Genomic DNA, 61146 nt, shown 5'->3' with positions numbered 1-61146 from the left:
ACACAATTAAGAAGTGATTACACATTTCTACATATGGTTTCATAGGCAGAGTTATTTCATGACAAAACACGTTCAGAGTGATTCCTGTTAATACGCATACTGTTGAATACTATTTTGAAAAAAAAAAATACTGTGTCACTCTGTATTAAACCTACATGTAATCATTTATTTTAGCCACTTGGTGGCAGCAGAGTTGTAAACACAAAGCTGGAGGATTAAATGACTGACTTGATTTCTTACAAATGTTGAATAAAATGATTACTGTTGTCATATCACAGTGTGAAGAATCATTATTCAGCTTCACATTGACGCAGAGGTAGACTGAAGTAACACTGCAAAAAAACATTATTCACAGCCAATTTGTTTATGTATTTCTGTTCTTGTTTAAAATTGTGGGTATGTATTACAGTTACAGTGATTTGTCCAGGGTGTACCCCGCCTATCACCCTATATGTCAGCTGATATTGGCACAGCACCCCTGTGAGCCTCCTGTTGAGGCTACCCCTGAAGTGGTAGATAATGGATGGATGTATGGATACTACGTAGACATGTAATGTCTATGTATAAGCAATGGTCTTCAGGCCGAAATGTCACCTGGTGTGTGACGAAGCAAGTACTGGTGTGCGGACATTTTTTACTACATTATTTAATCTATCTATGGATGAAGGCAGTTAAATATTCAGGTAGTTAGGTATGTAAGTAGGTGGGTAGCTTGAAACACAGATACATAAGTAGGAAGATATACTGTATGTATGCATGTATGTACCTGACTCATTTTATGACACACGCAAACAACTGCTACAAGAACAGAGGTGCAGTTCCATACGTTCTGCAGCAGTCACTGCACTTGTAAAATTGTAAAAATATCAGAGGCAAATTAAATTTTTATTATTAAAAAACACAATGTAAATTTTCATTGACATGCAGATGACATGCAGCAGTAATTGGGTGAAGGTAGCTCAGTGGCAGAGTCTCCCAACTTGAAGGTAGGTTTGATTCCTGGCTCTGCTTGTCCACATGCCATGGGCAATACACTTAACCCCACTTCTCCTGTAAGGAATCTTGGAGTTGTTATTGATCCATATTTGCAACAAAGCAAACATCTGAAACATCAGGATGCTGAAAAGCTTGTTCATGTCTTTTTTACATCTAGACTAGATAACTGTAACCCCTTATTATCAGGATGCTCTGAAAAGTCTCTGAAGAGTCTTCAGTTGGTTCAGAATGCAACAGTACGGGTACTGACGGGAACCAGAAAATCTGTACATTTTGTAAATTTAAAGTTCAACTTAAAGCCTCCCTCTTTTATCAAAGCTTACAGTTGGAGCTGGTTCAAGTGAACTCTGAACCATTGCTTAGTTACGCTGCCTTAGGCCGAGACTGCTGGGGTAACAGCGTTATACAGCGAGCACTCTCTTTATTCTTATTTCACAGGTATCCCTGATTGTCCATTTCTGAAGTATCACATGAGAAACTGGAACCAACCCCAGATGGTGAAGGGGTAAGAGGCATGTCACACCCCCTGGACTAGATGATGAATATAATTGTGATGATAATAAATTGTCTTAAATGTTATTCATTTTTGAAATGCCCTTGGTCTCCAACTTATTATCCCGTTTCCTCTCGTTGTAAATTTGAATTTGAATTTTTGTTTCTGACATTTTGAGGGGGGTTTCCTGACTCGATGTGAGGGTCTAAGTACAGTACATGTCACTCGCTGTACAAACTGTGAAGCCCTTTGAGGCAAACTGTGTTTGTGATGCTGGGCTACTTGACAATGTATGCAGGTATGGATGATACCTATGTCATTGGTACCTACATATTTACACAGGTAGGTCGATACATGGGTAGATAGGTAGGTATGAAGGTGGGTATATAGGTACATTTGTAAGTCTGTACGAACGTAAGTTTCATATCCATTGTTATGAAAGTGCAGGTAATTAAATAAACAAGCAATGAGAATAGTATCACGTTGACATGTGAATAAATGTAATTCAGATTCACAAACTTCTTAACTTATCTGTCAAAAGGGGAATATAGGCTCAAAAATTTACAATTTTTAATTTCAAAATGTATCATTTGGCATTTTCTGAACATCAGTCATTTAAAACATGTTATTAGATCATCATTTTTCTTTTTCTTTTTTAAAAGGCACGTTGATTCTCATTCACATTAATGGCATAATTCACATCATCACAAAATAACATTCACACCTTTACAGACAGTAGTACTCAAATAGAAGGGTGTTGATTTGTTGGACCTATGGTCATACCACAGCCTGATCCTCCATTTACTGCCATCAGACAAAGATTGTGCCCTTAATACAGAAACATTTCTTTAACATGTCGATGTTAAAAAAAAAAGGAAAGAAACCAGTCACCACAGTGAGGTCTACTATTGCTCCTGATGACGTGAAAAAACTAGAACATGTCGTTGGAAATAAAGTGTTATTTTAGTCCTTTATAGAAACAGCAGCAGAAGCATCTTCTGTCTGAAGAGGGAAAAACAGTCTCAACCTCAACACAAACACGGGTTAGAAAGTGAGCATGAGTCTTTGACTGAGAGTTTCATCAACATTAGTCAAGTAAAAAAGAAATCTATGCAATCTTCTCATTAGCATACAGAGCATAGATGGAATGATGCCTTCAGAGAATTCACAGTGTCAGGTTTATGTATGTTGGCACATTTGCTCGTGCAGGAGTGTGTGTGCGGGTGTCAATCAATTTCTTCTTGTAGTAGAGGGTCTCTCTCTTCGCTTGAAGTGCTCGTTGATGCAGCTGGTGTGGTGGCGACTCCACGTTTACTTCTCTGTGGTGGGATCAGAAAAAAGAGAGGCTGTAAGGAAGTGTTCAAAGGATCATTCAAGTTATCATCTGGGCAAAAGTATCCCAGTTGGTGTGACGGTCGTGATGGCCATCAGGTCAAACTGCAGCTGAGCACTCAGCATTTTCAACCTCAGAAAAGATCATTAGAAAAAAAGACATGACAAAACATCACATATGAGGCAGACTTTTGTTTTCCTGTCAAATAAATACATTATCTCAATACATTTTTCTCCCCCAAGAGCCTTACAGGATATGTCTGTAAGCGTGTTTACTTACCTTACAACATAAGAATCGTATTATTTAAAGGAGCATTATGTCACAGAGACTCAGGAATAAGTTTCATATAACATAAACTCATCAACAAGAAGAGTACAGCCAAAACATTTGCATTAAAAAAAATATTTTGCATAAATCATATTTATGTTTTTGGCATGTGGCGCCACCTTCCGCCGTCTACCAATCACTGCAGTCAGTAGAGTCTCAAAACGTAACCTAAAAGACCTCGGTATTTTGAATTTAAGTGTAGTAACCGTTTTTGGCCACATTCCTACATATGGCGCCTTTAAGTCTTCTTGATGCTTAAAGGTGAAGTAAGTAGTTTATAGTGCCATCTAGAGGAGAGGCTGAAATTTACAACAAAGAACTGCTCCTCTGCTCACCCCCTCCCTTCCCTGAGCGCTACGGTATCCGCAGCCGGTCGAATGTCGTCCTCGTTGTCTTTCTCCAAGTTGTCAAATCAACTTGAATTTACAGTTTCTAATTGGCTTATCCGGATGCTTCTCTCCAGCCTGATCTCAAGGACAATGTCCTGCCTCCTTTGGATGTAGTATTGTGGAAATGGTTGCCCGGGTCCGTGTCAATGAGGCAATTGGACTTTTAAATAACATTTTAACATCATCCGATGTGATAACAATGTTGGAAATGTCAAACCGTAATCAACAGCCCTCACGTAGAGCGGTTGTTGAGGAAATGCGGCGGATGTTCAGACCTATACGATTTCCTGTTTAAATAAACTTCATCCTGTTTTAGTAATGAGTATAGTAGTGTTTGTGAGAGGGTATGATAGTAAATGTGTGCGACTATAGTAGTGATTGTGAGAGAGTATGATAGTAAACGTGTGTGACTATATTAGTGTTTGTGAGAGATGTAACATGTGAGTGCAAGACTGAATTATCACTGGTCAACACCAAATGTATTGTTTAAGTTTTTCTTTAGCTGATTTGGGATCATTTTGATGTGCTGAATCTAAAAATCACATTGGTTTTGCTCAATCGAGTAAATATTCTGAACAAAGCTACATATTTTTTTTTACGCTTTTCTTTACATGTACGGGTATTTTCACGTGATATGATGCAAAACTCTTTTCTTGCAATAGACACATTCTGATTATTTTACATGTGCCAACTTATGACTCATTCTTTGTTTTTTATATATATTACAAGTGAATGAAATGGTTTCGACTAGAAGATCTTGCAAAAAATAAGCCTGACGTATTCTGCTACATCTGCTTTGTTCCTATAAAAATGTTATTTTTTTCTCTCCTAAAAGCTTTTTGGGATGATGTCTGACGTCACAAAAACTTAATCAATTTCATAGGAAAAATAATTTTTCAAAATCATATTAGCATAAAAACCTGACCCGATTGAGAAAAATTTAATTATTTGTAATTTTAAAATGTATTTTTTTTAGTCAGTGGCGCAAAATAGTCCCAATTCAGTTGAAAGAACATAGACAACTTACATTTTTTTTGGTAACCCAGTATTATTTCTCAAACGGCCTCTCATAAGAATGTGTGTAAATCAAAAAACAAACAAACAGCATTGATGTATTACCTATCATAACTCACAAAATAATGTTTAAAATGATATGAATTTAATGTTTTGTCAGTGTAAATTGTTAAATATGTTATATATTCATTTATTCAACAAAAAGGTCAACTTAATTTTCCTCTGGAGGTTGAACATGTCAGCCTTTGTGCGTGCACCCACCTTAATCGTTCATGTTACTTTTCTTTGCTGTCTCAGTGCCATAGGAGCCTTTTACTGGCTCTTTGATGGAGGCCTAAAAACAACAACCGCTTTACTCATCAGCTGATCAGAAAAAACACAAAAGATTACAAGCAGCTGGTACAATTCGATTGGCTATTTGGGAGAAACCAGCAGCAGCAGCAGCTCCTCTGTAGGTATCAGATTCAAACATGCAGTTAATCATGTGAGACGTGCGATTGGTGAATAAACATCATTGTGTGTAATTAAACATAGAAGCTGCTCATTCTGCTGACAGTTCTGTACAGGGGACTGATCATCATGCAGCAGAGGTCAGGAGACGGGGAAAAGGAAGACGAGCATCAAAATCAACACTGGACTATTTTCTGAAATCTAGAACAGAATCAACAAATCCATCATCTCTGATGGTGGAGACAGAAAATGTTCTCCTGCCTCTGAATCTCTAAATACAACAAGCTTCTTCATGGGAAAAGAAATACTGTATACAGCAAAACATGCCACTCTAAATTCACACTAAATGACTGTGTGTACATTTTTTCCAGTTACTGTGAATTAAATCAGTTTACTGTAACTTTAGATATTCAAGATGTTATTGAATAATGTATCTATATCGTACAGTATATTACTATGATGCTTCTTTTTACTGTAGTGAGCTTACCATTATACTGTGATTTAGCAGTATTTTCCAATATAAACATTTTAGTGCAACTTCAAAGTAGTAATATTACTAGTATACTACTGTAATTATATACTATTTCATGTATAAATACTGCATTTACCTGTATACATTTCACTTCACAAAAATTACTTAACCAGCCTGTGAAATGTTTATCAAAATCTTTGAATTGTAATTTATCAAATGTATTTAATATCATGTATTTAGTGATGGCATCAGATTTGTTTTTCTTAAAAATGTCTTTCAGCCTTAGCTGACAATTCTGTTCTTTGTGTATTGTCCACACATATTCGAAAAGTATATTTTTTGGTCAATCAATTGATTATGTTAGCTTTAGCAGTGGAGATCTAATCACAAACCAACTATAAGCAAGAAATGTTGCTTGTCGTTGGTAATAAATAACAGCAACATTCCATGTTCTTCCAATTTTGAAGGAAAAAAGCAAATAGTCTTGCTTCAATTTAAGTTGATTGTTAAGTTGATTCAATGTGGATGACATTGATTCAAATCAAGCGTTTTCATTTTACAAACCCCGGGGTTGTCAAACACTATGGAGGAGGACACCATAGTTTTCTTGGACCTCTGTGAAAAAACACACAACACCACAAGCTTAGCATTGAGACATTCAGATGTGATCTGAAAGTGGTCAGGACTAAAAACCTTTATGTGTTATATAACTAAAGGACACTAGAGCTCACCTGTCATTAACACACAGACACCTCTTTTCTCTGGCAGTATAAGCGATTAGTTTGAAGTACTATACTATACTATACTATACTATACTATACTATAGCAGGGTAAGTTTGAAAGAATATAGACAAAAGTCTTTGTCTGAGTGTTACAACTAGGAAAAGGAGAGACCGTCTGCACACTGACATATTTGTGAATGCAACATGAAAGTCCTAGTCAGCCAAATGTCCATGGAAACCAAACAAATATCCACATAAAAAACAGGTTACTGTAGAAAAAAATGGCCGTGCAAGATGTCAGATTTTGTTAAAGCATGACCCTATAGCCCAAATTACTTATATTAGACTACAAAAACAACAGCTTAATGGTCACATATTACATTTCTGTCCCCAAGTACATGTATCATTTGAAAATCTCTCATACTGAATAGATTTTACTTGAACTTTGATCATTATTTTAACTAATTTCACTTTTATTTGATTATCATTACTATATCTACCCAGAATAGTGTTTTGACATATCATCGGAGGCAGTCGTCTTCTGTATTTAAGATTAAGACACTCACCAGTAGTGAACACACAACTAAAATGTTGGATTGTTTGTTTGTTTGTTACTGGCAATTGAAGCTTAAACTTTAAGCTGTCAGAGTTTTTAAAACATTCTCTCGTGAAAAAACTTGCATGCCAAGTTTATGTTTAGGCAAAAAATATTTCCCAGACATTGGACTGATTTTACTTTCTTAAACGTACATGTTTACAGTGTAGGTCCATGTTTACAATAGAATATTTTAAAATCTAGTCTCAAAACAAGGTTTCTGAGGTCACTGACTGCCTCAGTGCAAGAAATGTGCTATACAAATAAATGTATATATTTGGTTGCTTTGAAAGTTGCTCTTTAAAGTTTCTGCTTTTTTTTTTTATAATTAGACTTTAAATGTAACTAAGTAATACAAAAAATTGCAGTAGAACACACTTTATTGAGGTATATTCTATGGAGCTCCAGACAGGACATGGGGAAAAAAACATAATTTGTGGCCTTTCTTCCTTCAAATAATTGATCTGTCAGTATCGTCAGTGCAGTCTCTCCTGCACCTTTTTCCTGTGCTTTCTGTGAGACCATGCATAAGTGTGTGTAACAACATGCTGCATGCAGTTAAAAACTTCAACAAAAATAGTTTCACATCATGCTGTGTGGGATCTTTACCCTGGCTCGATGGTGCACAAGGGAGGCGATTAATATCGTCACCAGGCCAAGCGCTATGAATCCGTACTGCATGTACTCCATCACAGCAGGCAGAATAACCAGGTTTGTGTGGAATGTGGTGAGGATAGGTCCGTCTATATAACCACTCTGGAAAAAAAAAATTGTTTCACAAATTTCATAATAAAGATTCAATGTGCAAAACTCTTAATATAAAGACACAAACAAACTTATTCTTAGCTTTAACTCAATAGCAAATTATTGAATCTGTGATCATTAAAATATTGCAAGACAATCATATAGCAATAAATATCTGTCTTTCACATCAGTGAAAAGTAAAAGGACAGGCAGGATTTCTCTATTTATTCACAACATTAAGCGCATTAAGTCTATGTATTGAACGTGGATGGAGCATCTCTTAATGTAGCTTTCTCCACAATTATCCTGCTGTAAACTTCCTCTTCTTCAGCCAGGTACCTTCCACCCGTTTCCCTCATTAATTTAAGCAGCAATGTGTCAAGAAGCAATGTCTGGCAACTGAAACTGACAGGGACCATTAAATGGTCAATCAATATTTTTTATTCAAAAAGTAACGCTTATAAAAAAAATAAAAAATCAGCAGAGGGCCTATAGAACTCCTGTCACGTGACTCGTGAACCGTGACTTTGGCAGCCTGAGATGTGGCAAAAAAGCCAGGGAGGACATTATTCTGATCGACTGTAACCTGACATCCTCAACTCCCTGATTAACTTCCCTTCATCTTACTGCAGGGAGTCTTTGGAAGTTTACAAGGGCCTGGAGGGAAGCACATGGACACAATCTGTAAAGAATTGGATTGTTTTGAGAAAAACATTATCTTGAGTGTACAGAGAAGGAAGTCCCTGTGATAAGTGATTCTTTTGGCTAAAGATAGCGCTGTGTTAACAAAACTTTGCTGTGCAGACTAGGTCTTAGTAAATCTAATCGTCCATGATTTACTAAGAGCTAACCACAAAATCCAAGAAATTAAATTAAATTATTCGCTTTGGTTGCTCAAATTGGAATATTTTCGAACTTCATCACGTAACATGGTGCAGTGGACGGTAAATGATGTTGAGATTCTTCCAACATCTCAATGTATCGCTACATACAAAAGACTGGATGAAGATGGCTTGACAGAAAATCAGTTTGAAAGTTGAACTACCAAAGAGCTGAAAATATATCCGTGTCATCTGAAGACTTGTTCATGGTTTATTATCAAATTATTCAGCTTGGCTCTAGCATTAGCTTGCATACAAGTAGTACAAGTATTCAGTGATTAATGAAACATGAAAAATCGTTTAATTTTCACGATAAACCATTACTCTGTATAATCCAAAATACTTGTGCAATTAAATGCATGTTTTCTTGTTGTTGGTCGTATAGCTATCAAGGAGATGACACTTGTAATCTCTTGTCTTTGCTTAGATTTGCTGCAGCACTTGCACACTACCAAACTACCACTAAATCTGACATGGACGTTATCATTTATAGAAACTTACCTCTTCAAACCAGATCATGGGCATCACCACCTCAGAAATCTTGCCAGTTTCTCTACAAGGACAGAACACCCAACTTCAAACTCCAAGGTTACACAGCGCGTCACAAGAAATGCAGGAAATGCCCACAAAGCCCAACTGACCGACGAATAGATCAACAAACAATACGTGACAAATATTCATGGCATTATTATAGCTTAGGGAATAGCTTCCTTACGTAATTCCTGACACTCTCTTCATGTAGAGGTTGAGCTGCAGACGGATGGACACGTTGAGAGGGACACCAGTTTGCTGGCAAGAAAATACAGAAAAACACCATTCTTACTTGGGGAAATGACATATATATGTATATATATATATATATATAAAATAAAATTAATGACAGTTCTCCCTCATCTAAATAATTGGTTTGTTTATATCTTCGCCCAACTTGAGAAAAACATTCTCTCGCGTGACCAGAGAGAGTAAACAAAAGAAGGAAATCCTTGTGATGAGCGATTCTTTTTGGATGAGTGATCATTTGATGGTAGAAAAGGGGAAGGAAGCTAGGTGGTCATTCAGAATGCTTTAGGAGATTTTATGGGTGACCCAGTCATAACAACATCATAAATCTGTTGACCTCAGAAGCAGGTTTACATTTCGAAAAAAACAGTACATCTGATTGACAGTGAATGGAAGGTGATATCTTTCTGAATTGCTATAGATTTGGGAGGGGTTAGAGAGTACAGTATAGAATATTGTATTTGATAAGTTTCATGGTGGCAAACATGACCAGCACTGGTGCCTCGCAGCAAGAAGGTTGCCAGTTTGGGGCTTTTTTTTTTTGTTGTTGCAAGTTTTGATGTTTTCCCTGTGTGTATGTGGGTTTTCTCCAGGTTCTCCAGTTTCCTCCCACAGTATAAAAACATGTAAATGTTACCTGGCTGGACACTCTAGTCTAAACTGACCATAGGTTCCCTCTGCTGGACCTCCTCTGCTTCTAGGCTTTATATTTTCAACTGAATGTTTTCTTTTTAAGGTTTGAATTTGAACAGATATCTGAATTTCAAATATAAAGTTACAGCCCTATGGAAAGAATTTTGATATAATACATTTGAGATCAAAACAGAACAGGTTGTAATTGGAAAAAAAAAAAAAAAATATACGAGAGAACATATTTCTTCAAATTCAATCAAAACTAATGCTTGTAAGTAAAAACATTTAGCCCATTTTGCTTATATTTTGTTTTGCAAATCAGTCCTCTGTTTGCAACTTCAAAAGTTTTGGTTGCGAATTCAACAGCACTTGATGGGCGGGGCCTACGCTGGTGGATGGGAGAAGAGTTTCTATTGGTTGGTTTGACCTGACTCCGGCGCAGCTACCTGCATCACAGAGTGCGCTCTTAGTGCAGCTTGGCCTGATGGCCACTTGGAATGCCCTCTTGGCCCAATAAGGTAAGGTATTGTGGTAAGAGTGGTAAGGGTCAACTGTTCAAGAGGCGAGTAGAAGTAGTTTATAGCACAGTTTATAGCAGTCTATAGTTTTTTTTTTTTTTTTTTCTAGTTCTGATAAATGAAGAAACATTGTTCAGTCTCTTCCTAATCTTTAATTTTCAGTTCCAACCATTTTCCTCTAACCTCTGATTTCAACAAGGCAGTTTCTAAAATACTCAGACCACAAGCTATACCATGTACAATCCCACTCGGCATGTCCATGTGAGTCCCATAAGGTTTATATTCAATCCAACAATATGGGTCCCAAGATAGTTTGTCCATGGTTTCCGTGGTGGTCCCACCAGTGTTTGCCCACTTCAAGTCCATGTCCATTTAGTACCTAGGTAGCCTGAACATGTTACTAAGTGGACCAGGTGACATGACATGGGGCCACCATGGAAACCACCGACAAACCGGCTTGTAACCCATGTTGTAAGTCTGAATATAATCCTCAAGTTGCCCACATGGACATTCTATCTGGGATGTCAATTAATACACCTCTCTGTCTCATTCTGATCCTCAGTTTGAACTTTACCCAGTCATCTTGACCATGTCTACATGCCTTAATGTGATTGGCTGATTAGATATACGTGTTAAAGGTGAAGTAAGTAGTTTATAGTGCCATCTAGAGGAGAGGCTGAAATTCACAACAAAGAACTGCTCCTCTGCTCACCCCCTCCCTTCCCTGAGCACTACGGTATCCTCAGCAGGTTAAAGGTCATCCTCATCGTCTTTCTTCGTGTCAGCAGATGAGGTTCGTGAAGCGCGGGGGGAGGGCGAGCTACCACGGCCAAAGTAGACGAAGCGGAGAGAGTGGAGGCGGGACTTCCGCTACAAGTAAGGCGACGCTTGATTTGTTCTCCCGCGTTTGTCTATACAGGCTCCCGTAGAAACATGGCGTCGTGGCAATGCAGTAGCGGCCTGCGACCATGTTAATTTACATGACTTTTTGAAACACTACGAAAATGAAACAAAGAATATTATACAGCGACTAGACAATGCAGGAGCACATAATATGTATTCAAAAGTGGATTTTGGGTAATATAAACCCATAAATACTACACAGTGTCCCTTTAAGCGGTTAACCAGGTATACCTAATAAAGTGGCAAGTAAGATTAGATTTGAGACCCTAATTAAATCCAATGCCAAGTGATTTTGGTTCACTATTAACTTGATGAACAATGTGCTAGATTCTCTTGTCCAAATGTTACTCATCATAAAACATTTTATGTGGATTTGCACAGCCAAGGCAAAATTTTATTGGATTTTCTAACAACCCTCATCTCCCAATAACTGTAATTATAGATAAACTGCGCAATTTCCAATTACCTTATCACACAATGAAGGTTAAAGTGCTAAATCATGGCTCATCATGTTACATCAACCTCATTGATCCTTAGTGTTTGTAATTTATTGACAAGCCGATGTAATCAGTTCATTTGTATTGTGCTATCACATGGCAATATAATCCTTATCAGTGAAAGCTGTGACTTAACAAGAAGGAAACAAGCATGAAGGTTCAGTCCAGCACCTCTACGTTTACTTCATTATCAGCAGCAGGTCAGAACAGACCGACAAACACCATGATAGTGATTATCAGTTCCGCTCTTTGATGACCTCTGCTATGTCACTGCTTATAGTATAATATATATATATATATATAATTAATTTCACACATTGTATTGTAAATGTGTATCACATGATCTCAAATGGAAGATTTACAAATGCGTACAATGGTTTGTGCGTAATTATGGTATTCACAAATGTGTGTTCATCTACAATTTTCAAACGGCTTTAAAAAGGTACAGGAGGCAGGATTTGTTTTCACATTATTGATTCATAATGTTCTAGTTAGAGAGATGAGTACTTTTATTTGTATGATTCTTTTACTAATTTTCTCCCTTTGAAAAAGAAGAAGACTTCTAGCAACCTAACAATCAACTACTTTTTCTGCATTGTTACCTACTGCAGCTTTAAATTGCAGACCGTTAGTTACTTGATATACACAGAGGCCAATGCTGCCTTCAAATTACGTTGACTTTACCATGTTTAAGAGTCATATTCACAACATCAAAAGGGAAATTGATGGGATTGATAAAAGCTGAATTCTAAATTTGCAACTTGTGACATTTTATGTGAAGCGTTCAAAAATGGCAAAGCCAATCCCAGTTCATTTTTCAGTGGATGATAAATCTTTAAAGCAAGTTGCATGATCTGTGTGCGTCTGCCTGTGACAGGCATATCTCCCTAAGATTTTGGATATGTGTTGAGCATGGCCCAATGGTGTGTATCCTTGATTTTCAGAGGCAGGGGCTCCGTCAGGACTGTCTTTCTTTCATAGTAAGCACAGTCCCCCCCCCCAGGCTACTTTTAAAACAATGCATCTGCAAACGCCGTGTCAAAATAATGATGTGTTAGTTGTACAGACAAGCTCATAACTTTAAGGACTTATTAGTATTTTACTGTGACAAAACATAGTTTTAACCGTGAGCGAGTGTTTTAAAAATGCATGGATGTGGCCACAATGGACGTGGTACAGCTCTTTGTACATCCAACCTTCACACACAGCCTCATCTGGCCATAACTAAAAAATCTTCTTCGGCTCCCACTATAGGAATACAAACTTCCTATGGGCACTGCACTAGTTGATATCATTGTCATTGAATCAATCAGGTGTGGGGGTCCTGATAGCTCTGTATTTTCCGATTGGCCAAATCAAATCTATATTTTATATTTGGGAAATAAAAACACAATATGCTCCCCAAATTGCACCTAAATTAAATTTGTCAGGCAGTTATCAGCTTGAGCCACTGTTAATCATGCACTTTATTATTCCTTATATATTATATTCCACAAATGGCAAATAAACTGACTCCGACTTCAAGAGTGAATTAACATCAATGCATCTGTATTTGTAGGATTCCGCCTTTCACTCACACGTGATCTGATACTGTTGCACAAGCCACTGCTTACGAAAACATTTCAACACACCATACAAAGTTTTCAAGCCATGCTATATAATCACTGTGATACATATAATCACTGTGGTACAGATGACCCCAACGACCCCACTAAAGCAATCTGTCCTCACCTGTTTTTTTTCCCCCCCTTTCACCAGATATCATGTACAAAGCCTCGACACATGCCCAAAATGTCAGTGTTTTGTCTGATGCCTTTAGCTAACAGCACTCCATGTGTGTGTTTAAAGTGTGTTCAGTTTCTTGAGAGAACAGTTTTGTCGATAAGATCATTTCACTGATAATTTTTTTTTTTTTACCACTGCAATAACAAATGACCTATATTCAATATAATTTAGTGAGGATATGATGAATGTGCAATATTTCACTCCACATGTTAATGGAATGGAATGAGAATAACATGAATATTGACTTAAAGTTAAAAAGTCAATACTTTAGGTGCACAATTCCAACTAAAGTGAAAATGACATTAAAGCTGTGGTGTGTAACTTTAAAACATAAACAAATATATTTTATTTACTTTAAAAAAACTTTTGCATTTTTCTCTAGTAACAATTGTGTGCAGATTTCATGTTTGCAAACTGTCTTCATAAATGTAATATTTTTTTTATTTATCGTATCGATTTCAAAGTTTGCCGTATTGGACACCCCTAACACAAGCAGGAAGTCAGACCCCTAGTTACTTCCCCATTCAAAAATAAGGTCTATGGCAGTGTTTTGTTTTTGTGTCTGTGGAGACATTCCCACGCTGTTCCGCTGTTCACAGAGACTGAAACAGTTTATCTTCCGTTCAGGATTTTTTAGGAGTGTCTAAAAATGTGGCTGGATTACGCACCAGAGCCATAGCATAACTTCACCTGTGGTTTACCCATTCACTCATGAGTAACTACACCAGGTCATTCTCTAGTGTCTTTGGTTTGCTCTTTTTCCCAAAAATGCTGCCACTTTATTTAAAATTCCTAGGGTTGGGGTGGAATGCTGTTGCTATGGCATCATCAGTGGAGTGTTTGGGACGACATGCAAACTGGAATGGGTCAAATGTAGTGGGGAGACTGGATGTGATATGGGTCTTGACCAAGCTTTCAAAGCACTTCATTATGATGGGCGCGAGTGCAATAGGCCGGTAGTAATTCAGTGTTGAGGCTAGGGATTTCTTGGACAGCGGTATTATAGTGGTGGCTTTGAAGCATGCTGGTATGATGACTTGGCTCAGAGAGGTGTTAAAGATATCCGTGAGAACATCTGTGAGTTGGTCAGGACAGTCTCTGAGCACACGCCCTGGTATGTTGTCAGGACCTGCAGCTTTTCTGGGGTTCACCTCGAGGAGGGTCCTCCACACATCAGCTGGGTCCAGGTGAAGTTTTATTGTTGTCCGGGCAAGGAGGGGCTTTTGTTGGTGTGGTGGTGTCGTTTTCCTCAAACCGGCGAAAGAAGGTGTTAAATGTGTTGAGGAAGGACTGTGTTGTCTTCGCACGGTGGGAGTGTTGGCTTGTAGCCGGTGACTGACTGGATGCCTTGCCACAGGTGTCTGGCATCCTTTGTGTCTGTGAAATGTGCTTGGATTTTCTGACAATAGGCACGCTTGGCTGTTCGCACACCCTGGTTCAGGTTGGTCCTAGCAGATCTGAGGGCGTCTTTGTCCCCGGACTTGAAAGCAGCATTTCGTGCTCTCAGGAGCTCACGTGCCACCCATGCATTCGGATATATATATATCCAGTCACAGATTAAGTATATTCTGTCAAATTGACGGTACACACAATATACATAAAACGCACATCACTATCGGGAGCTGGAGTGGCCACCAACATGTATGTGTTCATCTCCTCCAGTGCACATGCCATCAGCTATTCACAGCAGAAGATGGTGGTGAATGTAATGATTTGGAAACTCATTTTTAAAGCACAACTTTTAAATTCTTTATAATTATTTATTTTTTTACATAAATCAGAAAAGATATTTTGACCACCTTACACTCACTTTAAAAAGGGATACACAAATTAAATTGACCGGATAAAGATAAATTAATTTTATGTTTTTTTTGGCATCTACAAGTATTCCTTATGCAAGTCTAAAGGGTGAAGGAGGTGAGGGGCAATAGGTCAGTGCTGCCCTTTATCTAATGAAATCAGTCCTGTGTGTCCTTTGTTTTTTTGCTCAGTTTTGAAGAACTGTTCCCACAAATGCACAATGCTGACACAAGACAGACTTATTAGGCAGTGGACTTTGGTCAGGGTTTAGCAACTTCAGGTCTGTATCATATTATCAGCAACCATCATTCCACACAGGTCCACTATGGTCAAAATGATGCAACGGTCGTCCACCAATGTCCTCTTTATCATAATGGACCTTATGCTGACATAGGGTCTGTAAGTAGCGCATGTAGTACAACTCTCTCTGGTATACTTGGTCGTGTGCTCTTATTTTGGTCGGAAAATTGACAATGAAGACTATGGTAAACATACAAATGCAAAACCAAAAGCTTGAAGAATACAAGAACCAAGAAATCGATACAACTGGAATGTGCGATCAAGTACACATGCGTGCAATGCTACACTGCGTCAAATATTAAAAAACTCGAACCTTCAGCACATGAGAACTAGTGAAAGTAATACAGGGTTCACAGGACGCTGAACTAACAGGAGCAGCCAATGATGCATTCAAAGTTCCTGGAGAATTTCATGACTCTTGGGAGATCTACAGCATGTTGACCTTAGAGGAGCAACTTTGAGATGCATTCAAGAAAGCTTGTAAATTTCATCACTTCTGCATACACATATGAAGTCCACAAACTAATTAGGTTTCTTTGCAGAAGAAAGATTTGATATGTATGTTTATAATAGATTACAAACCGCTTTAATTAAGCAAATAGCCAAATAAATACTCATTCCCAGGCTGTTGATCTGGAATACTGAAAGTGGTTGGGCCCTAACCCTAGTTGAGTCTTCATTATCGATCATTATAGAATCTTACAACTTGCCAAAAAAAAAAGCTGCTGATTGGCACCCAATCGGTAAATCAGTAAAACATCATGTAGCGTGTACTACCCCAGCCGCACTAGTCAGACATGTAGCACCAAATCACAAAAACGTGTGTCTGTTCATGTGTGTGTACTCACTGGGTGAATGTCGATAAAGAGGCCATGCTCATCTTCATTTGGACTGAGGCCCTGCACATAGTCCAGTAGCACAGGATCAGCATTGTAGAAGTGAGGATGAGAGATGAAGACTGGAGAGTCTGAAGATACAATACAATACAGGGCCATTTAACACTGATTTGATGTACAGCATTTTCACTGACAGCAGATTTAAGTTATAACAAGACCAAATATCAAGATTTCACATGGATGATGTGCAGCGTGCGACTCAGAAATGAATCAGGTGGTGTATTTCTCCTGAAAACTCACTGTGGCGACAGCCGCTGACATTCAGCAGACCAGACTGTCTGCAGGGGCAGAAACCTTCATTGGGGGCATAATCTGTCCCATTGGCAAACAAAGTCTTGGGTGCAACATAACGATATAGAGGAATACCCTTCATCACTCCGGGGCGCTGGTAAACAAGCTCCATAGATCTGCAAAAAACATAGGTACAATTCTCATTTTGGTGCCTATGCCCCTGAAATTAGTATTATTAGAACATATATATATATATATATATACACATATTTAATTTAATTTAATATATACAAATATTATGTAGAATTGTAAGCATTTGAAATGTACTCCAATGATTTCAGTAGTTTTTACAGGGATTTAACAGACATTTTGTAAGAACAACATATCGTCATCATCTGCTATTTTATCACTCGTTTGGGATTTAGACATTTTTTTTACTCAGTCTGCAGCAAAGCAGTACAAAATAATTTTCAGCACCTGGAAATACTGGTGGGACAGTTTATGGTATGTGCAAGAGACTGTGAACAAGCTTTGTTATTCTAACAAAACTCTCATAACAGAGCTTTCAGTGTGCCCCTAAAAGAAATTATGTTAAAGAGTTAGCCCTTTACACTCTGGGGTATGTGCCTACATAAAAACAAAAGGTAAGGGTGTGTATTTAAGACTACTCAAGAGCTACTCAACATACTAACCAAAATAAGCTTCATGGTGGTAGCATTACTTTTTTGGATTCAGCTAATCTGGGAACCCTCAGTGTGAATATCCTTACACCTTACCCAACCCCTCGACTTCAGTAAGAGCCTGGACACCTAACACTTTCATGTAAAAGCACAAAATTGTGTAGGACTATGTTGTGGTGGGGCAAATATGGAATGGGGCCATTAAAAAGACTTTTAGGGAAAGACAACAAGGTATCACTTACCTGCATGCGTCAGGGCTGTAAAAAGGCAAAGTTGATTCTTTTGTCATAAAAGGAGGCCACAACTGCCCAGCTGTTCCATTGATCATGTTGCACTGGGGAGTTTTCCAGTAGCTCAGCTGTTAATGGAAAGGACCGTGGGGAAGGTGAGTAAGCGAGGCAAGAGTGATACAAAAGAAAACCCACAGGGCTGGAGGTCACATCTCACCTCTGTCAGGCCATTCCATGAATCTACTTTATGAGCCTTCCTGATGTCGTTCTGCCCGGTGAAGATGGTGAACAGACCAGTGTTGGAGTTGTTGAACTAGATGGTAAAAATGATCACAACATTTTACCTACATGAATATGTATTTAAGTCTGATTCACCAGATGAATATTAGTTATCTGTATTATGGCTGACAAATCTACCCGGTTGTAGATGACAACTGAAAAGCTTCTCATTTCCTTTGCAGGAGTCAGCCTGTCAAAGTTCACTGTGCACTGTAAAATCCAAGGAGATCGGCTGATATATATAACAAAACTTGACCAAATTAATAAATCCTTATTATGCCCAGCTGGCTTTTTAAGAGTTTGCAAATGGCAGAAGAGTACCTTATTTTAATTGATTTAATCACTTTATATCAACCCAATAGACCGCTCCGCTCCCCGAACTCAGTTCTACTGGTTATTCCTAAAATAAATAAAAGTAGAATCGGTGGTAGAACATTTAGCTACCAGGCTCCTCTCCTGAGGAACCAACTCCCAATTTCAGTCAGACAGTCTGACTCTGTCTCCACCTTTAAGGTGAGACTGAAAACCTACCTCTTTAACATAGCCTATATATATCAAAACAAGATCAGGTATGTCCTGATTAGAATAGTCTATCTTAAGCTGCCATAGGCTTAAACTGCTGGGCGAATTTTCCATCATACACTTAGAATGAGCACACAGACTTTGCACGAGCCGCACTTTCTCTCACCCTGACCTCGATTTCTCAAACTTCACCACTTACCCAATGTCCCCCATGACATGTAGCCCCCCATGACATGTAGCCCACAAAACTACAGTATGTAGCGCATAACTAACTGATTTTTAATCTCTTACAGTTCTGCTGCCACCAGCGAACGGCATGAGGCCAGAACAGGACTCCCCATGGTCATCCCCCCATGACCACAACAACCTTCGCTACAGGCTGCAACAAACCCAGTGATCCAGATGGATCCTGGCATTTAAAGACTTTTTACGCTTTGTAATTGTGTATTGTATGTTTTGAATAACATCTACTGCACGTCTGTCTGTAGTTTTTCCTTACCCTGGTCGAAGTTCTAAGGACAGAGGACCAACCCTGTGAAGTCCAGACTTTTTGCCAATATCCAGTCTTCTATAGTGATATACAGTGGTCATTTAGTCTCTTCTGTAGTGAAATTAACATAGTATTTTTCATACTTTGTAATTTCATACTTGTCATCTACTGTGTGTCACAGCAGATGACACACAGTAGATAAGATCGGTAGTACATTTTTGTCATCGTATAAAAAAACATTAAAACTAATAGTTGGAGAGGGCACAGGCATAGATGTCAAGGAGAAGTCATGATACCGATATCATGCCAATGATATCGTGCAACCCTAGTTGATAAAAATGTCTGAGGACATTTAATAAGTACTGTTAACATGAGCTCACATTTATCTAGGATTAGCAAAAAAGTACAGTCACGTCATATGATCCCTGAGACTGGGTAGTGCAGTCCAATCCTGAAAATCCCATTGTGTCAATGGTATGTCGGCCTATGATGAGTCTATTTATCACCATATATACTTTTCCAAAGGATAGATAAACCAATAAAATTATAATATAATATATAGTAAGTACTAATAACTAGTATTAAAGTATAAAGGTAAAAATTCACTTCCAATTAATTTCTGTTGCAAGTCTCCATGTCATCTTCTCAGACATGGAGTCATAATCGACTGATCTGTCAATTATTTTCTCGATTAATCAAGTACTTGGTCGGTCTGTAAAATATCAGAAAATGTTGACCGATGTTTCCGAAATTATTATGATGTTCTTGAATGCCTTGTTTTGTCCACAAACCAAAATGATTCAGTCTTAATAATTTCTTTGTTATAAGGAGCAAAGAAACCATTAAAATAATAATAATTATTAAGTTAAGAAGCTGAAAAACCCAAAAGAGTTTTTAATTATTGAAAAAAAAAAACCCACCCCAAACAATCGATCGATCACTATCAAAATAGTTGACAATAATAATTGATTAATTGAATAATCGTTGCAGCCCTAGATGTAATAAAGCTCAACAAAATAAACTCGTTTAAACACTCACTTCAGCAAAAAGGCCAAACTTCCCTGTTGAGGGCAGCATGCCAGGAAAGTATTTATTCAGGAAGTCCACCATTAGACTGTCGTAGCCCCACATCAGCTCCCCAACAGTCTTGGTCAGAAAGGGCCCCTCTTTGAAGGTTTTGAATGTGGCGCTGATCATTAAGCGTACGGCGTATGGCTGGTTTTCCATCATCATCGCTGCTCCCTGTAGAACACAGATTGGCAGATTGTATCAAAGCAGACCAGCTGCAGAGTTTGAGGCTTAATTAAAATGTGAGATGTGTGGGGAACGAGAGGAAACCATGTCCTTACCAGCACCAACATATTAGGTATCGTGACAACATCAGACTCATTCCCTACGGACATGGAAGGCTCGAAGAAATACGTTCTGTATTCTAGGTAAGACACGGTATCATTGGGATGAAACGTGATGTTGTCTTTCTGACAGCGTTTCCTGAAAAAATGAAAGAGAAACATGCATTGCATTGATACACAACTTGGTCTCTAATAGCCCAGCAGGACTTTAAGGCAAACCCAGAAGTTCAAGGTCCAAATAGGTTGATAAAGAGGACGGCAGATAAGCAGATAAGATTGACTGTAAATTAGAAGAAGACAATTTGACTTGAAGACTTCTTTGAGCTGGAGCGTTATGATTTTGAGGTAGTATGTAAATGCATCAGCAAATTTTTTTTTAAATTCTATCAGGAAACCATTACAGTTGCAGCTTTAATGATGGTAAGACAAGTGCAGCCAATAAAGTAGGATGGAGGTAGCTTTAGTCATAAGGGGGTGAGTGACCACACATTTTCTGACGAATTAATGGTCTCACGATTAGGGATGGGAATTTCACAAATTTTTAGAGTCGATTGTCGAGGTCCACGTGTTGAATTTTTTGTCGACCTTTTTTTTTTTTTTTTTACAGCAGCAACAGCAGTAATGCGGGGGATTATTATTTGTCAATTCGACAAATTTTTGTTCTTAGAACTATTATTAAGAATCAGCTTTTAGTTTTTTTTTTTTTAATATTCAATTAAACCATTATTTTTTAGGCAAAAATACTGTATATTGGGGCTGGGCTATATGGACCAAAAGTCATATCTCGATATATTTTGGTTGAATAACAATATACGATATATATCTCGATATTTTTTCCGCAAAGAGAGCTGTGAAATGAAATGTTCAGTCAAAGTCAAAGCCAAATATGAGTAGTTTTATTGAAAACTACTCATAATAATAAAATGAAAACATAAACACTGTGCAACAGGAGTGCCTTTTATAAAATCAAAGCTCCATAAGGTGCACATTTAAATAAAAAACATATCTTAAATAAAAACAGCCTATAAAATAGGCCAATCTTTATCTGAAATAAATATGTGTATATGAGAAAAAAGAACAATATCAAAATGTTTTAGTTTGACAACTATAAATGGCTTTTGAAAATCAAATTACACATTTTCTTCTCTTATAAAAGAACAAAATATGACAAACCCTAGTAAGGGCAGCATTTATATATAGAGACAACAAAATAAAGTGCTCATTTTAAGAAAAAAAGTTTTAAACATCAGCTTCAGATTACCTTTTCCTTTTTGTTAACTTATCTGAACAGTCTCAACCAGTTGCACAAGAAACAGAGCTCAATAAACATTTCCCCCTCTTTTATTTTACTTTGATAAACAGTAGTGCTGTCACATGTGCTGCTTGACCACATATCGCTGGTCGACGGTAAATGGGTGACGTAAGCGAGCCGGTTTGCAAGACTGTCTGACAGTCGTGCACAATAGTTGCGAGTGGGAAGCGCATATCACGGGTCCATCATTTCCATTAGCTTTTCATTAACGTGTCTTTGGCAATGTGAAAGGACACCGCTTTTGTTAATGCACACCACTTGTCTGGAGTTTTGTCGGGTTGTGGACGGCTTGCGCCTGTGGCTTCTGCAGCGCGCAGTTTCACACACTCTGCATATATTGCACTTTGTGCAACGTTTTTAAGTGGTGAAAAAGATTCATATTGCTTCCATCACTGGCTGCAACGTGCTTATGGCACTCCCTACATATACCGTGGTTTTGTTGCTCGTCCGATGATTTGTATCCAAACCATCTAGAAATGATTGAGCCACTGCTTTTTCTTTTACTAACCCAGACGCTCTCCTCCGCAGACGCTGCTGCGTTCTCCATGTGAAGCGGAGTGTCTGTACCTGCCCCTCCCCTCTCTGTGCATGAAAGAAGGGCGGGAGGAGCAGTGCAGAGAGCTCCGGTCAGCGGCTTGTCTGGAGCAAGGATCACAGCGCTAATTTGAACTATATCGATATACGCGATAGGGTCTAATTCCATATCGCATTTAAAAAATATATCGATACATCATAAATATCGATATATCGCCCAGCCCTACTGTATATAATTGCACCGCAGTGCAGACAGAAAATGTAGATTGGAGCGAAAGACTGGAAAGAAATGGTTATTGAACAGAGTTCCCCACACCTTGGCTGACATCAAATTAAAGGATTTTGCAAGGGCTTTCCAGGGCCAGTTTCCTCAAACTCAAGGACAGAATGTGTTGATAAAGCATTAGATGGGAGGGCAACTTGTAAGAGCCGCTTTGCCCATGGCGTCAATTTTTAAAACTCTGCGCCGTGTTTGTAATTTCCTTTGTTGAGACAGATCTTGGAATTTGCATTTCACATCGGCGGCGGGAGATTTAACTAAAATATCAACTCTTGCACAAAATTCAAGCACTTTCAATGACCCATGTATAACAAGGAGATAATATCACAGTAATACCTTTTTTCCCCAAGGGCCTTGAGAATATTTTATCAAATTCACAAACTTTCAAGTATGGAGGAAATAATGGCTGTAAAAATGGCTCAAAAAAATTGGTAATTAATAACATTTGTCATTGCACTGCTCACAGATATTGGTCAATCTTTACTTTTCTTATTGTTTTGACTGGGACATACAACATAAATTACATACAGAAGCTAAAACAGAGACGTGAGCATATCTTTCACGTGTCAGTTGTTCAATTTATGTTGCCCTTGTGCAACATGGTAAGCCAGATTTAAACATTTTAAATTCTTGTACACTATTAACTTTTTGTTTTTTTTCATTATGTGAAAGCCTAACAAGGGACAGCAGTTGGAAACTTGCAATAGTTATAATCTCTATGTGCAAACCATCAGTTACTACACCATTTACATAGCAGAATAAACTATAGTAACTTCCATTGTCCCTGCCAAATGAACTATATTAAATTTAAAAAATGTATCCAGGTCCTATTTGACAAAGCATGGAAGATGAACTGTCAACCAATCTTGCAACACATGGCTGCGGGACAAAGTTTACTGATAGTAAAGTACAATACAGCAAAACCAGTGTGCACAGTTGACGGCTTCATGTGCTGTCTGACAGGATGTGTATGTGTGTGAGTGTGTTAATCGTGCACCTGTACACATAAGGTCCTCGCTGCTCCACCATTGGCTTTTCTCCTTTCAGTATCTCCTGAGGGTTGAGGACGTTGAAAAAGTAGACAGACATGAAGAAGGGAACGGGGATGTCCCTCCACATGGTGTAGGACATGTCATTATTTGGGTCAATCACCGTGTTCTGAAATAAGAGGGATTAGAAGAATACACTGATAATTAAACAGCTTAACATTTTAAAAAAAAACAGGTTTTATCCATAAAGCTGTAGTACATAACTTTACTGATTTTTGTTGTTATTATTTGTTGTCATCAGGTGACAAGATCTAAACACTACTAAAACACAGTCAGTCGTGTGGAACGGATAGGCTTTGTGAGTTTTGTGTTAACTCTTTTGACAATTTAAATGTTACCAACTACAGCTTTATTTTCAATTGCCCAAGTGTCTGGAAAACACAGCAACAAAAACAGCAACACGAAGCTTAAAGACAAAATGAGGAAACAACAGCAGTTGATGGACTAATAGATGTTCCCTAGATGGTGTCAACTCTCCTTATGTGTGCGAGTATATCAATATATTATTTCACAAATACTCAGTACATCTCAATATTTTGGTAATACTGCATCATGACTTAAATGTTGTGATAATATCTCTGGCCATTGACCATATCTTCATTTTGAGGTTTGGGAAAGAGATTTTCTGATATTTTTCTGACAAACAACTACTCAGATAATCAAATAATACTGAAAGAAAGAATGGTTAGTCTCTTGGTTAGACAGTACTTCCTGTCTCCTCACGGTGGCACTGCTCAAATGAATGAGGGAAACTTGGGCAGAAGTTACCTGGCTGAAGAAGAGGGAGTTTACAGTGGGATAATGGTGGAGAAAACTATGTTAAGAGATGCCCCATCCACGTTCAATACATAGACTTTATGCACTTTGTTCTCCATGTTGTGAATTAATTGAGAAATCCTGCACTTTTAACAGCTTTCTTCAATTAAAAAACTATTCTAGAATCATAGGGCTGGAACTTCGGTTCTTTGATGGTACCGACCGAAATGCTTCAATACTACCCGGTATCGAAATATGCCTTTTTTTTGGGTCCCGAGTTTTGGTACCTAGTTAATCACCTGACCAAGATCTGATAATGCTGCCGGTGATTGCCTGTAACGTTATACGTGGTTGTTGAGGCGTGCAGGAAGAATACAATGCAGAACTCACAGATGGATTCACGTGAATCTGTATACGCAAGTGTATCGTTACTCGTAACGAAGGTGTTAAAAATTAAGCACCCAACCGTGCATGGCATCAACCTCAGAGCAGAAAGTTGCTCAGCATTTGAATGTAAGAAGAGCGGACAAACATTACAGCTCAACTTTGGATGTTACAGAGCCAGAGCGGGCTGGTTTAAAATCTCCACCACCAGACTCCCCTTCATCCATGAAGAGTACAGCGTGTACTGACGGCACCGTGTCAGGGATTTCAACATGTTTAGCAAAATTCGTATTGAATGTTTGTTTACTTAACCGGGATCCATGTAACGCTAACTTAAAATGAGTGTGCAGCTTCATTTTATGGCTATATAGCTAACTAATTTAAAAGCTAAAATAAAGATAGACAGCAAGTGGTAAAGCTTAGCTTGTTAAAATATATTGCATTGACTGTTAGTTAAACAGCTCACTGTTATGTTTATCTTGTCATCACAGTAGCCTCTGACCCTGATGTCACGATACACCAGTCAGAGTGAATCTGTTCACACTGGCAGAAAAAGGGAAAATTAGTAAAAGAAAAACAAGTCACCAACATTATTGTTAAAGGTTTGCTGCAATTGTTCTTTTTGCACTGAAAATAATTGTTGTTCATCTTTTTATGTAAAAAAAAAAAAAAAAGAACTGAGTGCAAAAATGCCAAAGCTGCAAAATAAAAACTCAGAATTTGTACCATAATGTGTAATGTAATTTTCTTTTTTAGAACTGATATTCTAAAACTGGTATCGAGAAAAAATATCATTTGGGGAACCTGTATCGAAGTGAAAGTATCACCATTGTTACCAGTATCATATTTGTTTGATTGATACCCAGCCCGAGTGAGGACACTCACACATGATACATAATGAATTATCTCTTACACGAACCCAACCCATCACAAATAAATGCCTAAATCCAATGACAGCTACACTCGTTGCAAAATAAGTGAAATCACAGTTCTACCAAGTGCAATATCTCGATCTCGATCTCGAAGAACACTGCAATGATTTGATCAAGAAAAAATGAGTGAGAAAACTACATTATAATAACTTAACTTATAATAAGCTCTTCCATGCTGCAAAACTTCACCAGAATTTGCAATATGGTATCTTTCTGCATTTTATTTTTGTTTTGGACAAATACTGTAATGAATTTTACGATTTCTACTGGCTTTTGAATTGTACCATTTGTCATCTTGTCCGTCTATATTTTGGCCAGGACCCTCTTGTGAAAAAAGGATTTTAAACTCAGTGAAAATAATATCTAGTTAAATATGTTATGAATATAACAGTGCCTTTCTGTCAAAAACTGGAGCAGCCTGCTTAAGCCATATCACAGAATTTATATATGATATACACGTACAGCTGCTTTTCTCCAAATCAAATCGTCATAACACTGAAATATACATTATGTCTGTGATAGGCATGTCTGATATCCTTGTTTATTTGCTGCTAATTTATATCATTGGAAAGTCCTTCAATTAAAATTTTTTTATGGCAGAACTCCAGTCAATTTCATGCGGCCACCAATTAACATCAACTTATTCATTTATTTTTTGGTAATATATGCTGTAACAACACAGGCACTTCTATTTTGAACTTCTGTCAAATAATATCACAAACATCCTTATTGCAATATTACGGTGGAATATTGTATCATCTTAAACTTGTACGACCCATTCCGTGGTGAACAGTTGCTTTTTCCCCATAGTTTGACCTTTTATTTCCCCTTCCTGACGAAACTAGATGATCAGTGACCCCCAGGTCATTTGAGTTTGAGACCCCTGATTTAAATACACACGTTTTAAAATAAAGAACTGATGGGATTTGCAATCATCCTTAAGGAGCTGTATTAGTTTTCACCTGTTGAAATACCTGCAAAGTGCTAGTACAAACAGTAATATGCAGTATTCCTGTTGCCAAAAAGTGATATGTAGCTCCGTTACCTTGTAGCTGAAGAGGTTTTCTTTTATTTGGGAAAAAAACACTTTAATTGAAGAGGGTTGATTTTTTTTTTTTTCCAGACCTACAGATACAGGTATTTCAACAGGTCAAATTGGCTCAATCCCACAGACCCAGATTACGTGTTTGCACTTAGCAGTGACACAACCAATTGTTAGTCATATTGCAATCTCAATATACATCTAAATGATTGCAATATGATTATCATGACCATACTGTGCAGTGGTAAATCCAAACTAAATGTATTCTACCTCTAATGAAAATGTCCTTGTGTGACAGAAAGTGACAAACAGGATGTCCTCACTTTCTCAAGTATGCTTTGTGCCTTACAGCACATAGTCTGGTTTCCATAACTTCAAAGGACATTACATTGACTTCCATTCATTTCCTGGAGACTTGCTCTAACCTTAACCCTAACTACTTCTGGCCTAACACTAACCCCCAGCCTAACCTACAACATGTCTTTGCCTTAAATGTAATAATTTACAATGCGGACTAGCTTTTTGTCCCTGTAAGAAAGACAAGTCCCCATAATGTGACAGAGTGGTCCCCACACACGCACACACATTCTTGTACTTGCTGCATACTGGAGGACTGGGTTGCTGACAAAGTGAGGACCAGCATTTCCACTTTTTAAATCAACACAATTACAAATATCTACTTCATGAATGACATCTACAAAGAACTTCTGGTTGCAGTACCATAAAATGTCTGCAGGTGGAGCCCCAGAGAAAAAAGGGCTGGAAAACTTTTTTTTTAATTATTTTTGGTCCAAAATTTGACAAAAACGTCTATACTATGTCATCCAAAATTTGAAAAAAAAATTACCCAAAATGTTTGGTCCAAAATTTGACAAAAACCTCTATACTGTGTCGTCCAAAATTTGAAAAAAAATTACCCAAAATGTTTGGTCCAAAATTTGACAAAAACCTCTATACTGTCGTCCAAAATTTGAAAAAAAAAAAAAAAATACCTAAAATGTTTGGTCCAAAATTTGACAAAAACGTCATACTAAACTATGTCGTCCAAAATTTGAAAAAAAAAATGTTGACCCAAAATGTTTGGTCCAAAATTTGACAATTTTTACAAATTGAGTATAGCATGTTATAGCAACCTAAGGAAGTGATTTCAATGAAAAAAAACTGAGGACCGGCCAAAATGTCCCCACTTCGTAGAAATGACCTCACTTGGTTGGTTAAAAAAGTGTTGCTCACCTTCACTATTTGGTCGTCGATGATTAACGGTCCCACAAACGTGAGGACGGTCCCGAACACCACGGCCAGCACACCGGCAACTACAAATCCTATAGCCACCCGGGATTTATTGACGGCCATGATTTTGAATATGTCTGCTCCTAACTATCAGACAGACACAGACACACACACGCACACGCGTACACACAGGCACACAAACGCGCGCGTGCGCGCACAGTGTCACTCTGTCAGTGTATCTGTCCAGCAGCGGCTTCGTTTATGTACACACACACACACACACACACACACACACAAACACACACACTCACGCTCGCACACACACACTAACTGAGAGTCCACTCACTGTCACTGACCACGACAGTGTCTCCCTTTAACTCGATAATGTCTTCTAACAACCCGCCGGTGCTTCGTCTGTATCTCTTAATACACTCACACAGCTGCTGCTAACCTCCTTCTGTTGTTTATAAAGCCTCACTCCCTGCCGGTCACGCCTTCGCCGCGCAGAGGATCCTGGGAAATGTAGTTGTTAGACACTTCTGACTTCTGTTGACCGAAAACACCGTCAATTGAAAACCCTGGTTCGGTACAAGTGTTAAAATGCATCGCACGTGACTGCTGGATGTACAGCAAGTCAACATTTTTTATTTAGATTAATGTAGCATTGATAGCACAGCAGAGCAGCAGGGATTGGCTTGCTACATGTGCAAAGGGGTGAGTGGAAGACAGGGGAGAAATCCAAAAAGGATTAGAATAATTACTACAATCTATGCTAAATATATATATATATATATTAAAAAGTAATAGCATTGGCTCAATTAAATACAACAGTGTTCCCCAGCACCACCCATCACCCAGGGGCAGTCCAGACCAGGCCCCTGCACATCCCCCCCATGGAGCATAGATCCTGAGGGGAGACCACTCCCCAAACCCCCCCACAGCATGCAGAGACCCAGGTTCTCGCATACCATACACCAGAAGGTAAACACAGGTGTGCATAGCCATATATCATGCCTTCATGCCATATATCATGTCATGGGTTATTTGATTGTGAGACCCCATTCTCCCATTCTGAACAGCCTTTGTCCTGTGTAGTGTCTTCTGTGTAAGATTTTGTATTGTACTAGTTGTAGGTCTGGATTATTATTTTTTTATTATCATTTTCAATGTATTAGATGATCTTTGTGACCAGAAATGTTCGGATAGGTCGGTCTCCCGGTTAGCAAAGAAGTTGTACAATAATTTTCTGCTAGTCCATGTATTTTAGACACCATTTTGGGCGACATAAGTTTTATTCATTGGAGGTAGTTCTAGGTCTAATTTACTGGATTTAATGGATTATTCCAGATTGGAGTAAATTTACATTGGATATGTGAGGACCCAGAACCAGTGAGTTTAGTAAATTCCTACCAGGCTGACAGGGAAGTATTTATATTTATGCTTTTAAAGCACTGATGCCGTTCGATGGTTTTGCCTGTGGGTTGGCTTTCATCCATTTTTGGACAAACTGAAGCGTATTTGTGGAAGTTTGGAAGTGCCAGATCACCATAGAGGATTAAAACAAACCAGCACATATTATTACCAGAGGAATTTACCAGCAGCGTGGCAATGAGCAGGGTCAATGCAGCAGGAAAGACATGGTTAGGCAAGTGCACCTGAGGGCAGCTGTTAAATTTTTATTCAAAAAGGAAAATCTCACAGTAAGTCAATTGATAAGGCCTCCTACCTACCATCTAACCTGGGGCCCTCAAAGTTGACTTTGTGATCCATGCTGTGTTTGAATTTGGTGATGGACATGGTAAATGGTCTGTAGTTATTTAGCACTTTTGTCGGCCTCATGACCACTCATGGCCACACCCATTCACTCACACATCTACAGTATGCGCAATGCTTTTATCACTCATCTGTCATACCCATTCACACGCTCCCAGCACAGCCATCAAGACATAACATGGGATTAAGTGTCTTGCCCAAGGACACATTGGCATATAGACTAGCAGAGCCAGGAATCAAACCCACAACCTTCAAGTTGAAAGACGACTCACTCTACCACTGATCTACCGTTGCAACTGCTAGGGACTTACCATAGGTTCGTATATATAGATACACATATATACATATTTAAATTTAAATGAATACCTATGATAAGATCTTATTGTCACAAGTGTCAAGAATGGAAATAAAATGGTGGCTTACTTTAATGATTTGGTCCTTCATTACTGCTGGTCCCACAAAGAGAAGAACTACACCAAAAATCACCGTCAGAGTCCCTGTCACTATAAATCCAACAGCTACTTTGGATTTATTGATGCGCATGTTTGCTGATAATGATCAGAAGTGATGGAAAAGTAATGAAAAATCTTCCAGTAGTAGTATTAAGTGTGCAGGACTATGACAGTTTGACTGTAACCTACATATGATGAAGTGAGAGGAGTCCAGCATGCTGGTTGTATTTAGACTGTGCTGACTCCACCCACACTCACACTGAGGGGTGTGTGTTTGTGTGTGTGCACGCGCATCCTGTCCGCTATCTTGTCCTAAATTCACACAAATCCCTGTGATGTCATGCTGTAGTCAAATGGCACGTCCATTGTCACTTTATGATTATCTATGCCTCTGTCATGACTTGGACGTGGACTTGAGGTTTTTATCACATGCGCTCCATTACCATGGAACAGTGCCTGCACCTGTTGGCCAAATCAGTGGTTCCGAAAGTCTGGGTCAGGACCTACAAAGGAGTCATGGGTCCCCAAACAAATTTGGAAAAATGTCTCAACCTTTTGTTTGAGATGTATGGCTATATGTTTTAAATAACATGCACATTACCACAGTGGAAACACAAATTAGAAATGCATGCAATATTATTTTATAATTTTATGATGATAGTCAAATTTGATTTGTATAGCACAAACTATTTTTTAAATAATTAAAATCCTAGTTTGCCTTATAGGGTTAAACGTAGTCCAACTTCCTTTGTCCATAACTGTCATAAACATGGAGAAAAATGAAAAATAAATGAAATTAAAAACCTATTGCAGCCTAACAAATTTCAAACTTCACTGGCCTAGGATCTAGTACTTCCATATTTCACAGGCAGAAAATTACAGTCGAACTTTAAATCAGGCCTTTGCATGTGACAAAGTGCTCCAAAAATGATGCATGAATATTCCCCGAATAATCCATCCACAGCGATGTAATGTGACAAAATAAATTCAAATTACTCGTAGCTAAAACTGAAATATAACTAAAAGGGACCCATAAAAATCTGTGCTGTGTTATCCAGGCTAGTCTAAAGGGGAACATCCCAATCAGAATCAGAATCGCTTTTTTTCGCCAAATGCATCAACAGACACACAGAAATTTGACTTGGCATCCAGTGCTTAAAACAAAACGAGACACAGACACAAGTTAAATATGCATAGCTCTAGGAGACCGGATATTAAAAACATTAAAAAGGGAGTGTGTGTGTGTGTATGTGGGGGGGGGGGATCAGGGGTCGGGTGGGGTGAGGTCCTTGTCCTGATGGCACGTTATCACTTGTCCGAGTGGAGCAGTTTGACGATGCTGTTTGCAGGATGAGACTGATCAGCAACAATTATGCCTGCCCTCTCCCAGACCCCAGCCTCAAGCAGGTCAGCTGCCTCAGGAAAAACATTCCACTCTTAATGACGGTGGAGGTGTTGTCCTCCCATTTCAGGATTGTTTGTTTTTTTTCCCATTGACCTCCATTGAAAATGAGTTTATTTTGCCTGTATATTATGGGTGTGTCACAACTCTGAGCGAGATGTCCAGACCTTGTTTGCGACCAAATGCTTCATGGTTTAACACTGTTGTATTTAAAGGACAGAATATTAACTTAAATACATTTGTAACCAGGAAAAGTTATGTTTACCCTCTTTTATGTCCCTACAGGCAGGCAAAACAGCGTCTAATTTATATGCACATCTGATATGCAAATAAGTAACATTATTTTGATTCATACAGTATCTGTGGTTTGCAGAAAAGTTGCCAGTTGCCAACAGCTGACTCCTAAAGATGACTATAAACCTGGATAACTGAGAATCTTCACAGATGTGCACAGTGGCATTTTACTGATCTTAGAGACTGCTGAAGGTGGACACAGACATCACCCACATGTTGTGTGTCTGTTGTACCCTCTATAAAATTATCAATCATTTGCTCACTTTTTATTTAATAAAGTCTCATCGTTTCAGTTTGTTTCAGGTAGTGATGGGATCGGCAAGTTCATTTGAGTGTACTGAATCACTAGAATCCATTCATTAAAATGATTTGCGACCTGAGTGCAGTACGTTCCCGCCGCGGGCCAGCGCAAACGAGATTCATGTCCTCAGCCACAGTTCTCCACTTCTCTGTGTCAGTTCGTTCGTGAGATTCACGTCTACAGCCACAGTTCACCAGCTCTCAGTTCGTTCGCGAATCATGACTGACTCAGTGTACTGACAGCACGAACGAATCAAAGCAGCACGGCAGACACGGTTCTTCTTACTAGTCACTCCCTCCTCGCTCGGCGCACGTTGGCTGGCGTCATTAGCCGAAGATTCACGAGTGAGTGACGGCGCCGGAGAACGACTTCACGAGTGATTCACAGAACGCGGCAGTTCCACTCACGGCCGTCACGCTTGCTGCTGAGCTCAACTGAACTAAGAAAGGAACGAATCAGTTCATGAAGTGATCCCAGTCAGTTCGTTCACTCAAATGATTCGTACTTTCGAAACGAATCACTCATGACTGACACAACACTAGTTTCAGGATGTTTCAGCAAGTAGAGAGAGAGTGGTGTGACAGTGTTTCCATGTCTCGCAGCTCTGTTTGACCTTTCAATGAAGAGTTTGTTTCCAGGACTTTATGCACTTAATGTGAATTATCCAAAAGAAATTGATTAATTTCTTTAATTAATAACTGTGAATTCCTGTCACAGCTCCCATTGATACAGCTGCAGTTCCAGGGCATCAGTTGAATTTGATCAAATATGTGTTTATTTTTTAACATACATACATTTCCATGACATGGACTTACTTTTTGTCTCTGTCTCTAAGATGTGGACTAAATACTCATCCTGGGTTAGCAAATGTTCAAGAAAACCAACTGGATTTGCTTCAAAACGTGTGAAGTTCTTCTGCAACATGAGCAGCCTGGTGTGCTTTTGATCAGGGATCATAAGCCGTGGCACCCACTGAGTCAACATGCCAACTTTGTTCGTGGCAGGACGTCCAGACCTTGGGTCATCTTCACGGCTCTCACTACCCCCACTTGAATTCACCTGCCCACCATTGCACATTTGATAAAGCTGGAGCATCATCCCCTAATGTATGAACCATGTCAGCATGAATGACTGGTAACACCACAGTGCCAAATGTTGTCCATGTTCAAATGTCTTTTCTAGTCATTTTTCAAATTCGTCAATTAACTATCAGATGTGGGTGTATCTGGAAGGGATCAATGCAGTTAGTGTCATTACAGGTTGAATTTAATGCATGCCAAGTTTCATTGCTTTTACAATACTCCTTTAGTCAACCTACGAACATTTCAGCCCACCCTCATACCTCCACTAAATAGGATCTGTAAGTGTGTCTGCATTTCAGCAGGATTATGCAAAAATTACCCAGAATATACAGAGAGCTCGAGAAAACGAAGCAAGTGAGTGGCTTTTTAGAAATGTCTTGAATGAGTGTACCTCATAAAAAGCTAAACGATTCATGCACATTTTCAGTAAATCCTTTGTAAATAAATAAATAATAAATGCTGGCATATTTATTTGGTGACACAAACAAATTTGACTGTGTTCGAGTACGCTTTTCAAGATGAGTTATATCCACAAGTTAAACACACATTACCACACTGTATAATGCTTGAATATTAAATTACACTATGCGTCATCAACTTCTGTGCCAAAACACGATTTTGCTCGTTTCTTTGTGCCCAGGTCATATTTCCCTCTTTTATGTTTGTTATTAAAAGGTCTTTTGTGTAAGAATTGGTGGCTTCTAATGGTGAAATTGCAAATCCATCTGCCCAAGACTTAAGCTGCGCACTTACTACACTTTCACAGTCAATAGCGATTTTGAAAAGACTTAGAATTCACACTAACGACTGGTTTCAACAGATTAATTCATGACGAATGAAAGACGTCATAAAATGGATCAAACACTTAACGACTGTGCCTGATGAGGATCACACACCACATGATTTGTCAAACGAAGTGAAGCCAATTGAACACATCAAACGCATGTTCAAACTCTAGTTTCAAGGGTAAACAAACATCACCATCATGTTTTTCTTTTGTAGTTTTATTAATCCAGGATGAATGAATAAAGTTTCCCTTCCTTTGGCCCATGGCCAAAAACAATGGCCATGGGCTGCCCATTGTTTTTGTTGTCTTGATATTCCCATTACTTCCTGCCGTCTTCGTCTTCTGACGCTATTTCCTGGGCCCCACACTTTTCATTGGCTGTTGGCAACATGTGTTTACGGTTGGGTCAGTAATCAGTACACGCTACCCGACTGTGTCCGGAAACATGTTTGACTGCACCTGAGGTCGGGTTGTGTCTGTTACCCTCACTCATTTCTGTGCAAAATCAGCCATGCCAACTGTCCCCAACTAGTGCTGACTGGTGCAGACTCTGCCCAACTGTGAATCATCTTGTGTGTCCCCAGCTCTCAGTAGCTATTAAACTTTGAACTGCTTCCTGTATGAGTCTCCTTTGGGTCCCGAGTTTTTGCTCAAGGAATTTAACACTCCTTGGCTCACCCATCCCTTTCCTATGTGCATTATGAAATGATACCATGGCCTCCGTACATGGGACTGGATGTTTTTCTCCTTTGTTTGCGTAGGAAGCATCTGCTTCAAAACATGAAAGACACACACTAGCTAGTATGTAAATGATCTTTTCTAGACTTGATTACCATGCAAAGCTACTTTAAACTACAGTTTTGAACCCAAAACCTTCAAGTTGAAAGATGACTCGCTATACCACCAAACTACCATTGAGCCTCCGTCAGGCTGTGGAAGAAACATACAGTAGCAGTGCAAGATGGTGGAATCCATTTCTATGTGGAGAAAACCATGTGGAGCCAAAATCAAAGGCAAAAACACAAACGGACCTGAAGCATCATCGAGAAATGTTGTTCTGTCACTAAATTTAAAATTTAGTTCAAGACGAAACAAACTGTAATATAGACATAGAAGAATGGAGCAGAAAGATTTAATTAATACACACAACAATCAATAAATCTACTGTAGATTTAGTCGACTATCAATAGACTAAAACTAAAACCTCTCAGATCACTCAAATAGGGGTCTCGACAGCATTTTGGATGCAACCCTCCCATTTATCCGTGCTTGGGACTGGCATCAGGAGTACACTGGATGCGCCGTCCAATGTCAAATTGGACGGCGCATCCAGTTGCGCAGTTTGTCCAATTAACCCAGTCAATGGGGATTGGGAACCTTGCTCAAAGCCTTTGACTTATGAGGAATCAAACTGGCAACCCTTCAGTTAGAAGACAGATTTTCCTTTCCACTTGGGCATGGGCTGCCCCATCTCATACATGGTGAATTCTCTCACCTAAACTTACTGGGGGTCATCACGGTTGTTTGACGCACATTAGCTGGACCATGAATGTTAGTCCACGTAATAGATGGAGAGATAAAGTATATGTCAGTCTTGACAGTGCTCGTGTGGAGTCTGTGCATCCGTGTATGTTTGCCTTTAGGCATTGACATTAGACATAATTAGACACTTAAATGTGTTCACAGTCGTGACTACGACTTCCTTTCTCACTGTAAAGATGCCTCTGTGAGAGGATTCAGCGGATTAAATGAAGCTCACGAAAGTGGGCCGGCCTGGCTCCAGGAAAGAAATCATTACACCACTGACGATCTTGGTTGCCTCAGACATCTTTATTCATGGATTTGGTGAATTTGGTTGATGAAGAGGTCCTCTCTTGCTGAACATGCACATGATCTCTTCTTACATATTAAAGCATATGAGGCCAACCACAGCCCCTCATCTGACTGTGCTGTGAAATCTACCCGCCCTCAGATCATTCTGAGGCTTTTAATACAAGACTTGTACTCTGCGTGTTTCCACAAACACTTACATTTTCCTCACATGACTTCCTTCCTAAATGCTGATGGTGGCATTAAATAAAAACGGAAGTATGAGCCATAAAGGCCCTTAAGCTCTCTGCAACCTTTCCCTCAGTGTTGTCATGTGTTTCCAGTGTGACATGAAATGTATTTTTGAAAATGATGTCTTGTGTCACTATCATTGGTCATCCAGGTGAAGCACAGGCTTCTCATATTACTCACTGATCTGCCAGTTTTCTTTTTTTTTGTGTGGCAACTTTCTTTTTAGGGATTCTGAAATTAGTTTTTATGTCGCTGAGGATATGCACTGGACATGCAGCAGGTTTTATAGTTTGACAATGTCACACAAATGCCAGGGGCAGTTTAACCCCCTTTTTTAATTAAATGTCATGCTTTTTAATTCCTGTAGGGAAATTCCTCTTTGCATTTCTGATATTAAAACATCTTGCAACTACTGAGCGGCACCCAGAGAGCAATGGATTTTTTTCTTAGGGTACCCCAGCCTTTTTTAACTAAAAATCGTTTATGGGCTGCCAAACAGACTGTCCGATTTCAAATGTAGGATTAACCTATAAACTGGTAAAAGGTCTGTATTTATATAGCGCTTTTCTAGTCTTGATGACCACTCAAAGCTTCTTTACATCACAGTTTTTTTGCCATTCACTCAGACTTTTCACCAAACAAAGAGATCTTTATTCTGTTACAAGTCAAGCATCAATTTCGAGCGCTGCAGTTCACTTGGGCGAGCTCCAGACACATTCTCCGGGAGCTCTAACCCTCTGTGAGCAAGACGACCACTTCTTAAACATCACCTTGTGTAATTATTAGTTATTCGACCTTCAGTCTGCCCTAAGGACCACATCACTGACCACACAAGGACACATGCTTTACCTATGCATCCGCTTTATGGTCAACCGAAGGTCAAAGAGAACAATGTTCCGGTACGGCCTGCAGGCTTCCGTCGTGAACTTAATTATAGGGCATTGTGAACCTGGTTATAGTATGTGGACCCAGACTTATATTATATAAGTGAATATTATATATTCGCTGTGTTACAGTGTTTAAGATACTTCACTAGCATCAAATGAACCCACAACCTTTGAGTTGAGCGACAACTCGCTTGACCACTGAGCCACTGTCGCCCCCGGGGTTTTCACTAAAGTGAACCTGTGAGTGAGGTAAAAACTTCTTCACTGTCATTTAGAGTACTTTACAGGGTTAGTTGAGACTGACATAGTTGCACTGACTTTGACTGTGTGCATCCCCAGTGGAGAGCATCAGCCAGAAACGTTTATTAATGAAAATGAAAATGTTTTAAAGGGCCCATATTGTGCAAAATCAACTTTTTAATCATTACAGATTAATTTACTCTGACACAGAAACACATATCTTGATTCTGACACTTGCCTTGGCTTTCTTTTGAGAGCAATATTTTACATATAGCCCCTGTAGTTGTTAGTGCATTTATTTTGGCAGAAAAAAAGAGAAAGCAGCTAAATGCTGCAATTCAGAGAAAACCCATGCACACAAAGGGAGAACATGCAAACTCCACCAGGGATCGAACCCAGGTCTTCTTGCTGCAAAGGCAAGAGCGCGGCCTTAGTAACAGGTTTACAGCAGTAGATTTATAAGAACATAAACTTTGCATTACCAGTTTACTACAGGCCCAAAATCTTACTGACCCTGATGTGAGCTTGTACAGATATACTCTCTTTTTTTTGTCCTGTGAGGAAACCAGAGGCTGTAATATGGTGTATAATCCGTTTGACACCGTCTCCAAATCTTGGTGAGTGCCTCCATTCACACAAGAACAAGACAAGCATGTTTATAAAGCAGGCATTTGTCAAAGGCAAATACCGCTCGCAGCATCAACGCACCCCATCTTCCTGCACACAATCAGTCATGCCATTCTTTTCAAATGAAAATCACTTTTTCCCCCCGTACCATGACACTGCTCCCCCCTCCTTTTCATCATCCTCACTTCCAGTATGCATGGCTGTTAGCACTAACCCTTAATGTTATTGTTTTATACATTTTGTTCATCTCTGAAGCAAAGGCATAAAGGCAGAGTGATGCTGGGGTCAGCTAAATGTGTCACACGAGAGGTCACTGAAATACAATTGGTCATTTAGTGGTGAAAGCAGTGAATTATCATGTTATACTTCAGATTCTGAGTGTTTAAAACTGAATTACCCATGTGTTAAAAGCAGATGTTTAATGTATGGAAAAAAGTATAAGGCCATGTGTAAAAAATAAATTCATTGAAAACTAAAGGGAAAAAATAGAAGTTCATGTCACGTTTTGGTGTTGGGTTCGGTTCACTTCTCCCTTTTTATTTGGTAAAAATGGTAGGGGACATATTATTTGGGACAGTAAAGGTTTTCCCATTTAGATTAAAAAAATAAACAAATCATGTTTAAGATCTTTTGTTTAATGTTTTTGTTGTTTTATAATTAGTATACAAACATAAAAAAAAATAGAAAGAAAAGAAAGAAAGGTCCAACTCGACCAAACCATCTCAACACAGTTTTGATTGGGTGATATTGAAGGCCAGGTCATCTGATGCAGCATTCCATCACGCTGCCTTTTAGTTTAAATCACCCTTAAAAATAAATAAATAAATAAACATTTAAAACCTAAATAAATACAGAAAATGGGGGTGGGAGCAATAAGTGAGTGATCTAGACCAAGATTAAGGTGTAAATCGATTCAGTTTCCGATGAGAAAGACAGTCAGGTGTCTATTTCTGTTCCCAGGTATTTAAAAGCCTGAATCTGTTCCACCAGCTGACCCTGGAGTGGCGGGAACAGAGGTGATGCTGTTTTATCTCTGCCCCCACAACTCCTCGTCATGGAGATTTGGAGACCAGATTGCTGACTGCCTGCAGTCGTCTGTGTATTTAAAAAGTGCCATTACTCCATTGCTACAGGCGTTTGTGGACACAGAGAAGAGGATGGGAGACAAAAACACAACCTTGGGGGAGTCGTGCTTTTATATAAAGCTTAATAGATCAAACTAAGTTGAAAGACAGAAACATCTTAATCCAAAAAGGGATGGTGACGGGCCCCAGGCAAAATAAGCTAGAGGGCTCTTCACCATTTAGAGTCTAGTCTCTAATCTAACTCAACTACCTTTGAGCATCCCTGCTCAAAATTGACTGCATATGTGTGAATATGAGTACATTTGTCTCAAGGAGTATGTCTCTTTTATTTTGAAATTCAAGAATGCATATATTACTATTACCCTAACCCTATTATTAACCCCTAATCCTAACCCTTGACAGGGGTGTCATGTCATGGTATCATAGAATTTAATTCCGACACCTTCAACTTCATGATAAACTTTCCCTCATCCTACGTTCATTCTTGATTTATAACGTCAGTAAACCAGGTTTTCTTGAGAAGGCTATGGTCTTCATTACTACTCCATTACACACTCTGTGTGTGTGTGTGTGTGTGTGTGTGTGTGTGTGTGTGTGTGTGTGTGTGTGTGTGTGTGTGTGTGTGTATTTCAGCACTGCAGTTTCACCACTGCTTATGACTAGACAAATTGTATGGACTTTATCTGTCCACCAGGTGTCAGCACACCCACACTGTTATTCTTTATAGACACATTTGTTTGACTGAGGTGTTCAATTATCAGAGTCAAACTGTCATAAATGATTATGAGCTGGCAAAATATTATTGCTAAGGTCATGTGACAGCGATAGTAACAGATGTCTTACAAATGTATTTAAGTATCATTCAAAGAATTTCTTTCTTATTGGAAAACAAATGCAAATCAGATGTGATGACACGTCGCTGCAGAATGCTGCAGTAGCCATAAGTTTGCCACATCATTAACACACCATCACACCTCCATCACACCTCCTCCACCATGATTTGTGGTGAGAACCAACCACCCCGGGCAACAGTAGCTCAGTGCAAGAGCGAGTTGTCTTTCAGCTTGAAGGTTGTGGGTTTGATTCCTAGCTCTGCCAGTCTACATGCCAATGTGTCATTGGGAAAGATGCTTAAACCCACTTCTTTATCCCAGTTCTTCTCATCCTCTCATCTCCTCAGACTCATCATGACACATCACAGTTCAGAGGTCTTCATCATCACAGTTCAGAGGTCTTCATCACAGTTCAGAGGTCTTCATCACAGTTCAGAGGTCTTCATCACAGTTCAGAGGTCTTCATCACAGTTCAGAGGTCTTCATCATCACAGTTCAGAGGTCATCATCACAGTTCAGAGGTCTTCATCATCACAGTTCAGAGGTCTTCATCATCACAGTTCAGAGGTCTTCATCACAGTTCAGAGGTCTTTATTCACAGTTCAGAGGTCTTCATCACAGTTCAGAGGTCTTTATTCACAGTTCAGAGGCCTTCATCACAGTTCAGAGGTCTTCATCACAGTTCAGAGGTCTTCATCACAGTTCAGAGGTCTTCATCACAGTTCAGAGGTCTTCATCACAGTTCATAGGTCTTTATTCACAGTTCAGAGGTCTTCATCACAGTTCAGAGGTCTTCATCATCACAGTTCAGAGGTCTTCATCACAGTTCAGAGGTCTTCATCACAGTTCAGAGGTCTTCATCATCACAGTTCAGAGGTCTTCATCATCACAGTTCAGAGGTCTTCATCATCACAGTTCAGAGGTCTTTATTAACAGTTCAGAGGTCTTCATCACAGTTCAGAGGTCTTATTCATCACAGTTCAGAGGTCTTCATCACAGTTCAGAGGTCTTCATCACAGTTCAGAGGTCTTCATCATCACAGTTCAGAGGTCTTCATCACAGTTCAGAGGTCTTCATCATCACAGTTCAGAGGTCTTCATCACAGTTCAGAGGTCTTCATCACAGTTCAGAGGTCTTCATCACAGTTCAGAGGTCTTCATCATCACAGTTCAGAGGTCTTCATCACAGTTCAGAGGTCTTCATCACAGTTCAGAGGTCTTCATCATCACAGTTCAGAGGTCTTCATCACAGTTCAGAGGTCTTCATCATCACAGTTCAGAGGTCTTCATCACAGTTCAGAGGTCTTCATCATCACAGTTCAGAGGTCTTTATTCACAGTTCAGAGGTCTTCATCACAGTTCAGAGGTCTTCATCACAGTTCAGAGGTCTTCATTCACAGTTCAGAGGTCTTCATCACAGTTCAGAGGTCTTCATCATCACAGTTCAGAGGTCTTCATCACAGTTCAGAGGTCTTCATCATCACAGTTCAGAGGTCTTTATCACAGTTCAGAGGTCTTCATCACAGTTCAGAGGTCTTCATCACAGTTCAGAGGTCTTCGTCATCACAGTTCAGAGGTCTTCATCATCACAGTTCAGAGGTCTTCATCATCACAGTTCAGAGGTCTTTATTCACAGTTCAGAGGTCTTCATCACAGTTCAGAGGTCTTCATCACAGTTCAGAGGTCTTCATTCACAGTTCAGAGGTCTTCATCACAGTTCAGAGGTCTTCATCATCACAGTTCAGAGGTCTTCATCACAGTTCAGAGGTCTTCATCATCACAGTTCAGAGGTCTTTATCACAGTTCAGAGGTCTTCATCACAGTTCAGAGGTCTTCGTCATCACAGTTCAGAGGTCTTCATCATCACAGTTCAGAGGTCTTCATCATCACAGTTCAGAGGTCTTCATCACAGTTAAGAGGTCTTCATCACAGTTCAGAGGTCTTCGTCATCACAGTTCAGAGGTCTTCATCACAGTTCAGAGGTCTTTATTCACAGTTCAGAGGTCTTCATCACAGTTCAGAGGTCTTCATCATCACAGTTCAGAGGTCCTCATCACAGTTCAGAGGTCTTCATCATCACAGTTCAGAGGTCTTCATCACAGTTCAGAGGTCTTCATCACAGTTCAGAGGTCTTCGTCATCACAGTTCAGAGGTCTTCATCACAGTTCAGAGGTCTTCATCACAGTTCAGAGGTCTTTATTCACAGTTCAGAGGTCTTCATCACAGTTCAGAGGTCTTCGTCATCAGAGTTCAGAGGTCTTTATTCACAGTTCAGAGGTCTTCGTCATCAGAGTTCAGAGGTCTTCATCACAGTTCAGAGGTCTTCATCACAGTTCAGAGGTCTTCATCATCACAGTTCAGAGGTCTTCATCACAGTTCAGAGGTCTTTATTCACAGTTCAGAGGTCTTCGTCATCACAGTTCAGAGGTCTTCATCACAGTTCAGAGGTCTTCATCATCACAGTTCAGAGGTCCTCATCACAGTTCAGAGGTCTTCATCATCACAGTTCAGAGGTCTTCATCACAGTTCAGAGGTCTTCATCACAGTTCAGAGGTCTTCGTCATCACAGTTCAGAGGTCTTCATCACAGTTCAGAGGTCTTCATCACAGTTCAGAGGTCTTTATTCACAGTTCAGAGGTCTTCGTCATCAGAGTTCAGAGGTCTTTATTCACAGTTCAGAGGTCTTCGTCATCAGAGTTCAGAGGTCTTCATCACAGTTCAGAGGTCTTCATCACAGTTCAGAGGTCTTCATCATCACAGTTCAGAGGTCTTCATCACAGTTCAGAGGTCTTTATTCACAGTTCAGAGGTCTTCATCACAGTTCAGAGGTCTTCATCACAGTTCAGAGGTCTTCATCATCACAGTTCAGAGGTCTTCATCACAGTTCAGAGGTCTTTATTCACAGTTCAGAGGTCTTCATCACAGTTCAGAGGTCTTCATCATCACAGTTCAGAGGTCTTCATCACAGTTCAGAGGTCTTCATCATCACAGTTCAGAGGTCTTTATTCACAGTTCAGAGGTCTTCATCACAGTTCAGAGGTCTTCTTCATCACAGTTCAGAGGTCTTCATCATCACAGTTCAGAGGTCTTCATCACAGTTCAGAGGTCTTCAGTACAGAGCCTGTTTTCAGATGCAGCATACAAATAATCTGACATTGTTTCTGTTCACAAAGACCAAATATAGGCAGGAAAAATCACATCAATGACAAAAAAATCTTACAAACTGCAGCTTTAAGTCATTTTAGCCTCTCAGTGTTAACTAAAGGTCTTTGTGCAAGTGATGTAAGGATAAAGCACATGTCAGCCTCTGTAATACTTCCTCACATTGGAGGCATGTTACACATCGATAATGGCTGCTCTGCAGTGTTTGTCCCGCCTCTATGACATGTGGGAGTCCTGTGGTTGGTGTATGCTGTCATGCAAAAAGAAAAAAAATGCAAACACCTGTATCTCCATTCATTAGTGAGTCACAGTGACTGCAGGTTAGACACACCTCATCTTTGCAACTCAACCGACTGGACTGCTGCTGTTTACTGTGGCTGCTGCTGATGAGCTCTGATTTTCTCCCACAGTGCATATACTGCTGTTTTAAGACAAGTTGACAAACTTTAGGCCAAACACACGATTCTCCATGGAGATTGAAAATATGGTGGCAAACAGTGCTCTTATTAAAGCCAGGGAAGGTAAGAGATTGATTATTTTTCACTGTTTTCTTTCCAGAATTTGTGGTAGAATCATGTGTACCATCTTCAACTTCACACTTTTTTTAAGTAGTCGATCAGACAAAACGACAACAAATGTGGTGGGATGTCACGAGTTGACAGGTGTTCACTGTCCTTACATCATAGTGCAGGTGTACGCACCCACTGCAGCTCCTGTCATGTTTTGGTTTGGTGATGTGAGGACAGCAGAAATCTGTGAGGGGCTGAAAGACAAGGGCTGATAAAACTGAAACTGGCCACAGAAGTATAGACCAATTTTTTCTGAGCCAAGTAGGAAACCATTCAAGATAAAAAATAAAAAATCTCTACGGAACATGTTATGCATTTAATAGTAATTTGACTAAGTTGAATAGAAAATAATCTATGGACTCTTATGTCGGTTGTAGTCGGAAGTCTAGTCCTTAGAATCTATTAAATCAGGTCTTACAAGTTTTTTTGTTTGCCACAGCTTTTAGGAACGATCGACTCTTACCTCCAGCATATTTTTTTTATTCATTTCATGTCTCTTTTTTTCCTGTAACTGTATCTGCAACTGAAAAACGGCTTTGATTAAAATGTCCCTTCATTCATTTATCTGCTGCTCTGCTCTCTTTCAAGTGTTTACTGTACGGCCAGTGTTCTCCGACTATATATATCATCATTGTTTTCATGGATAAATCTGGAAGATCTTTCACAGAACCTCTTGCAGTGAGCCACAGACCACAGATTAGTTTTAGCATTTCTCGGCTCATTTTGTCTTCTGTAAACTCATATTATCTCTTGTCTGACAAAAACTGACAGACAAACCTGATTCTCGTACCAAAGTAACTTTAAATGTGCTTTAGCTCTGAATTACAAAGACGTTTAAATCTTATCTTCAAGAGGCAATGTTAAACACATGAGTATGAAAGTTAGGCTGTGGGGTAATGTGGTCCCACAAGCTTTGCATTCCTGTTCCTGGAGCTATTAATAGTTCATGCACTGTAGACGAGCATGCATTGTTTGAAACCTGAAGGGCCGGGCGCACGCTTGCACACATGCACGTTTATGACACTCTGCAGACGGATGTGTCGGGCTGAGGAACCTTCACCTGGGCTTTCATCATAAAATGTCACAACATAAGAAGTTTTTTTTTTTTTTTTTTATTAACCTGTCTGACTGTCTGTCTGTCTGCAGGTGGAGGGGGTAAAGGCAGAAGCTGTAAATGGAAGGAGATGCTTCGCTTTGCTCACATCAGTCAGTGTACGGACCTGGCTATGAACATTGGTGTGTGTGTGTGTAATGAATGTATTAATTTTTGATTTTTTTTTTAATCAAAAGATTTAACCCCAGATTTGGGGTTAAGCTGCTGTCAAATCCTTATTTTCTGCCGATTTTTTTATTCGAAACACTAAATGCAGAAGCAGAATTAAAGAAAAATATATTGAAATACCACTGGCTTATTGACCAAAGGCAGGCAAAAATAAGTGCAGTGTAAACAGATTCAGCAAATCATGAGACACGCAAGTGTCACTCCAGCTTCCACATTCTCAGCAGATGAGAGAAGGAATGTGTGGACTTTCTTAACCCTAATACTCGGTAAAACCAACACACAAAGCTTTTTGGTCTTGCTTAGCACTTTTTACTTACCACATTAGGTTTTGAGTCGATAGTCTTTTTCTGTAATGACCACTTTGCTACTGCTCATCTTAGTGAACTTACAGCCAATAACAGCAGTGGATGGAAGAACAAAGTATTATGCCTTTTCTTTCACCAAAGTTTTTGTGAATCTTTGCTATGTTCCATTTGTAGTCGGAACACATTTCTCTGTTCTTGCGGCGTATGTACAGGCCTTTACACGGGAACGCCTCCCTGAAATTGTATTTCCAACTTGGAACACAGAGCAGTCTGTAGGAGCGCATCCCTTCCTAGTTCCCACTTCCCAGTTCCGAGGTAAATGGAAAGCAGCATGATGCTGCGTTCCAGAGCCCATCCAAACAAATGGGATGTGGGACTTATCCTACCTGAATTGTACTAGCTCCTACTTCAAAGCGTTCCAGCAATTGAAGTCGAATGTTAGAAAACATGGACGATCACGGCGCTTTCTCTCTATGTTTGAAGAGGCATTTTGACTCTCAGCAATTCTGTCTACTTACATAAACAAGCAAGCCGTATATGTAAACGCGATACATATAACGTCATGAGTATACTTTTACCGTAGCCCTACGTATCTTCATGCTAACGTATAACAACAATGACATAATTTCACGCCATAACATGAAAAACAAGTTTTGATAAAATTGCTGTGTCTAAAACAGCTCAACACGCAGAAAAGTAAAGTTTATAGCCTATTCATGTGACTCCATTGGAGCCGCCATTATTCTCCGACGTCATTTCGGTGAAGTCGGGGTAGGTCGATCAGTCCCGACTTCGCGAGTAGGAAGTCCCACTTCGACAGGCATTCCCAGTGCACTTTTACTCGTTGGAGGTAGGATAAGTCCCACGTCCAATGGGTTTGGATGGGCTCTGGAACGCAGCATAAGTCTAAGACTCTTACAGTAAATCTAGGAGAAAGTTTTCCAGTATTGAAGAGAACATCATTCAATCAGGATGCCAGAACTCTACAAAGAGGCGGTCCTCTCCGCTTGTGAATTTAGGCTGTTAGGCTGACAGTGAATTATCACCTCACTGAACAGGTTCATGACGTGACAGAAAGAAGGAAGGAGAATTCAAATAACAGCCACGATTAAGAGAAAGTCAAAAGTTAGTAAAAGGATAACAGGACTGACAGCAGCTTGAATCATTACATGATCTGTTTCAATGCGTGATTTCACTCAAGGTTTTCTACTTTTTTTTCCGACAGAACGAGATTACTCCAGTCTATGTGTGAGGCAGCCTATCGGCAAGAAACTCTTTCAGCTCTTCTGTCGCAGTCGTCCTGATCTGCAGAACTACATATCCCTCCAGAATGCCTTGGTACTCTATCACTTCTCTAAGTTTTGGTCAAAGATAGTGATTATGCAGGTCTGGTTGTATGACTTAGCTTTGATTTTGAGAGCATCAAGCATCAATATTGACTATAGCTGTCACATCTCTAGATTTAAAGCTGCATGATTTTGGAAGATCTTTTTAATATTATGACCTTTGTAAACAGAAAAGCTCTAACATTATTTATGTGTCCTTCATGTGAAGATGGGCTCTGTTAACACAATAAATAAATAAGAGTTCCCACACCTTGGTTGACATCAGGTTCAAGTACTTTTCCTGGACTTTCCAGGACCAATTCCCTCAAATTCATGGACCGAATACAGTGACACAGCTTTACAGGGGAGAGCAACTTCTAAGAGCTGCTTCACCCATGGCGTCCACTTTTATTAAAGGTCACATAGAGTGGTCCTGTTGCACATATATTAACATATATATGTTATATGTTAGTTATGGAGGTCTACTTACATACATTAACTTATTTTTATGGTCAAATGCTATTCATTATCAAAACATTGTTTTAACAATGTTTAAAAATAGCAGTCCCTTTTATGACTTTGACCCGGAGTCAGACCCAGAGTCAGAAGACACTGTCGCTCGTGAAACACCTCCACAACGGACGTTATTCTTCTTCTGCGGTTCAATGTACGCAACCGGATGTGCCCGGACTAGTGCCCGGAGCAGGACGATCGGCTGTTCCTGGGGAACCGGTGTTTACGTGACTATAACGGGATTTTCAGAGATCTCGCTGAGCCCGAGATTAAAATAAAACACAGCGTTCTCAGCAATGGCTGAACTGCTTGTTTCGAAACTTCAGGGCTTCTTAAACAAGGTAACGACGCAGATGCACACTAAAAACAGCGTTGATTGGAACTTCCGGTCTAGTTCCACTTTAAGTTATTGTCCTTGGGATCTTGGGCAAGCCAGTCTATGTAATTTTCTTTAGAGAGCCTTAACACTTAACGTTACTCGCTCATTGTTCTGCATTGAATCACACATCAATGGCAGAGAGAGACAATGAATGGTGCCCACAACACCAATAAGCACCAAAGCAATAAGACATAATATCTCTCTTGCACAAAATTAGATTGTCAGGGTGATTTTCAAAACTCAAAAACATCTGCATTGAACGGTTGGGGTAAAAGGAATAAAAAGGCCAGGTGAGGGGGAAAAAGGGGGGGGGGGATTACAATATTATATTTTGATTGCACAACAGTGTTATTCATACCAGCAGTAATGACTTAAAACTATTCATATTGGTATGAATAAACTAGGGGATAACTAGAACAAACTATGGAGGTTTCGTGACACATCATACTGTGATACTCAGTCAGTGTGGGTCACATATAACCCATAAGGGTTATATGTGGGCTGACAGTAGGGGTCTCAAGCAGGCTTTTCTGTGGTTGGCTGGGTGTGCATACAAATTGTGCTTTTCCATTATACAGTTCTAGTTCGGCTCGGCTCGGCTCGACCTTCTATTAGGGATAGTACCTGGTGATTTGCAGTGTCATCACTGGAAGGGGCGACGTCCAACACAACACTGCTGTCCACAAAATAACCACTGTGGGCATCGACAAGGTGCAGACCTGTGTCATATATAAAACTGAGAAATAGCATTAATCAGCATTGTGGGAAGTCATTGGAGAATGTGTGAATGTTTTTTTTGGATTGGTCTGTTTATACAAGTTACGCACTGCAGCTTTAGGGCCCTTGCAGACCAACCACATCAATTACAAACGCCAATAAATGCACAAAACTGAAAATAATATGAATAACTTGTTATACATAATATTTTTTATGAATGGAGCAAGATGAAACAATTATGAGTCAGTAAAATGAAAAGACATGAAAGAGTAAGATCCTTAGATTTGGACTAGCATATCTACTGTTAGTTCAACTCAGTTTGACATGGCTGAGTGCACAGCAGGTCAATGGTGCAAAAACATGTGCTATGAAGTCACACTCTGTTTTGTTTTTGGTCTCTTTTTAGGACGCATTTGAGACCAAGGCAGACGAGAACAGGAAAGAGTTTGGCATCAGCATCATTCAGAGATTCCTAATGAGTCAGGTCTGGAAAATGCATGAAAAACAGATGTTCATTGCTTACACTTAATCTTGTTTATTGGACTATTTCTCATTGAATGCATTCAGTGGGAATATGTAATAACTGACACTATTTAAGGTGTCAATAATCTAGATAGTAACATACAAATGTGTTATCCTGGCGTTTCATTTATATTAATGTCAATAATCCACCAAAGTGACAATAATCCTCCATGTGTCCTCAGTCCAGTCAGTGCATCCCTTTCCTGCTGAAACATGAAGAAAGCTGTGTCCAGAGTATGGAGGTGGATCCATGTGTGGATGTCTTTCACGAATGCTCAGAGTGAGTCCTGCCACTAATGCTGTGTGTATACCCGTGCATGTGTTTGAGAAGAATGATGACATTCTATGTTCCCTGGATTAGAGACCTGCACAAACACCTGAGTGGCGAGCCCTTCATCCAGTACCAGGAGAGCATGTTCTTTGACCGGTTCCTGCAGTGGAAGATGTTGGAAAGGTCAGTGTGTGTTAGGCCTGTCAAATAAAAAAAGAATTAAGAAAAATATAAATTTATAACATATAATAATATAATGAGCCATAATTCCAATGATTAATGATTAATTATTATTAATTAATAAATTCATTCATTCATTGTCTACCGCTTTATACTCTACATGAGTCAATCCCATCTGACCAGTGGCGATTGCACTAAGACATTGGTTCGCAATGAATTAAAGTTGATCGTTTTAATCCAGGAGGTACTACGCTTGTTAAATGTTTATTGGACATTACTGGATACAGACCAATAAGTGTTAACTGTAGAACTGCAATCTGGTCATTAAAATGATTACAAATGGGATTTCTCTCTGTTTTTTTTTCCTTTGACGGCCCTCAGTCCAACGTTGGGTTCCTAAATTGGCCCCAGGTATCAAAACTTTGAGAACCCCTGCCCTAAGACAATAAGGGAAGCACCTCTTTTACATGCAGCAAAACATGATTAGAATGTGTCACTAGTTCATTCTGAATCAGCCGTTTATCACAGATGACAGATCATTTTCGTAGATACATATATACACTGTAAATAAAAACACTACTACAGCATTTCAGTTTTACATTATTATCACATTTCCTGTTCATTGGCAGAAATGAACCTGCAAATTTGCAGACCAGCACCCGCAAGTGCAGCTGACATTGGGCGAAAGGCAAGGGTACACCCGACCTGAGTGCAGCTCATTTTGTGTATTTTTGATCCAGCTTTCATATCAACCTAGTGGAACAGTTCAGTTTGTTAGAGTACGCTATATATTTATTTGTATTTCCATTAGGAATATTACCGAAAATAACCAGGCCCTACTGTTCTTTCTTTCTTTGGCACCCTTTCGTTGGGGTGCAAGAGTAAAATGAAACATTTAGTTCAGGGTGGAGCTAGAGCGGCTTCACCCACGACAGTCAGCTGATTGAGCGACACAAAAATGTCACTCCTCCATGCGACCGGTGTAAATACCCCATGGAAGTCGAGGCAATATTAATTTAATATTTATTTTTCATTGTCGTTGCACTCGTATTATGTCATGCTAAGCAGCCATCAGGCACAGCCCACACCTCACCGACCAAGTAAAGTCCGAGCCTGAGAGAAGAAACAGTTAGACTAAGATTAAGATAATCTGACACTAACACAGGAGGTGCCTACAGAAAAAGACGCTCCATTACAATGACAAAAGACAAAAGTTATCTTCACTTCTAGCCCCATGATGTGAACACACACCTCACACGTTATCAGCAGCTCTAATGAGTATAAGAACATTTCAGACTCACCTTTAACGACCTATAATCTAACCATCATGATTTATTTTGAGATAACACCCACCACGGATGGCTTCAATACCCTTTGTGTTGTTTTTCACTGACCTGTTGTATAAAGTAACCTCTGGTTCTGAAAAGGTCAATTACTTTTCAGCTTCTAATCATTATTATTACCACTTATTTTTACTCATATACATATACATTTATTTATTAAATGCTTACACCGTAATTTCAATGAAGCAATTAAAAATGCAAATTTTAATTCACCATATTTATACTACATTTATTCTACATTTAACTAATATAACTTGTCAATTCACTTCCAAATGTCGACAATCATTTCAGGTTGTTTGACCCAACAGGTCCCAGCAGTCCAATAAACAGTGGTATGCAAAAGTTTGGGCACCCCTGTAAATTTTCATGATTTTCCTTTATAAATCATTGGTTGTTTGGATGATACATTTCAGTTAAATATATCATATAGGAGACAAACACAGTGATATTTGAGAAGTGAAATAAAGTTTATATGATTTACAGAAAGTGTGCAAGAATTATTTAAACAAAATTAGGCATGTGCATAAGTTTAGGCACCCTTGTCATTTTATTGATTTCAATACCTTTAGCACTTATCATTGGAACTCAAAATTGGTTTGGTAACCTCAGTGACCCTTGACCTCCATACACAGGTGAATCCAATCATGAGAAAGAGTATTTAAGGAGATTTAAGGTGATTGTTTAACATCATGGTTTAGGGGAAGGATACAGAAAGCTATCTGAGAGATTTAAGCTCTCAGTTTCAACTGTGAGGAACATTGTGAGGAATTGGAAGACCACAGGCACAGTTTTAGTTAAGGCCTGAAGTGGCAGACCAAGAAAAATCTCAGATAAGCAGAGGAGAAGGATGGTGAGAACAGTCACAGTCAACCCACAGACCAGCTCCAAAGACCTACAACATCATCTTGCTGCAGATGGTGTCACTTTGCATCGTTCAACTATTCAGTGCCCTTTACACAAGGAGATGCTGTATGGAAGAGTAATGCAGAAAAAGCCTTTTCTCTGCACCCGCCACAAACAGAGTCGCTTGAGGTTTGCTAAAGCACATTTGGAATAAGGTGCTGTGGACTGATGAAACTAAAATAGAGTTATTTGGGCAAAACAATGGGGCGTTATGCATGGTGGAAAAAGAACACAGCATTCCAAGAAAAAACACTTGCTACCTACAGTAAAATTTGGTGGTGGTTCCATCATGCTGTGGGGCTGTGTGGCCAGTGCAGGGACTGGGAATCTTGTTAAAGTTGGGGTCGCATGGATTCCACTCAATATCAGCAGATTCTGGAGAACAATGTCCAGGAATCAGTGACATAGTTGAAATTGTGCCGGGGCTGGATCTTTCAACAAGACAACGACCCTAAACACTGCTCAAAATCTACTAAGGCATTCATGCAGAGGAACAAATACAACGTTCTGGAATGACCATCTCAGTCCCCAGACCTGAATATTATTGAACATTTGTGGGGTGATTTAAAGCGGACTGTCCATGCTCGGAAACTGTTTTGTAAAGAAGAATGGTCCAAAATACCTTCCACCAGAATCCAGACTCTAATTGGAAGCTATAGGAAGCGTTCAGAGGCTGTTATTTCTGCAAAAGGAGGATGCACAAAATGTTTCTTTTGTGGTGCTTAAACTTATGCACATGTCTAATTTTGTTTAAATAATTCTTGCACACTTTCTGTAAATCATATAAACTTGTGACCAATGATGTATGAAGGAAAATCATGAAAATTTACAGGGGTGCCCAAACTTTCGGATACCACTGTACATGCTCTAGTCGGAGACTTTACAAGCGCCATCTGCAGGATCCTAAGGGCTACTTCAAATAGTCTTTGGTGCTTATAGGACTGGATCGTGCATTTCAAACAGCTCGCAACTCAAATGTTACACCCTAAGTTTGATTTAATATTGAATTTCGAATAAATAGTGACAACACTAGTTTGTGCGTGTGTGCGCGTGCGTGCGTACGTGTGTGTGTCTGCTGATGTGTGATAACGCCAAACAGATAAAGCACCACACACACACAGAGACATGGAATTTGATAGATCAGCAGTTAGTTGTGGAGCTGGTTTATCTTCTTGTACTTCACTGCAATTACTGTTGACTCATTTGTGCCACATTTAGCTTTTTCCACGTTTAGACTTTCCTTGAGTATGCATTAATTGACTGAGAATGAAAACAATTTTTCTTTTTCTTCAAGGCAGCCCATCAGCAAGAAGCGATTCAGACAGTACAGACTACTGGGGAAAGGAGGGTTTGGAGAGGTAAGAGGTCACAGTCACATCCCTTTAACCTTCCTACAGCGTTTGGGCTAAACTGACTGATTTTACAACTTTTGTAAATCATAACTTAGCTATATTCACCTTATTGCCTCACAATAGCTAAACTCGCTGGGAATAGCAGTCAAACTGAAACGCCTCTCGTAGTAAAGAGTCACTGTATTTAAGCATCAGATATATATACCAAAACACACCCAACTGTTTGACTCAAACATGACATGGCTTCACTGGAAGAGCCATGAGTGTGATATCTGACACAAGAATCAAAGCGAACAATGCCGAAACATAGATCAGTTCAAAAACATGCGTTAATCGCTAACATTTTAGCGCTGAAAAGTCACAACCCGTTCAGTCATATTTCATTTTTAAAGCTCACATAGAGTGGTCCTGTTGCACATATGTGAGTTATGGAGGTCTACTTACATACATTAACTTGTTTTCATGGTCAAAAACCTCCTTGTTGCTGTAAACGAGCTGATAGAAATCCTCTTTTCTGACTGTGTTTCCCAGCCGCGAGACTTGAGACTCAAATCTCTCAACCCGGAAGTGACATATTCAGCACACCCGCTCTCAGAAGCGCAGCTCCCCCCTCTGGAACGGTGGATGCACTGCTACTCATTATCAAAACATTGTTTTAACAATGTTTAAAAATAACTTTGTCACGAGTCCCCGCTGCAGTCCCTTTTATGACTTTGACCCGGAGTCAGACCCAGAGTCAGAAGACACTGTCGCTCGTGAAACACCTCCACAACGGATGTTATTCTTCTTCTGTGGTTCAATATACGCAACCGGATGTGCCCGGACTAGTGCCCGGAGCAGGACGATCGGCTGTTCCGGAGAACCGATGTTAACGTAGCTATAACGGGATTTTCAGAGATCTCGCTGAGCCCGAGATTACAATAAAAAACAGCGTTCTCAGCAGTGGCTGAACTGTTTGTTTAGGAACTTCAGGGCTTCATAAACATGGTAATGACACAGATACACACTAAAAAACAGCGTTAATTGGAACTTCTGGTCTAGGTCCGCTTTAATGTAACTCATTAGCAGTGCCGGCCTGAGCCTTTATGAGGCCTGAAGCAGAAGAGCTGGTGTGCTGATATGTCACTTCCGGGTACTGGCCAATCACAAGACTCTGTCTTCTGGGTGTGAGAGTTGAGTCTGAAATATCGTGGCTGGGAAACACCATCAGAAAAGAGGATTTCTATCGGCTCGTTTACAGCAACTAGGAGGTTTTTGACCATAAAAACAAGTTAATGTATGTAAGTAGACCTCCATAACTAACATATATGTGCAACAGGACAACTCTATGTGAGCTTTAACAGTTTAGCTGATATCATTTATGAAACAAAAACAGTAGGGATTGTTTTATGTCTCCCTCCATTTCTCTACACAGGTAAACTATATTTCTATTTAAAGCTGCAGAATGAGGGAGTGTTTGTATGTATACAGCAGCAGCAGAGCATGGACTAATGGGGTCAAGCAGCACTTATCTGTCAAACTGACTTATTTTGCACTAGAATCTTTTTGTCATGCTAGAACCTGTTTGCAGCCATGTCGCTTTACTAGCGTGTCAGCCATAAAACTGGTAATTTCCAATATTAACGAGTGACGAGATCTAAACTGGACTGAGAAATACAGTCAAAATCTAAGTCACTATGGTGTGAACTTATTTGTGGTTTGTGTTTATGTTTAAAAGTTACACACTAAATAATGACAGTTTTTTTTTTTTGTTTTTTTTAAACAAAGCCAAATTTTTCCCGCCTTCACTCATACTGCGCTTCCTTCTCAGGTGTGGGCGTGTCAGGTGCGGGCCACAGGAATGATGTACGCCTGCAAGAAACTGGAGAAAACCCATGTGAAGAAGCGGCGAGGAGAATCTATGGCTCTGAATGAGAAAGAGATATTGGAAGGGCTGGACAGTCGATTTGTGGTGAGATGACAAACCCTTGACCTCTGGCCCCTTTGAGTCACTCGCTCTCCGTCTGCTTGTCTTTTCATGTTACGTCCACTAAGCTTTCAAAACCACATGCTAAAAGCTGAGTGGGGTGAGACAAAGTCAAAGTCAACGACAAATGAGCAGTTTTGTGCAAAGTTCTAAATGAATCTTTGAAGGAAACATGGGTTAAAAACCTACACGTATACAGTTGCAATGTGCAATGTACAGTATGGATAGGATCAGGGTTCAATTATAACCTGATCTTTGTGGGAGTCTCTAATAACTGATGTCAAACTTAGACTGAGATAAAGACATAACAAAATATAGCTAGGTGGGTGCGTTTTGGGGGGAGCATACACCAATACACCATATAAGAGAGAGAGTTCACTGTGAATTATTCAGTCTAACACTTAAACACAAAGAGCAGCACACATTATATCGGGTATATTGCAACATTCACGGGCGATATTGTAGTTTTAATGTAAAAAAATCTGTCAGCAGCATGTTTATCTTGTTTACGTAAATTATACTCATAAATATCACACATTACATTATACATTGAAAACGGCATTGTTTGTGATTACAGTAATAATAATAATTCAAATAGTGTTTTTTTTTTGCAAGGGCAAGCTTGGACTGGTGGGGACACTGCCAAAAAAAAAAACTTAATGTCGCCTGTTGATTTTCCCCCTTTTTTGGTGGTACAAAAGAGAAAACAAATAAGCATGGACAATATGTGTAGATGTGTGTAAAGCCGTGCAGGCCAGAGGCAAAGGAGACAGAAACAAAGATTTGTGTGTGATGTGTTCACTGATGCTCGTAAAATCCTCTCGCGCACAGAATTTGAACACATTGCCCTGTCTCTAATATTGGTATCTGGCTTTCTCCAAATATTGATGGAGATTGATGTTTTTTGGTCATATTTTAACGACCCTACAGTTGTACAATTTATAGACTACCTTCATGGGAGCTCAACCCCTTTTTATGGGAACTCAGCTTCTCTCTGACTAGACATAAGCTATCCATCCATCCATCCATTATCTACCGCTTCATCCTCCACCAGAGGGTCTCGGGGGGTGCTGTGCCTATCTCAGCTGACATTGGGCGATATGCGGGGGTACACCCTGGACAGTTAGATATAAGCTAAGTTATATTGTATTGAGATAAAGTTATAAAAGTTCTTTCGAGTGATTATTCTTTTCATGCAAAAAAAATGTATATGATAAATTTAATAATAATTTAATGTTTTTTATTAGGGCCCACGGTTGGTGTAGTGGTTAGCACTCTTGCCTTTGCAGCAAGAAGACCTGGGTTCCTGGGTTCAACGGCCTTTCTGCAAGGAGTTTGCATGTTCTCCCCGTGTGTGCGTGGATTTTCTCCGGGTTCTCCGGCTTCTTCCCACAGTCCAAAAACATGTGATATGGGGATTAGGTGAATTGGTCACTCTACATTGACCATAGGTGTGAGAGTGTTAGTGAATGGTCTCTATATGTGGCCCTGCGATGGACTGGCGAACTGTCCAGGGTGTACCCCGCCTATCGCCCAATGTCTGCTGAGATAGGCACAGCACCTGGTGGAGGATAAAGCAGCAGTAGATGATGGATGGATAATGTTTTATTGAAAAATCCATTAAGTCTGGGACCTGGTTTCAATTTTAATTTAGATAAAAGTAAATATATTGTCTTCGCTACAGAAGACTAAAAAATAAGAGCAATTTCTGAGAAACAAGGTCTTTTTTTTTAACCCAATTGAGTTTTTTATGCACATATTGTGTCTGACATCACCAACTGTTGCATTTTCATTTGTAATGTTTTCCCTGCCAGTTAGTGCAGACTCTTTCACTTTCATTTTGATTATGCATCCGGGTGGAATGTTGCTCTGCTGGTTAAAGGGAATATGCAGGGTTTGTGTCCTGTTCTGAAGCTGCGGTCACAATGGACACAGAGTGAATTTCTTGCTTGAGCGGCAAGTTTACAAACAAAGTCCAAACTCCATTCGCTTGAGTTGAAATTTTGAAAACATGACAACCATTCCGCATTTATATTATCTGACTGATGTCCCATGGCGTCACGTACATGTCCGGTGGTCAGTCAGACTCTTATCATCTCTGTGTGTTCACACCCAGAGCTGTACCACATGAGAAAAAGCTTGGACTAAAGTCAGAGAGGAAGTGGGTTTACCGGTAGACGCAATTGTACACAATTACAGCAGTGCACTAATGACAGTGCACAATCACACCAGAGAGCTGAACTGCTCTGTTATTGGTCAACGTTTCTGTGACCTGATTGGTGAAAAGCTGCATGTGACAGGACAGATTTAGTTATGAAGCTATAAAAAAGTGTTTATTCTGGAATTACTGATTAATGCCAGAAAAAAATACTGCCTACAAAGTGGTGTATCTTGAACAACTGCCATATTGAAAGGAAAGAAAAAAATACCTGCACTTTTTTTGCATGTCTGAATTCTTCCCAAGACAGATTTGGAAACTGTGTCAAACCTATGATAGGCCATGTCCCAACCCTCTCACACACCTTCTACAAGCCCACAAAGCACATGTAAACTATGTGCTTTGTGGACTTGGAGAAGGTTTTCGACCATGTCCCTTGAGAAGTCCTGTGAGGAGTGCTCCGGGAGTATATGGAGTATGAAACTGACCCCCTGATATAAGGGTTCTTTGGTCCGTGTACAACCAGTGTCAGAGCATGGTCTGCATTGCAGTAAGTCAGATCCATTCACTTTTATATATATATATATATATATATATATATATTGAAAGTTGGACCTGGGTCTCATATCATGCACAATTCAGCATTCTCACATTATGCTTTAGAGGGGATCAAAGCAGATGAATGTCACTGTTTGTCAGTTTAACAAACAAGATGAACAACTATAGAGCTGATTTAGCTGCAGTCCGTCTCTCTCTTCCTCGATCAGTGATACTTGCAGCCTCTCAGCAGTCTGCTCATCTTTCTGTTTATGCTCTTCTCTTCCTCTACTTCATTTCATCATATTTTGAAGGTAGTTTTTGTTTTTCCCATTTCCAGGGTTATATTTGAGCTGACAATATGGCTCTCAAGAGGGTTTTTCCCTGGTTTCCATGGTGGCCCCACCCTTGTTTGCCTCATCTAGGGCCTTGTGTTACTGGGACCATGTGGGACCTGCATCATTTATCCACTTCAAACCTGTGCCCTCTTAACCCAGGTAGTGGGCACAGGCTTGAAGCATGAATATAACCCTTATAAGAACTGGGATATATTTTGTGAAGAGGAGAAACTCTGCATTTGCTTCAAATGAATGTTAAAGGCTGACAACACGTTATGCTAATATATATTAATGACGATCGCTGTCAGAAGAGCTGAAGATCTTTGCCCAAACCCCACGGATTCAACAACCGAACATAAGGATACCGCCTGAAGCCATTGTTGGGGGAACTCGGGAACTCATTTGGCAATGCCTTGTCATCTTGTCATCCTGAACTCTAAGCTTCCAAAAAGGGAGGGATCAAATATGCTACAGCCATGGTTTTCAGACTGTGGTACACAAGCTTCCTCTGGTGGTACTTGGAGGAAAATCAGAAATATTCTATTCTACTGTATATAGAATAGAATAGAATTCTACTGTATATAGAATAGAATAGAATATACCAGGATATGAGATCAGACAGTTATTTAGTGCACAGAAAAAGAAAAAGAAAATTAGAGTTACCTTATCTCCCACTCCATCTTAATCTCATTAAGCGATACCAGTGTCTGAAGTATGTGAGGAAGACGAAGATGATGATGATAAAGTATAGTATAGTCAATCAATTAAATAAAATTTGATTTGTATAGCCCACAGTTTACAAAACATAGTTTGTCTCATGGGACATCACAGGGTTGGTAACATCCTCTGTCCTCAGACCTTCGACCAGGGTAAGGAAAAACTACCAGGGGAAAAAAAAAAAACTTATAACAGGGGAAAAAAGGTAGAAACCTAAGAGAGAACCACAGGTGAGGGATCCACTCCCTGGACGGACAGTATAGTATAGTGATTTAAATTGAAAATCATTCATAAATGATTTACCTCATATTACTGACCACTCCTCTACATTCTGAGGTAGTTCCATGGGTAAACTAACTCATTTTATTTGAAGAAAAATGTATCCATTGGCTTTCATTCACATACCTTGACGCATGACACATCTATAATTACAAATTTGATCTCTGATTTGTTTTTTAATTGAATCCATAAGTTTGCTTTGTACTGAATGTCATGTTATTTGACTTCTTCTGGCCCTTGACTTGGACCCAGTATTTCATTTTCTGTACTTAAGTTGGACACCCCTGGTCTAAAGCTTCTCACAGAACACACAGCTCAAGACATCAAAACTTAACCATATTTATGTGTAATTCCCTGACATCTTTTAAGGCAAAGTGTTGGATATTGGATTGCATTGTCTCTGTGGGTGTTCTTCTTGTATTTGGTATTTGTATGTGAAGCTTTTTAATCATCACTGATCCATGCTTTACATGCACATCCTGGCTCTCCACTTAGGTGAATCTGGCATACGCGTATGAGACCAAGCACTTCCTCTGCATGGTTCTGACCATGATGAGCGGTGGGGACTTGAGGTTTCACATTTATAACATCGGTGAGCCCGGCCTGGAGAGAGACAGAGTATGTTTCTATGCTGCAGAGGTCTTTTGCGGATTAATTCACCTCCACCAGAAGTCAATAGTATACAGGTCAGTGTATTTTCACATTGGCAATGCATTATGACACATGGTAATATTATGGGGGGGGGGGGGGGGGCGGGGTTGAGTGGTAGTATGAGATATGCACTGTGCCTCAGACGGGATCTGTGATTTTACATTCTGGCACACAGGAGTTGTTGATCCACTGCAGTAGTGGACAAGCAGCTCCAGTGTTCTCTTGAGCAAACAAATGCTGTTATGGCTCTTGGAGCAGGGGGTAAATGGTTTACAAAGTGAAAACTTAATTTTCCAGTTGAAAATGTCTCTCTAACAGAAAGTTAAGATGTATAGACTTAACCAGATGTGGTGGTTGATCATGGTAGCCTTTTGTTACGTGGCTAAAAATCTGTTTTTCCCACATTTCAATAATACAGTACTAGTACGACTCGGCTCGACTCGCCTTTTTTTGCTTTCCCATTGGAGATAAAAAAAAAAAAGTACCAGGTACTACTATCTGGTACTTTTTGATACCTGCTCTGTCAAGGCCCCAAGCAAGGTGAATCTATACTAAAATGTGACTTCAACAGACTGCCGGCCACTGATTGGTCAGAGAGTTTCGTCACTGGAAGACTCATGAGTGTGACGTCCGACACAATCAAACCGAACAATGCTGAAAACTGTAACTCAGTTAAAAAATACTTAAAGGGGAAATAAGTAGTTTATAGTGCCATCTAGAGGAGAGGCTGAAATTTACAACAAAGACCTGCTGCTCTGCTCACCCCCTCCCTTCCCTGAGCGATACGGTATCCTCAGCCGGTCAAATGTCGTCCTCGTCGTCTTTCTCCGTGTCGCAGGTGAGGTTCGTGAGGCGAGGGAGAGGGCGAGCTACCGCGGCCGTAGCAGACGAATCGGAGAGAGAGGAGGCGGGACTTCCGCTACAAGTAAAGAGACGCTTGTTTTGTTCTCTCGCGTTTGTCCTTACAGGCTCCGGTAGAAACATGGCATCTCGCTGCTAACAGTGGCTATGCAACCGCAGTCCGCGGTCATGTTATTTTACATGACTTTTTGAAACACTACGAAAATGAAACAAAAACTATTATACAGCGACTAGACAATGCAGGAGCACATAATATGTATAAAAAAGTGGATTTTGGGTTATATAAACCCATAAATACTACATATTGTACCTTTAATCTCCAACATTTAGCAAAGGAAATGTCTATAATCTTAATATTCAACAGAGGAGTCTGGTGTATTTAGCGACAGCACTGTCGGAAGGCGTCGATCGTGAGCCGAATCACAACCCATTCACTCATATTTCAGTTCAGTGACTGTGTCAGACGGAGTCTGTGCTCCAGACATGCAGGAAGTACTGAACGATTCTGTGAACAAATATTTTTAATCAACCGATTCTAATGATTCAGTTACACCCAAAACAACTGCTTTGCCCCGTCACTAGTTTGTGTTTGTCGCATACAAACCAACATCACTGCAGTTTCACGCAGCCGTGCTACGACGACTCCGCCCACATTGACGAGTTACTATGAAGTAATGGAAAACGACGACGTACCTGATACCAAACCAAATAGAGTCGAACCGAGTTGTGCTAACACTGTTTAATGGAAAACATTTAATGATCACTTTGACATTTTAATGGTCACTGAATTAATTGTTTTTACAGAGATCTGAAACCAGAAAACATTCTACTGGATGACAACGGTATGTACAGCCACACTTAACACGCTTGGTTTGTTCTCAGCTTAGTGTACAATAAGAGACAAATGCCCCATAATAACCTTGAATCAGATCACATTCCATGCTGTGCAGAAGGAACATGATCAAATATTTTCACAGCAGTTTCTGATGTGGCTATTTTTAGCTCTAAAAGTAGTTGGAACGATAGCAGTTCAAGTTCTGCCAAACGTTCGTCATGCAGACATGTCTACCAAAGGAAGGACCAGAAGGAAACAGTTGATGGTATTATGACATGAGTGCAAACAAAGGCAGGAGGAGGAAGTGAAAGCCTGAGTGCATCAGGT

General features: G+C 39.6%; 2 protein-coding genes across 2 annotated transcripts in view; one reads left to right on the top strand and one right to left on the bottom strand.

Annotated features, from left to right (window-relative positions):
- Positions 1-2688: 2688 nt before the first annotated feature.
- On the bottom strand, positions 2689-27956 carry scarb1 (scavenger receptor class B, member 1). The gene is made up of 13 exons (XM_083902951.1): positions 27835-27956; positions 23436-23596; positions 20310-20451; positions 19999-20202; positions 17887-17982; positions 17682-17797; positions 16769-16935; positions 16481-16599; positions 9132-9205; positions 8918-8969; positions 7401-7547; positions 4814-4886; positions 2689-2808 (listed from the first exon to the last, which is right to left on the bottom strand). Exons 1-12 carry the CDS (start codon positions 27952-27954, stop codon positions 4815-4817), a joined length of 1470 nt encoding a protein of 489 aa, XP_083759077.1. The 5' UTR covers positions 27955-27956; the 3' UTR covers positions 2689-2808; position 4814.
- Positions 27957-43285: 15329 nt separating this feature from the next.
- The window catches only part of LOC310937975 (G protein-coupled receptor kinase 5-like), a gene marked incomplete at both ends in the record, with an annotated part of 24221 nt that continues 6360 nt past the window's right edge, over positions 43286-61146 (top strand). Inside the window, 10 exons of the mRNA XM_083902365.1 lie at positions 43286-43337; positions 44532-44621; positions 46198-46310; positions 48313-48390; positions 48611-48708; positions 48790-48886; positions 52424-52483; positions 54288-54428; positions 58968-59158; positions 60789-60826. Of these exons, the coding sequence (XP_083758491.1) occupies positions 43286-43337; positions 44532-44621; positions 46198-46310; positions 48313-48390; positions 48611-48708; positions 48790-48886; positions 52424-52483; positions 54288-54428; positions 58968-59158; positions 60789-60826 (958 nt within the window). The remainder of the gene's footprint in view (positions 43338-44531; positions 44622-46197; positions 46311-48312; positions 48391-48610; positions 48709-48789; positions 48887-52423; positions 52484-54287; positions 54429-58967; positions 59159-60788; positions 60827-61146) is intronic.

This window comes from Microchirus variegatus, assembly GCF_963457635.1.
Source record: "Microchirus variegatus genome assembly, chromosome: 16".
Classification (NCBI taxonomy): domain Eukaryota; kingdom Metazoa; phylum Chordata; class Actinopteri; order Pleuronectiformes; family Soleidae; genus Microchirus; species Microchirus variegatus.
This window is presented reverse-complemented; position numbering and strand designations above follow the sequence as displayed.

Bases quoted from the DNA above. Each gene is read 5' to 3' on its own strand.
- scarb1 (XM_083902951.1), bottom strand. From the start codon at position 27,954: ATGGCCGTCAATAAATCCCGGGTGGCTATAGGATTTGTAGTTGCCGGT. The intron at 20,452-23,435 runs GTGCACGATTAA...TCATTTTTTCAG, and splicing joins CGAGGACCTTATGTGTACAG to GAAACGCTGTCAGAAAGACA. The intron at 16,936-17,681 runs GTAAGTGATACC...TGTTTTTTGCAG, and splicing joins TACAGCCCTGACGCATGCAG to ATCTATGGAGCTTGTTTACC.